The sequence below is a fragment of the Phocoena sinus genome, chromosome 16, assembly GCF_008692025.1.
Source record: "Phocoena sinus isolate mPhoSin1 chromosome 16, mPhoSin1.pri, whole genome shotgun sequence".
Taxonomy (NCBI): domain Eukaryota; kingdom Metazoa; phylum Chordata; class Mammalia; order Artiodactyla; family Phocoenidae; genus Phocoena; species Phocoena sinus.
In genome coordinates, this window is record NC_045778.1 from 33,527,859 (window position 1) to 33,599,947 (window position 72,089).

Sequence of the window (72,089 nt, forward strand, 5' to 3'; positions counted from 1 at the left end):
AATGGAGTTATCATCCTAGAATACACCCCTCATCTAATCACTGTCATTGATGATTCACCTTCAGGGTTCTTCAGAATCTGATCTCAACTTACCTTTCTGTGTCATCTCCTACCACTTTGCCACATGTCATACCCTGTGTCATCCCTATGTCATAACCAATTATTACCTACTTCAGAGAACATCTGAGACTCTGTGATTTTACTACAGCTCTTTTTACCTAAAATGTGATTCCTTGTACGTTTGCAATTCATATCTCTGCTCATCTTCTAATCATTCCACTCACGGTTAGTTTATTATTATTTTCTTTGTTCCAACAGCCATAAGTAGGTACCCTAAAATAGCACTTAGTACAGTATATTTGTTTATGCATGCCTACTATGAAAATTATTTTAAATATTGTATCTTCATAGATGAGCAATATTTTATTGAATGAATGAAGAGAATGAAGGAATCAGCTGGTCTTCAGAAGGAGAGTTGGAGATGCAGTGGTTAGGGGCATCTGGGGAGGTGAAAATGGGGAAAAAAACAAGCAAATAACAAGGTAAGCCATAGACAAGAAACACACTACACACCCAGTGAATGGACTCATACAGGTATTTCTGCCATTTGCTTCTCACTTGACTCTATGCTGGGACTGTTCATTTTCAGCAAGTTAGAATGATTTTTAAATCCTGAATTCACAGCTGCTAGAATATTCACTTCTCCTAAATGAAACCACTCTTTTCATAATCCAGGATTCTGGTGCTACAACAGCCGCTGAATTGAAAGTCAGCACCAAAAGGTGACCCATGGAAATGGCAGGGAAAGTAAATCAAATATCAAATAAAGCCAATTCCTTCACTCTCCCCAGCTGATTACTGTTCTTTAGAAGATAAAATATTTAATCCATCCTAGAGCTATGGAATCCAGGGGCTCTTATTACTAAATAGCTTTATTGCAACAGGTTAGATGTGTTCATCTTAGCACTTTATAACTTTGCCTGGAAAACATTTATACTCATGAGGTCATCTGGCTAAGCTTTCTTGGCTTATATTTATCCCAGAGAAAAGAAATTTATTTTTCTTTGCAGAAGTAGCTCAGTGCTTTCCTGTTTTCTCATGCCATCCTTGATTTTAAATGATTACAGTTTTAACCATCTGATCCAGAGATTTTATATCTTATGCTTCCCTTTTGCTCTAGAGGGCATGATGTGAATGTATTTACTATGTAAGATGTAGTCTATTATTATAAAGAACGGTTTACTTTAGTCAGCTCAAAGAAATGCTAATAGACATTATGAGTTAATAGCGGGGGGGGGGAGAGGGAGAGAGAGAGAGAGAGAGAGAGAGAGAGAGAGAGAGAGAGAGAGAGAGAGAGAGATGTGTGTTGTGTTTCCATTTGGATGGTTTGTCTTTATTTCAGTAGACCAATCTCCTCTCCCCTGCAAAAATGGAAGAAAAGACAGAGAAAGTCACAGGAAGAGGAGAAGTGCCAGAGGGGGAAATACACTAGTCCACACGGGGGGCAGAGCAGCTATAGCCAGCCTACTTCTCCTCTTATCTCTCTGGTGGGTCGTGGCAGCCTTTTCAAGCTTAAACTCCACGGTGATGTTAGAGGCAACGTTTCTAAAGGCCATGGAAATGCTTGATATCCACTTAAGTCAAACATATTGAGAGACCTCAGTGGCACTTTGCACACCACCATCTTCCACTGCATGTAGTCCTTTTGGCCCTGGGAACTATGCATGTACAGCAGCAAGTACTGGGCTGGCCAAAAAGTTCGTTCGGGTTTGTCCGTAAGATGTTACGAACACGCGAACGAACTTTTTGGCCAGCCCAATATTTTTTTTTTGTTTAGCTCACACTGGCAGCTGTTTGCATACAGGACCTTGCACATCTCCCAGCAGACTCCATGTGCTTGTGATACTTCATACTCCATGTAAAGTAGAGTGGGCACCACTTAGCCTCTTGAAATTCTTTTATCATTGCTTCTGCTGCCCACCAGGTGAAGTTTGAGAGTCTCCACTAGTTCTTCTGGCCCTGACTGTTGCCAGAGGGAGAGGCTCGGGTCTTCCCACAGGGCAAATTCTGCTGGTTGTGTATATGTCAGAGCTGTTCGGCTTGGAAGGAATTTCCTGTCTGGGGCTCCACCATTGTGGGAAGCCACAGGGACATGGTGACGGGGCAGTGCCGAGGCACCTCGCCATTGCTGTCTGTGAGGCAGCACCCAGAGGCTTGGCTGGGCTGCACCAAGGCTGTCATGGGTTTCTAGTGCAGGCAGGGCAAAGGCTGGGTCAATTGCAGCAGAAGCAGAAGCTGGTGGAGGCCCCAGAACCTAGCCTGGTCAGGCTCTTTTCTTTCTGGTGGAAGCTGGCCCTCTCCAAAAATGGGGAATTCCTGTTTTGATTTCTGCTGGTGGAGAGGTCACTCTGCGTAGGGAACAGGAGTTATTTTCTTCTTTGCCAAGACAATCAGAGAGGTGGCAGGCAAGTTGACTGTGCTGCTAGCATTTTGTTCTGGTTCCTGGCCATCTGAAGGCTGCTGATTTTCTGCACTGCTACTCTGAGTATTCTGAGAATTAGAGAAGGAAATGGCAGGACGAGCATTCTTGCTGACACCCCACTGGTTGGGGTTGACAGAGATTATTCTGTACCTTGTGAGATGGGAAAGGACTGCTGCTGTTGGTCAGATTAGGTAAAGGCTGGGGCCTCAGGGCGATAGTACAGCCCTCCAATTCTATGCTCTTGTGTCCCAGGAGCTGATGGGCGGCCATCACCTCGAACTTCTGGCCCATCAGTGAGTACTTGATCTCTTCTTGTGTGTAACCTATTGACACCATCAACTCTGGGGGGTCTTTGTAGTCAGAGAGCGGTTCCACATAAGGCTTTAGTTCATCGTTATGACCCAAATTTATCCATGAATCTTTCATAATTTGATCAAAAGTGCCTCTCTTGCTGGGAGCGCTTCTCTTGGTGGAACTGAGAATGAGAAATTTCTTGAGCAGGTTTTCACACTCCATGGACAAGTAGAAGGGAATATGGTATATTTCACTCAGTAACTTCTCCCATGGCTTCTTGAGATAAGAAGGCAGGGATCAGATGACCCCTGCGTATAGGACGACTCTCAGCCTCCACGCCTCCCACACGGGTCTATCTTAAATTTTTCCCTGGAGTAGTTCTGGGGCAGCAAAATTCCTGCCACAGAAGTTACGTAGCTGGTTGCCAAAGGTGAATTTGTTGCTGAAACCAGAGTCTACAATCTTGATGTCCATGTCAGCATCCAAGAGCAGGTTTTCTGCCTTTCAGTCTCTATAAACAACCCACTTCTGTTGGCAGCACTGCACAACAGATACTTTCTGGTGGAATTTTCTTCAAGCCTCTTTTCCTTTCATGTGCCATGAGCTACTAGGTAATCAAACGCATCTCTTCCACTAGCATATTCCATGATGAGGTAGAGTGTTTTCTCAGTCTTGAGATTAAATAGCTTTTCCTCTCTTGGTGAAAATAAACCCTGAATTTTCTAAAGTTTAGTACTGAGATTCATACTCACTGTCAATTCACTCTCAGAAATACATAACTTGAAGTTATATAAAAATAGAGCCTAGGAATTTCAATATTTATCTTGAAGTGGCAGATTTATAATCCACATAAGAAAGTGCTTAATTTCCCTCTAGTTAATTGTATCCAATAGTTTTTAGAGGATTTGCTAGGTACACAAACAATCACCATTGGTGGTAGTGTAAACTGGTGTAAATATCTTTCAGTGGGGATTTCACAGCATCTATGAAATTAAAACATGCATGTGCTTTTAACTTACAGTTCCATTTTTATAAATCTATTATACTTATATGGACACATATGGAAATGCTTATATGGACACAAAGATATGTGTGCAGGGGTGATCACAGCAGCATTATTTATAATAATGAAAAATATTTATAATGATGAAGAACATGAGCTAAGATGAATGTCCATCCATAGAGAGATGACAAATTATCCACGGTACATTCATACTTTGCTTAATGGATTCCTATCATTTTGCTCATCCAGGTAACTTTTATCCTTGTGATATTTGTTTAGAGATGTGGAGAGACCATTACTGAAACCACACCCAGTTCCTGCTCCCAACAATGTGGTTTAAGATGGAAATTGGCATATTTTAATTTCTCTGTCTGTAGGCCAACAATTACCCAATGTTCCAGACTTGGGTAATTGAACAAGGATGTGACAGTCATAATTCCCCGGACTTCTACATACAGTTGATTGAGCCAGAGATGGATACCTAACCCAAGCTGAATCAGTTAAAGTCATGCCATAGATTTTTTTTGAAGTGGAAATAAAAAAGGGAACCTGGGAATTTTCTGGTAGCCTCATTCCCCTTCCTGTAGAAATTATTAGCTTTGCAATGAGAGAGACAATCCAGCTGACAATATGCAAGAATCTGAGTTTAGAGAAGAGTGTACAAAATTTTGATTTCAGGAAATATTGAGGCCCAGCTCCACCTTCTGATACTATAGTTTAATTATTTAATCCTTCTTTGCAATTCATGAACCAATAATTTTTGTTTTGATGTTATATTGGTGAGTAAAAAGGCACATTTCATAACAACATGAATAATTTGGTATAATTTTTATAAACCCTACACCTTATTTGTATATGAATCTAAAAATCATCATATAAGACACAGAGCAAAGTGTTGACAGTGATTTACCCTTGTAGTGGGCAAAAAGAGAGGGAAACACTTTTGTTTTTACATTGTATACTTTTATACTGACTAGCATTTTAACAGTTAACTCTATTAGTTTTATAGTTGAAAAATAATTTTAAAATCCCATCAACTAAAAACTTCGAGGAAGAGTATATGAAGAAAAACGAACAAGTGCCTCGCACCACGCACTCTTGAATATTCTGATGCCGAGGGCACCTGCATTCACTGGTTTCACACTGAAGCCAGTAGAGAATCGTAATTGCTTGTGATAGAAAGCCAAAGTTGTGGAGTGTTTTCCCAACTCACAAATGCCTAATTTATGAACATCTGGCAGGTAAAGAGAAAGCTGCTAGCCCAGGCTAACTTGCCAGGAGACAGCACAGCAGAGTGAGAAATGCTTCAGGTTTGCATTTTGAATTGTGACCCTCTGTTTACTAGCTAACGAAGTGAGTTATTTAGCCTTTCTGCACCTCTGTTCCTCACCAATAAAATGTGCTAACAGTGATTCTTAACTCATAAGATTGCTATGAAGTTTAGCAGAAATAGTGCATGACAAAGCCTGGCACATACAATGCACTCTCTCTATGCAAATGTTAGCCATCCGCGTTGTAGAAGGCAGAATGTCCTCTAGATGCTCAAGATTTCACTGCATCTCTGTATTTTTTCTCTAATGCAAAGCTTGGTATCTGTTACCAGGTACAGACAGCAAATCCCTTGGAATAATGATTTTCCTGTCATGGTGACAAATTTCGACATGTTTGAATCAATTTCTTCAGAATTAATTCTTGTCCCACATATCTGCACATCATTTGACTGGAGTACAGCTACACTTAAATTTATTAAGTTCATCACAATAAAAGCAGAGAGGTTGTTTTACTTCATCTTTGCCATTTCAAAAGTTCTAAGATTCATGTTTTTTTTTCACATAGTACAAATTCCTGAAGTCTGATATCCCTTCAAATCAATGGACTCTTTCAATATGCACCATCCAGGCAGCAGGCCAGGAGCTACTTGGGAGGTAGGGTGTTATTGCCTGAAATGTGCAGGCTTGGCCATAGCCATCCATTGTATCATGGCTCTATGTATTATTTACATTGCTAATACTAGATGCGTTGAGTTTAGTTGCCTTTTAAAATGTCCTCAAAAATAATACACTATGACTAAGCAGTGAAACAGACGATATTGTATATTCAAAGAATAGAGCAGCATGATATATATTAGAACTCTATATCTAAATACATCTAAAATAAAATTTCTAGGGCTTCCCTGGTGGTGCAGTGGTTAAGAATCCGCCTGCCAATGCCAGGGAACCGGGTTCCAGCCCTGGTCCAGGAAGATCCCACATGCCGTGGAGCAGCTAAGCCCGTGCGCCACAACTACTGAGCCTGCACTCCAGAGCCCATAAGGCACAACTACTGAGCCCACAGGCCACAGCTACTGAAGCCTACGTGCCTAGAGCCTGTGCTCCAAACAAGAGAAGCCACCGCAATGAGAATCCCACGCACTGCAACAAAGAGTAGCCCCTGCTCGCCGCAACTAGAGAAAGCCCTCTCACAGCAATTAAGACACAACACAGCCAAAAGCGAAAAAATAAATAAATAAATTTATATTTAAAAAATAAATTAAATTTCTATGTCAGAAAGTATTGTGTTGGAAGTTGACTATACTTTATCTTCCTTTGTTGTTCATAAAATAATAACACTATTATAGATTTTAACTTAAATTCAAATAAATATACTAATCCACATCAAGAAATATGTGGGCTTCTTCACTCTCGGGATTTCCCACTTTACTCTGGCCCACTGTCCTCCAGTGCAGTATCTGCTGACTACAGGCTATATGCCAGGTCTATTGATGGGTACTGTTTTTCTTCCACCAGGGGTCAAAAAGCTTTTCCCACCGCATTCTATCCAAAATAAAGACCTTTCTCCAACAATCATTTGCAGTGGCTGTACTTTCACTTCTAATCCCTATACTTTTGCTGCCATTATGAGCAAACAGATTCAGTGACTGAGCCGGAGTCTGCTTTTGATACAGAGGCCTTTACAAGTGGACCCTGCCACTGAGACAATCGATTCCTGAGGAAAAATACATTTACTTGTAGAAAGGATGCAACTTATTATGAACTGTAAAGTTCATCTAGTTCTCAGATATCTATTAAACTCACAATGTAGATGCAGTGCTAATGTCAAATCTCTAGTATTTGAGATAATATCAGTTTGGACACATATGGTCAAAGAAAGCACATAGGAAAGAACTGAACAGTACTGCCCCTGGCTTCTGTCACTGAGAAAAGGAGAACACACAGGACCACTCAGAATTGCCATAGAATTTTGGTTGTACTAAAAATACAGATATGAGAGTCAGGAAATTTGGGTCATCAAGGAGGAAAGTGGGAGTTTTCAGGGAGAAACAGAGATTTTCTTATTGGAAAACCCATTATAATTGGAGAGGAAGCCAAAAATTTCCAAGAGATAAACCTTAAAGATGCATGAAGCTCCTAGGAGATGCAACAGTGGCTCTGTCTTCCATACACAGAACTTTCCCAACTCAAAAAGCCCCCTGTGTATCTTTAACTCAGGGATCACTTTTAGCAGTGGGAGACATTCACATTATGAAAGGTAGGTGCGTGGGGATGAGACACACTGAAGGCACCACAGCCTTAAGCCACCATCTCATGTGTATCCTTTGACGTCATCTCTTTGAAGAAACTGTCATATGGGAACATTTGCTATTTAAAATGTTCCTTTTTTATTTCTGCCCCACTCTAACTTTTTCCTCGGTGTTGTTTAGTTGAATTTCCACAGTTAAATGCAACTACGCTATAATCCAATTAAGGCCATATTTCTGAATCAGAACTCTCAGGATATCACGGGAAGGTTCACTGCATACCTTAATACCCTGGTAATTTTATTCCCTGCCACATTGGGGATTAATGAGATATTTATGGAGAAAACATTAGAATGTGCCATGCATGATATTGAGTTTTTGAGGAAATATGATTTAAGTTTCAAAGAGCTTATAACCAGGCTTTGTAACTGATGCTTTTTTAAAGGGAGTTCTAACTGGGTAGGAACAGCACACTTGAGGAAGCTCACGTGAGCCTACCGTCTTCACATTCAGGTACATCTGAAAATGGATTCAAATTCTTGAATTTCTTATATTTAGGTCAGGCCCTTGCTCTCACACTAAAATTTTGTCTTTCCTTCTTCCTATCACGCAATACCTAACAGAAAACCTTTGGAATATCTTTGACCATGCATGTAATAGATTTTCAAATTTTATTTGTTGATTAAACAAATAAATGCATGAGCAAGTGAACACATGGGTGAATAAACAATGAATCAAAAAGTTGATTTTCTGACTTAATTTAATATCTACTCTTAGTTCTAAGCATTGATGAGCAGAGTTCTAATGACACCACTGTGGTCAATAGGTGACATCTTTCTCCCTTTATCTCTGAAATGCAGTCACACCCTCCCCCTCAAGCTTCCAGGACCCTCCTTTTTTAAAGCTCTGTCTCCAGGAAATTGACAAATCAAGCCACTCTCCTGATTAGCTGGACCTTCCACCTTGTTTCACTGGCTTTTGGATAAACATGACTTAGCAGCTTCCCTACAAAAAGAAGACTTGTTGAATGACTAAATCTGACTAAATCAATATCTTCTCCCTCCTACTCTCTTTCCTTTTTTGCCTTCCACACCCCCTATCTTTCATCTTTCTCCTAATTCCTCAATATGGTGCCTCATCCTGCTTCTGACTTTTCAACTATAACCTCATTATTTGCTTACTGATTAAATCATGCACTTCCTCAGCAACTTCTTCCTGAATTCCGTGGATGTCTTTTAGATCCTCCTAAATCTCTTCACCACATTTCAAAGTCTACTTCTGTATATATACTGTGTTACATATGAACTTGAACTTATGCCATGAAAGAACAGTAAAGCTTTGCCATTCGTTTCACTGCTTGTTTTTATTCCACTGTTTTCACTTCGCTGGGGTAATGCCCAACTCTCAAGGGGAGGTCACTGCCAGGGGAAAACTGCTGGGCAGTTAATGTCTAACTCACACCAACTGGTCTCTGTACCTGAAGCCTGAAGTGTACATTCAGGGCATTAATTATATTCACAGTGTGCAATCAACCTCATTACGGGAAGTAACTGCTAAATGGGTACAGGGTTTCCATTTAGGAAGAAAAAGAAGTTCTGGAGCTAGATAACAGTGAATGTGTTTTAGGCAAAAGTTTGTCTTGAAAAAGAGCAAGGTAAAGTGGGAGTGGAGAGGCTTGAGATCTAATCCCTCATTTCCAAGAGTGAGATCTGCCCTTGTATTTAAGACACTACTCGAGGCTTAATTTCACGCTCTATAAAATGAGATAATAATATCAAAACTATAGGCTTGTGATGATAAAACCAAAGTATGTATGTGTACGTGTGTGTGTCACATCACAAAATAGGACATTTAATACGTATCAGTGTATTTCAACTACTGGTCTCCGTACCTGAAACCCTCTACCCATTTAGCAGTTATTTCCCATAATGAGGTTGGTTGCACACTGTGAATATAATTAATACCCTGAATGTACACTTCAGAATGAATAAAATGGTAAATTATCTGTTATTTGTATTTTACCACAATAAAAAACCACACAGACACACACACACACGTTTATAATCTTCCTCTTCCCAATGTTCTTCATAACTCCCTTTACTTAAAAGTTATGTCAATAATTACAGAGTCCAGGATAAAACAGCTAAGCTGGTTTTATTAAGTTAAAATATTGTGTACTATTTTCTTTTTCTTTTTTCCATTTTTGCTTTACCTGGTCAAATACAGATTTTATGGCAGAGGGACAGAGACAGTATTATCACGTATCAAAAACTGCACTTCACAGGGGGACTGCAACTTTAAAACACTAAAGTTTTTCACCATCGGAATGTGGTTTCTCAGAGAGAAATGCACAATTTGCACAAAGAATTTCCTGGTATTTTATTTTGTCTGTTGGGTATCAAATGAATCTTGGGGCTTTCACTTGAGTTTCCACTTGACAAGCCCTTGACAGGACACTGATGACTTCCAAATCTCTTTTCCAGCCCACACCTCCCTCCTGAGCACTAGACCATATATCCAGCTGTCTACTGGACATCACCTTGATACTCCTCAGACACTTTAAACTTAACTTGTCCAAAGCTGTAGTCATTATTTTGCACTCTCAGACCTGCTGCTGCTTCTGTATTTTTTATTTTGCTGAAAGACATAACTATCCACTAAGATGTCCAAACAAGATGTCTAGGCATCATTCCCAAATTTTCCTCTCCCACCTACGTCTTATCAATCATCACATTCTTTAGAGTCTATCATAGCATCTCTCAAGGTCTATTTCAAAGGATCTGCCTATGTACACCTACACATCCATGCACATGCAAAGCCTTCTATTTTGGTTGCTTAGCATGACACATTCAGCTATCCATTTGCTACAGTAAATGGATTTCTGTAGTCACAGAATCTCAGCCAAAAGAAAACTTGGGAAAATAAATCAACAGAAGATAAAGAAAAATGCATCATTTACCTGGAGACTTTACTACAAATTTTAATTCTCTGATTTTTTTGTTCTTGTGATGTCAATGCACATTTAAATGATGAGGAATATTTCATAATGATAAAATGGTCAACTCAAGAAGATGACATAAAAAATTATATCTTTTATATCACATGAATAAAAAATTAAAGTGATTAAAAATTGGCAATTCTGTCATCATTTTTGAAGATGTAACACTTCTCTCTTTCCACTGATAGAACAACTAGATAAAATATCAGCAAAGACATAGATGACAAAAGAGATATGAAAAAAGAAGCTAAGAAAAGACTTTATGGCACGAAATGGAAAGATGTAAAATTTTCTTTTTGGGCAGGCAACATGATTTTTTATATAGAGAAACCTAAGACATTGACAAAACAATTATTTGAATAAGTGAATTTAATAATGTCAGAGAACTCAAAGTTCATTTACAAAAGTAAATATCTGTGCTTATATATTATCTGTGAAGAAATGGAAAATCAAACTAAAAATTTCATTCTCTTTATATCACCAACAATCTAAACTAAGAAATGTATTTAACACAAGATATGTGAAGATATGCAGTTGCAGTGTACTGAAAGCTACAAATACTACTGAGAAATAATAAAGAACTAAGTAATGAAAAGATATACTGCTTGGAAGTCAATATTGTAAGATATTGATTGTCCCCAAATTAGTCTATTGGCATTATGTAATTTCATGCCATATTTATAACAACGTTTTATTGTAGCATTTGGTTAGCTAATTCTAAAATTAATAGATATGAAAATGACGTACATTGATCTACAAATCCAAGAAATTCAATGAATTCTAATATAATAAACTCAGAGATTCATATAAAGATACATTATAATCAAAGTAGCTAAAGCCAAAGACAAGAAAGAATCTTAAAAGCAGCAAGGGAAAAAGAAGCAACTTATCAAGCACAAGAGATCCTCAGTAAGGTTAACAGCAAATTTCATCAGAAACCATGGAGGCAGGAAGGCAGTATGATGACATAATATGTTGAAAGAAAAAAACTGTCAAGAAATAATTCTATATCTGGAAAATTTATCCTTCAAAAATGAAGGAGAAATTAAAATATTCTAGGCAAACAAACAAACAAACAAACCCTGAGGGTGTTTATTAACCTGCCCTATAGGAAATCCTAAAGGGAGTCCTTCAGATTCTAAAGAAAGGACACTAGATAGTAATCTGAAGCCAGATGAAGAAATACAAATTGACAGTAAAGGTAAATACATGGGCAATATAAAAGCCAATATCACTGTATTTTTTCTAACTCCAGTTTTTATTTTTCACACAAGTGCATAAAACTAAATATAAATCTATGTTTGGGGAATATAATATATAAAAGGGCCTTTATCCAAAGAAGATATAAAAATGCACAATAATCACAAGAAATGATACTAAACATCAATAGTTTTTAGGAAGATGCAAATCAAAACCACAAAGAGATATCACTTCATACCTACTAAGATACCCATAATTTAAAAAAATAAAAAACAACAAGTGTTGGTGAGGATGTACAGAAATTGGAACACTTGTACATTGCCAATGGGAATCTAACATGCTAGGTCAGCTGTGGAAAAGAATTTGGCAGTTCTTCAGAGAGCTAAATATGGAATTACCATATGGCCCATGGTTCTTGGCAATTTCATGAGAGTGTTCTGAGACCTTCACATTTTGGAACTCATTTCTGCTTAATGATTTAAATTATCTATTACTTTAAAGTAATATACGTTTATTTTCTTTTAGTAACAAGTTTTTGATTTTTCCTATATTTGGCAAATCTACAGAGAAGAAAAGTCAAATCCACAGAGAAGAAAAGTCAAATCCCATGGATTTGAAATGAAGGAATAGCCAGATACTAAGAATCATCTGTAAGTGATCAGGTGGTGAAGCCTGGGCTGTAAAGGTCTATGAACAGATATTCACAGTCTGTTATTCCATTGGACCTTTTCCTCTCCATCATAAAGACTAATTTAAGCCATTATCATCTCATGCCTGGAATGTTGCCAACATACTTCTGTTCTCCCTACCGTCTGGTTCACCTTCCTCCATTCTATCTTTAATATTGCATCAAAAAGTATCTTTCTGAAAAATAACTCTGATCATGTCACTTCCTTGCATCATACCTATTCATATATCTCCTGAAATAAGACTAACACTCAGTGTTTTAGCATGACAGTAAAAGCCTTCTACGACCTGATCCATCACAGAATTACCTACATAGTTGGTGCTTAGTAAATAAAAACTTACTCAATGGATGATCAGTGGTTTCTACCAAGGAAATTAAAAGAAAAAGCAAGCATAATGGTGGGAATAAATTCCTTTACTTCATACATATTTTCTGAGCATCATCTCTATGAAGGAGATTGAGAGGAGAAAATAGAAGATTATCAAACCTCAAATATGTGCTTTTTCTGCCATATCTCTTGCCCCAACCTTTAGGAATCTGAGAATCTAGCAGGGAACACAAGGCTTGTACAAAAACTGCCAAGTGCTTGGGACTTGATAAATGTGCTAAGGCAACTCAGTAGGAGAAGATTCCATTTTCACCTTGGGGACTCAGAGAAGGCCACAGATATTTGATCTGGGCCTTGATGAAGGAGTACGGCAGGTGGGAAGAGACAGATCTCCAGACCCTGGGGCATCTCAGGCATGTGAATTTCAGGGAAGAGGCACATGTTGTCTCGCTGCTTGACTCCAGTGCAGGGCGTGTGAGACCAGTACATTGGAACATCAGGATGGCTGGCTTTGGAGGGTTTAATTGCTAGTAAGAGAAAGTATAAGTGGAGCTTTCTCATTGAATACCCCTGAATCCCCAGCTAACTTTCCACAAAGCCTGAACCCTGGCTGCTTTCCCTCCTAACCTGCCCTCCCTACCTGTAATTCATTCAGACTCACTCTCTGCTCCTGCAACCCAGCAGGACCCTGTGGGGCTCCTGAGCACAAAAGCCTTTCTGTGTCCCCCACTTCTTGATTACAGGAAATAGGTTTCATTCATCCTCCAGGACCTTCCATGAGTTCCAATGAGCAGGTTCAAACAGTTGCTACTTAGGGAAGGGAGGGGGATGCAGAGACAGAAGAACAGTCAAAAGAAACAATAGTGCAGCCTTGGGGCAGGGCCCTGGTTCGCTCAAGGGATATACATAACAATATCTTTAAGCTGTTTTGCAGATACAGAAACCCCCACCAGGTGGGAGAAGTTAAATGTATGCTGCCTACCAGCATGTAGACCTCAGGCCACCAGTTGGAACCAGAAGGTTGATGATGCTGACTCCCACTTACCTCACCACCAAGCAGCCAGAAGAATGGACACGAGCTGATCACGCCCTCTTCGAACCATTACTATGAAACTCTTCACTACCCCCTCCAAGTTGGGACATCTTCTCCAGTTTTGAGGGCATTAGCCTGTTGTGGCCTCTTTTGCCTGGCAAAGCAATAAAGCTATTCTTTTCTACTTCACCCAAAACTCCATCTCTGAGATTTAATTCCATGTTGGGGAACAGAGGCCAGATTCAGCTTCACTCCCTCTCCATGCTTCTGCCGTCCAACCCCATGACAGCAGGCTTTAGTCAGCTTTTTGTTACCAGAGGAAACTGATTTCCAAAACCATTCTTCATGTTGCTTTATACTTCCCTAAGCCTGGGTTTTCTCCCCAGCAGGCTAGGAAACAGAAAAAAGGAACACCAGCCTAAAAAAAGATCTGCATTCTAATCATTGCTCTTGTACATACGTGACCCCGGGCAGATTACTTAACGTTTCTGAGCCATCTGTAAAATGGTGATAACAATTCTTATCTTAAAGAGATGCCATGAGGGTAAAATAAAATGTTTAAGCCTTTAGTTCTTAGATGTTTCACAGAGTGTTAGTTGTCCTCCCACTGCAGTCTCCAGGATCAATCAGGTCAAATTTGGGGGCCTTACTTCCCCCCCTCGCTTCAGCCCTCAATTAGGGCAGCTTAATGAATTCTCTGCTGCGATCATTACTAACTCACCTGGTTTCTTTCTCAGAGACCAAAAGACAGAATTATACAGCAAGGCTTAAAGCCTCCTTTTTAAACTTAAACTAGGCTCACTGGGGAGGCTAAAAGCTAAAGATTTGACCTGTTCTGGCATTTGAGCTGATTTGTAATAGAACTGCCTTTGTAACAACTGGAGGGGAAAGAAGAATGCTCTAATCAGTCTAAGTCTAGAGGAAAAGTCATTGCAAATTCATGGAGACAAAAACAGGTGTGTGAAATGGTGTGTAAAGGAGCTCGCAACAATCTCCCAGGACATGGTTTCTGAGTGGGAGCCCTCATGCTAGAAAAAAGATTAGGAGTATCTTGGCAAGCTTGTGTCACAGGAAGTGCACTATTTATTCAGCACACAGATAGCCAGTGGATGCACTGACAATTGCAATTCAGGCTCTCTGATTAGATTTTGGCTGGAGTGTTATTTAGAGACTTAATCATATAATGCCCAGTGGCACCAAGTTCGCATGTGGATCTGATTGAAATCTTTGCTCCCGCTGGTTTCAGGGTGCAGATAACCGAGGGTGGCCGGAAGAAGAGCATCCGCTTACTTGAATCAGGAAAAGCTGACAACTCCCGGCTTCCGAGAGTTCCAAACTACAAAGAGCATATCCCTGCATCCAAGTGTAGAAAAGCTCTTGGACCCCGACTATCTCATCATTCTTTGTAGCAACTGGGGCTGGATTTGCCTGAGCCTAAGATGATACCACACTCTCCTACCAAGATTTGTTCAGTTACCTTTGAATCCAACTATTTCATAGACTCAGACTATCAGAGATGAAGGAATGAGTCTAATTATCCCATTTCAGAGATGAGGAAAATGAGACCCAAAGAGGGTGTAGCTTATCCAGATCACAGAGATAGTTATAAAAAAAACAGTGTGAGAAGATAGGTCTCCTGATTCCCAGTGTTACTGTTTTTATGGTATTTACCAAAATACAGTAGATAATAATGTTAAATTTATTTTTCTTCCTTCGAAACAGACAGTAGGACTATGCCTATTTTCTCTAAAGTGTTAAGCTATGTGTGCAGAAGCTATACTGTCATTTTCTAAATGTTGCCTGTACTTTAAAATTTCAATCCCTTAATAGTCAGTTGGTACCATGTTCTTTACAGCTTAACTTCAATAGAGTTAATAAGAAAAAAAGGACATGAGAGGGCTTTGATATTTACTGAGGAAATAAGCACAGGACTCTGTTACAAACACACCTTAACTCAAAAAATGGTTAAGAAGAGACCTAGAAATATGACTAAAGTCCAAGCATAATAAAATATATAAAAATCCACTTTAATTATTTTTCAAGCAATTAGAATTTAAAGTCTTTGGTTACATCCCTAATCTTCTATTTCCATACTATATTCAAAACTTTCAAAAATTGAGGGGCTCTTATGGGTCTATTTTAATGAATCTTTGGCCAGATAACTCTGAAATCCTTCCTTGTACTTTCATCAAAATGCTTCTGACTTGCCCAAGCTTATTTTTTCTCAAATTATTTTTAGTATAGTCAAAGAAAAATCCAATAGTTTTGCATATGCTTAGGTATGAAGAACTTTAGGTATTAAAATTCCCAGGTGGCTTCAGAGGTGGCTAAAAGATTGGCAGCAGGGTGAGGGGGATAGAGGGCAGTAGCATTATCATCTTCCTTGACAGGTGACTCCTGTGTGTTGAGCAGGTGTCTATGTGTCTGATTAGCTGTCTATTTAACTTCTCTCTGTCTACTTCACTATTATATCTCTATCTAACAAGAAACTGTGAACAGAGAAAGAAGTGGCCAACTTCCCGTAGTCTGGTCTATCCACGGTTCCAAGGAAGAAAATTCCCAAATACCAGACACCTGCCCTTGTTGTGAATGCAATATAGTGACTACTTTTAGACCACTGATTGCCAGCTGCTGTGCTCCTGGCTCAATTGCTTCCACAAGACAAGCTGTTGAAGCAGATATTAATGTGTATTTCAAACCAGCTGGATAAATAAGACAATAGTCCTGTTAACGAGCAGTCCTGGTCTTATAGTGTTTTCACCCTTCCATCTTGCCCCACCCATTATTAGAAGCAAAAACTGCTCCATAGTGGTTCAGCTTTTCCAAAGACGTAATGTCATACTTGCTTACATATCCCCTTCTAATGTTGCTACATCAGAACTGGAAGCTTATTTCTCCTGGATTTTAGCACATGGCAATTAGAAATCAACATACTTTGTAGTTTTGTGAGGCATATTTTTGCTTAAAAAAAAACTTTCATAACTTCTGTATAAGTATGCTTCATGTCTTTCATGGTGTCTGGCAAGTGGTTACGTGCTCATTCATTGAATGAAGACCTGCTATGGGCTCACATTTCCATTTGCTAAGTTGAGGCCATTATAGCAGAATTCAATAACTTTCCTCTAAGAAAATTATACTGTTTTGCAACTTCTGATTAAATAACACAGCTTTGTCTTTCCATTATGTGTTCTTTCTGTACATTCTCACATAGTGACTTTTAAGTCATTATCTCCAGCCAAAACTTGTCTTCATCTGATGACTGTGTGTCAAGTTGCCTGCTATACATCTCTGCCTAAAGGACCCAAGGTATCCCAAAAGTAATATGTCCAAAGGTGAACCTGTCACCTTATACCTTCTCCCTCTCCATTATACACACATACAAATACACACACCCTCAACTGATCCACCTCCAGCACTTTCCATCTCAGAGTATGCCACCATAATCCATCTAGCCAAACAAGTTGGAAAGCAGCAAGCTTGCATCGTCTCTTTCTCGCTCTCAAAATCTAGTGAAGCCTTTTTCTCTCATTGGCTCCAGTCTCTATTCCTCCAGGACAGAGTTTGACTCCTCCTTAAGTTGATGCCTACCTCTTTAGACATTTCCCCTTTAAATGAATTTCATTTCCTTGAGCATATTATATTCTAGCACATCTCTCTTCCCTTCCATAAATGTTTTCTCTCCACCTCGAAACTGTTGTCTTATGAACTTAGGTCGTTAAAATTTAACTCAAATGTCATGTTCTCTATGAGACATTTCATCTTCAGTTTTCCTGTGTTTCTTGCAAGTGTTTCTTGTAGCATTTCATGCATTGTACAGCAATGACTCATTAATTTTTCTTTCTCTTGCATGCATTGCAAGAGGTGGTATGATGCCCCTTTCTTTTCCATTTCCCCAGCAGCTAGCATGTTTATAATAGGTATTCAGTAAATATTTACGCATAATCAATTGAAAAAATGATTTAAGGTAAGAACAAAGCCCTTGGAAGAACAGGTCTAGTGGGTGGTCACTGGGGCAAAGAATATGAAACCATCTTCTTAGGACGACAGCTCAGACAGACTGAAGGGCAGAGGTGATCGGAAAAAATATCCTCCAGAGGACCACTCAGTCCTGCAGTCACCTAATAGGTGGTAGGTCTGCCATACTTAAATGAGAGTCAGCTCCATGATTCTATTAAAGAAAGAAAAGGTATTTGACACCAAAATGTGGACTAAAATACTGTATACTCGTAGATAATTAACACATTGTATCAAGTATGTGTTTAACCTATCACATGAAGGGATGGTTTGAAGACAAGCATGCCTTTGCTCCAGGGCCTCTGGTTAAAAAGCTAAATCATGGATTCCCCAATGGCCTCATTCCTCTTAACATACCATCATAGTGATATTCATGAATTAATACAAATTCTCTAAAATGTGTCCTTATCTTAAAATATTTCACTTTATTTCCCTTAAGTGTAATGTGTAATTCTTTCAAGTTTCAAAGCTGTGGGTTAGGAAGAGTGCCTACTAGTTCTATTATTCTGGGATTGGGTGAACTAGTTACCATTCACCTCATCCATATAATTATAATTTTATGACTTACATCATATGGCCTTTCCAATTAAATGCCGGGCCAGTAGTTTCTCAATTTTATCCCTGAGTACCTTCCTAATTCTTGGGTGGATACTGGCTCACCTCCTCTAGTAATATTTCTATAATTTTTTTATTAGTTAGATCCAGAATACCTGGAATGCTACCTTCAGGTGGACTAGTAGTATTTTTTTAAAAATGAGGGTGAAAATCTGACATAATAAAGATGGGAGTCATTCATTTAATCCCTGCTTGTTCTTTTATTATCCTTGAGCAGTTTTTTGTTGTTATTTTTTGTTTGTTTAAATTATGGCTTCATGTGTTCTATAATTTTTGTTTTCATCTAATGAATAGGTTGTTTAAATGGCCTGCATTTTTGGAGGAAGAAATTGAGGCAAAGGGAATAAGGATGTTTAATAAGGATGAAAATGTTGAGTCCGTGACTTTGCTATTTTATTCCTACCGTGTGCAAGAAACTGTGCAAAATTTTGGATATGAAGTGGTAAACAAATAGACATGGGCCCTTCCCTCTTGAAAAAAACCCACAATAGTAAAAATGCGTATAAGTATGTAACTGTTAATTATAATAAGTATAATGAAAAAGCAGGGTAATTCTTCGCACCAAAGAATTAAGTGTATCTGCTTGAGACTAGGTAATCCAGAAAAGCCTCTTTGAAGAAATGACATGAATTTGGAGATATGCATTGGAATGACAAAGGAAAAAAATAAGAAGGAAGGTTTTCCAGTCAGGGAACCCTATGGAAAAAGACCATGGACTGGGACAATTCTTGATCCAGCCAAGTTACAGAGGAGAATTCAATATGGGTAAAGCCTCATGACAGAAGAAGGAAGAGGCATGAAATGAGATGAGATAAAATTAAAAAGGTAGGTTGCAGCCAGAAATGCTTTTTAAGGCATCTTATAAGTGCAATGAAATGCTCATGAAGGATTTAAACATGAGAATGGCATGATTAAATCTATGTTTGAAAAGATCAGTTCAGATGCTGTATAGACTGATGGGTTGGTAAGTAAGGGTAGAGGAAAAAAAAAAAAGACTAGTGAAGTAACTAGGAAATAAATGAGAGTAGCCTGGACAAGAAATGCTACAGGAGTGATGATGAGGCAAATGACTCAGCTGTATAAAATGGATAATAAAAGTACCCACCTCATTAGATCAAAAAGATTATATGAAATTGCGCCTTTAAAAGCTCAAAGGACAGTTCTGGCACACAGAAAACAACGCATGTTTATTACTATCACTACAGCTATTATGGCTGCTACTCCTATTTGGAGTTACTTGGTTTGGTTTTAGGGTGGTGTTTGGATGGCAGTGAGGGAGAGAAGTTAGTTTGGTGTATTATAATTTATTGGTTTAGAAGGAAATTTGATAGGCAGAATTATGGTGTTCTGTCTCAGGGGGTGGTATTTAGAATGATGATAGGTGATGTTTAATGGGTATTGAAGAGGAGAAACAGTTGACTTTTAAAAAAATCTAATGATTAACTGACTCAGGGACTAATGGAGCCTCACTATCTTTTTTTCTTTACCTCTCTTCGCTCCAAGAAGTTTCTTCAGTATTTCTAAGCCTTGAAGCCTCAACCTCCAAGCCTAGTACAAATATCATGATAATTCTCTACTGATGTTAGTACCATCCCTTTCATGGAAATTGTCCTCCGATCTCTTGGGATGTCAGAGCTAAAAGGAAACTTGGGAGCAATGTGTCTTAATTCTGTTGGTTACAAATGTAGAGGCAGACTCTCAGAGAGGGAAATGCTGTCACTCTTCAGAGGAACCAGATCGCGTGTTACAAATACCACGGACTGGAGTGAATTAAGTTCAAGCTCTGTATCTGTCATTGCCACGTTGAAACAAATTGCTTAACCTTCTGAAGCTCGAGCTCCTCACTGTAAAGTAAGATCCTAATAACTGTCCTGCCTCGCTAAAGTATGGCCATGAAGGTCTTCCCTGGTGGCGCAGTGGTTGAGAGTCCGCCTGCCGATGCAGGGGACGTGGGCTGTGCCCCGGTCCGGGAAGATCCCACATGCCGCGGAGCGGCTGGGCCCGTGAGCCATGGCCGCTGAGCCTGCGCGTCCGGAGCCTGTGCTCCGCAACGGGAGAGGCCACAACAGTGAGAGGTCCGCGTACCGCAAAAAAAAAAAAAGTCCATGAAGAATGAATAAAATAATGCGCATGAAAACATTTCATGAACCACAAAGTGCATTTGTTATCAATCCTTTGCTATGTTTACAATCACCAAACAGATGGGTGTATTGATTCAATTGTTTGCCTGGAGGTAGTTAGTGTAGCTTGTGGCTAATGGAGCTCAGAAACTCCTGAGGTCAATTTATTGGGAGGCTGTGTTCTAAGTCCATGTGTAACTTACATAAGTAAGCTGAAAAACTTCAAGTACATATTTCATTGATTCTTAAGATGTTTAAACCTCAGTATCGCTTTGGACTATATACTATCATTATTTACATTTTACTATTAAAACAATAGGCCCAGTTTAAGTAACCAGAGTGATTAGCATAACAAATATAAGGTCACAGAGCCACCAGGCAGCAGAGTCTGATTTTAAACCTCGATCTGCCTTGTTCAGAAAGCCATAAAATTTTAACTACTAATAGGGAGGCTATACCACAGTCACAGGATAAATTGACATTGTTTCTGCAAAAAAGAGTCCTTAAATTGACCAAACTTGGTTAGGAATCCAAAGGCACATTTTTGTTCTCCAGCATGTGTTGAAATGAGGCTGATACGATATTGCAGCTGAGCAACTGGGTGTAAAAATCACTGGTAAAAACACACAGCCGATGGCAATTAATTACCACAGGGCCCTGCTCTATTACGCAGCGAAAGACTGACGAAGAAACTGCGATAAGACTGAACCAGGAAACGACAACATACATGGGAAACTGCCCTCTGCTGGTCCGGGCAGTGCCCTGTCCTTGTTAAACAGGGACGTTATTCAAAGATGCAAATGAGATATTCTGAGCACTTTTATATTTATGACTTTATTACTCTGAGATGGTTGGGAGTTTTAATTTTGTGGTTAGCCCATCTTCTGTTTCTTTATTAAAACCTTAGTTCTGATTCATCAAAAATGCTCTTTATAGTCAGGTCACATAGATTCCATAAAAAAGGATGCATTAGTTCACCCTGGATTTGGTGTGAGATTTATCTTTTAAAGATGTACCCTGATTTATATGCGTGCTCACAAGTGTGGCAGTGAATTAAAATATGACAGTAAGTGGGAAAGTTTCATGGCTTTCTGAATGTGGTCATAAATAAGGAATTTCATGACCAAGTTGCTCTGTGTAATAGCCATGTCTCTCCTCACCCATGGGCGTACTGGGGTCACTCTATTGGTGGAAACCGTGGTATACCAGCATTGCGCTTGCCTAACCTCACAAAATTGGCATCACAAATCCACAAACCAATCAGCTGCCACAGCTTTTTATATACACACGGCACTAAAGCACGTGAATTCTTTGAAGCAACAGAAATGATGGCTGTCTTTCCACTATCATCCAGAAGTTTGTTGACTGGCAGTGACCTAGAGAGCCAGCTTTGAGTTTCTTTCTATGGAACTTCAGAAAGCAGCAGGCACAGGACCTGGATATAAGATTCAGAGACAGGGTAGCACAGCATTGAGCTGTTCTATAGAGAGAACTGGAGAGAATATCTAAAGGGGATGCAAGTGGTGTTCTGATATATATATATATACACACACACACACACACACATACATATGTATATATATAAATATATCATATATATATTCAAAGTGCACTTTGGATTCTATTGTAGCTTCAAATATTACTTATTAAACACCCACATGACAATCTCTTAGAGTTTGGACATGCTACTTTAACACACAAGTCTCTTTTATGGCAACTTCTAATATTCACCCCCAAAATCTAATATTATTTCAGACATACACACAATGAAATGTAAGTTAACATCTAGAATTATGAAACAGATGAGACAGCCAAGGTCAAAAGAGTGCTATTTACACTGAATATAAGAATTTCTTTATGAGATAAGCTTCACTGTCAAGATGCCAGAAGACTCTCTTAAGGAAGAGACTTCTGTAATTACAGAAAACAGCAAAGCAGAGGAAACTAACATTTCTCAGGAACTGTGTCTCTGTTTACCATGTATCTCTGGGCAACTTCTTGACCTGTCTGAGCCTTAAGGTGTTATGGGCATAACACCTATCTCACTGGATACTTTCGAGAATTAAACTTCATACGTAATATGCCTAGCACATAGTAGACATCACAAAATGTTAGTTCAACTCTCCTTCTTGAGCAAACTTAGCTGGCACTATTACTCCGAGCAGTTTGGTCTGACTCCCCCCGCCACACACCCCGCCCCAACTTTTGCATGCAACGTAATTGTACATTTTTGGTGATTAGAAATCTCTTTAGTTTTGTGTCAATTTTAGCCAAGTTTTGTGTTTCCCTGTGACGAAGCAAGGGAAAACAGTGGCTAGCAAAGGACCTGTAAGAGTATGATTGTGATGCTGAGCCATGGAATCCAAGCCGTGTGAGCGAACCGATGAGCAGTCCTGTGGAAAGTGGAGCAGTGAAAGGAGTGGTAGTTATGAAATTAAAGAGGTGTTTATTAGTGTGTATATGTCCATGACTCTCTCTCGCCCTGTCAAAACTCACCCTTCCCCCTCCCCATATCCTCAAGTCCGTTCTCCAGTAGGTCTGCGCCTCTATTCCTGTCTTATCCCTAGGTTCTTCATGACATTTTTTTTCCTTAAATTCCATATATATGTGTTAGCATACGGTATTTGTCTTTTTCTTTCTGACTTACTTCACTCTGTATGACAGACTCTAGGTCTATCCATCTCATTACAAATAACTCAATTTCATTTCTTTTTAAGGCTGAGTAATATTCCATTGTGTATATGTGCCACATCTTCTTTATCCATTCGTCCGATGATGGGCGCTTAGGGTCTTTCCATCTCTGGGCTATTGTAAATAGAGCTGCAATGAACATTTTGGTACATGACTCTTTTTGAATTTTGGTTTTCTCAGGGTATATGCCCAGTAGTGAGGTAGATAGCTAGGGGGAAGCAGCCGCAAGGCACAGGGATATTAGCTCGGGGCTTTGGGACAGCCTGGAGAGGTGGGATGGGGAGAGTGGGAGGGAGGGAGACGCAAGAGGGAAGACACATGGGAGCATATGTATATGTATAGCTGATTCACTTTGTTATAAAGCAGAAACTAACACACTATTGTAAAGCAATTATACCCCAATAAAGATGTTAAAAAAAAAAAAAAAGAGGTGTTTAAAGGAAGCGCTGCAGCAAGGGAGCTAGAAGGCGGGGCTTTTAGGGCAGAGACTCCAGCTTAGAAGGATATGATCACAGGCTCTCTGGATGAGATAGGCTGAAAAAGGAGGATATTGCTGATGGTCCTGCAACAAAGTTCCAGATTTCTAGAATGACTGTGCATCTGTACTTGGAATTCATTCTGATGAGGATAATGGTTAGGACTGAGAGGAAGCTGTGAGCTATGTGATCATGTGTAAAAAAAAATAAGAGGGAACAATCAGGTGATTGATTCAGATGTGTCAGTCTCTTCATCTGTTCATACCTAACAGATGAAGAGACTGACACAGTCAGAGATGTGAGCCACAAAGAAGCAAAGCTATTTATGAGGTAGGAAGAGGGATGCGTTAGAAGCGGCATAGGAAAGTCACAAATCACCTCTGTGCTGTCTTTTTCTTCAAAAGCTTTTGGAATACCTTTTCCACCTGCCTAAAATTCTACTCTTCCTTCAAGCGCAAATCAAATCCCCATTTCTCCTAGAGTCTTCCTTCTCTTCTCTAGCCTACTCTGGTTTCACTTTCCTGACTCTTTTAGATGTTTATTTTCTGTAACACCTGTTGTGCAACTGGATGGTATAAAGCTCATATAAAGCTTAGTTCCTGTCTGGGTAATTCCCATTTAATTTTGTCTCCCCAAATAGACTGCCAGCTTCATGATGATGGCAATCTTAGTTTCCTGTCCATTTATATCTCACAGTTCTTAGCACAGTTTAAAGCATATTTGTGAGATCACAAATACAATACAATTACATTACCAAACTGTTTTTCTTAGGAAAGACCACCTTTAATTTTGAATGTGGTCTGCATGACCCACACTACTAGTTTGGAGTATAAAGTATAAGGATGATACAGTTAACCATCTGAGGCCCTACTCTTCTAAAGTTGTAGACAATTCAAGAGCTGTGATATCTTCTTCTTGCATCTTAAGTTGCCCTCCACAATTTGTCCTAAAACCCAGCAAAGCAAAACCTCAGTTGGTCAAATTTGAAAAAAAAAAAAGTAAACCCTTTGATTTTCTTCAGTTGTAAAATCTAAAATTCTAAAATTCTGGAACCAAGCTTGATATTCCGATTCTAAAGGAAAGGGGGATAAAAGTCTAATAAACCAAATGATACAATATGAGGTCTTTCTTCTCCTCTCTTCTTTCTTAAGGGAATCTTAGATGACTAAAGATAACTATACTGGCATATGTAAAACAAGTTTTTCTTGGTTTAACATAAAGCAAGGAATGCTCCTAGAACAGAGCATGCAATGGGAACAGCAGCCGATTCCCCTCCGGCTTTCTCTCCTTCCCAAGTACCCTCCCTATTACTCTTTGTATCTGGTAAGATTTTTGTTCAAGGGAATGTACATAAAAAGCCTGGTCTTCAAATGTTGCATTGTGTGTGAAACTACATTTAAAATACCCTTTCATTAGCATTTGAAAATCATTCTCTGTAATCCATCATATCAACAGGCTAAACGTGATTATATCAATAAATGCTGAGAAAGCATTTGACAAAATCCAACACTCATTCACGATAAAAACTCTCAGCAAAGTAGGAATAGAGGGAGACCTCCTTAAATTGATAAGGAATATATACAAAACCCTACAGGTAATATACTTAATGACAAGGAATTAGATGCTATACCCCTAAGATCAGGAGCAAGACAAGGATGTACTCTCTAATGAGCGCTATCCAACATCATGCTGAAAGTCCTAACTAGTACAGTAAGAAAAGACAGGAAAGGAAAAGCATAAAGATTGGGAAAGAAGAAATAAAACTTTCCTTGTTCACAGATGGCATAATTTCCCATGTAGAAAATCCCAAAGAAAAAGAAAAATGCTCCGGAAACTAATATGTGATTATAGCAAGTTTGCAGGATACATGTTACTATACAAACATCAATTGCTCTCCTATATGCCAGCAATGAACAATTGGAATTTGAAAGTAAAAACACAACACCATTTATATCAGTACCCAAAATTAAATACTTAAGTATAGATCTAACAAAATATGTACAGGATCTATATGAAAACAATAATACTCTAAATTTTACAAATCAAAGGAGATCTAAATAAGCGCAGAGATAGTCCATGTTCGTAGATAGGAAGACTCAATATTGTTAAGATGTCAGTTCCTCCCAACTTGGTCTATAAATACAACTCAATCCCAATCAAAATCCCAGCAAATTATTTGGTGGATATTGCCAAACTTATTCTCAAGTTTATATTTAAAGGCAAAAGACCAAGAGTAGCCAATAAAATACTGAAGAACGAAGTCAAAGGACTAATGTTATTCAAGTCCAAGACTTACTGAAGCTATAGTAATCAAGGCAGTGTCACAATGGTTAAAGAGCAGTCAAATAGATCAATGGAACAGAATAGACAGCCCAGAAATAGACACACAGAAATATAATCAACTGATCTTTGACAAAGACGCAAAGGCAATTCAACAGAGAAAGGATAGTTTTTCAACAAATAGTGCTGGAACAACTGAACATCCACATGCAAATAAATGAACCCAGACACAAAACTTACACGTTTTACAAAAATTAACTCCAACTTGATCACAGACCTAAATGTAAAACACAAACCTTTTAGAAGATAACATAAGAGAATATCTGGGTGACCTTGGGATTGGCAATGAGTTTTTAAATACAACACCAAAACATAATCCATGAGAGAAACAATTGACAAGCTGGACTTCATTAAAATTAAAAAACTCTACTTTACACAAAACTCACCTCAGGGAAACAAAAGACAAACCACAGAGTGGTAAAAAAATTTACAAGACACATACTGATAAAAGACTTAACCAAACTCAACAATGAGAATACAAACCACCCAATAAAAAATGGGCAAAAAATCTGTACACCTCACCAAGGAAGATATACAGATGGAAAATAAGCATACGAAAAGATGCTAGACACAATATGTCATTAGGGAATTGCAAATTAAAACAACGAGATACCACTATATACATATTAGACTGGTGGAAATTCAAAACTGACAACACCAAACGTTGTAAAGGATGTAGAACGACAGGAACTGTAATTCGTTGCCAATGGGAATGTGAAATGGCACAGTCATCTTGGAAGACATTTTGGCAGTTTTTACAAAGCTACACATGGGCTTACTACATGATCTAGTAATCATTCTCCTAGGTATTGCCCATATGAATTGAAAACTTACATCCACACCAAAACCTTACCTGAATATTTATAGCAGTTTCATTCATAATTGCCAAGAACTAGAAGCAACAAAGATGTCCTTCACTAGCTGAATTCATAAACAAAATGAGGTGCATCCACACAACGTGATATTATTTAACAATAAAAATAAATGAGCAGGACTTCCCTGGTGGTCCAGTGGTAAAGAATCTGCCTTACAATGCAGGGGACTCAGGTTCGATCCCTGGTCAGGGAACTAAGATCCCACATGCCGCGGGGCAACTAAGCCCACCTCCTACAGCTCCTGAGCTCGCACATCTCAACTAGAGAGCCTGTGAGCCACAACTGCAGAGCCCACGTGCCCTGGAGCCTGGGCACCACAGCTAGAGAAGAGAAAACCCACCGCCACAACCAGAGAGAAGCCCGTGCGCCCCAATGAAGAGACGGCGTGCCTCAACTAAGACCTGACACAGCCAAAATAAATCAGCTATCAACCCGTGAAATCTTAAATCTTAAATGCATATTACTAAATGAAAGAAGGCAGTCTGAAAATGTTGCATTCTGTATAATTCTAACTATAAGACATTCTGGAAAAGACAAACTATAGAGATAATGAAAGATCAGTGGTCACCAAGGGTTGGGTGGGTCCACGACAGATGTATAGGCAGAGCACAGATTTTTAGGGCAGTAAAACCTCTGTATGATACTGTACTAGTGAATGTGTGACATTATGTATTTGTCAAAACCCATAGAAATATACAACACAAAAAATGAATTTTAATGTAAAGTATGGACTGTAGTTAATAATAATGTATTATTATTGGTTCATCATTGTAACAAATGTAATGCACTAATGGAGATGACAGTAATAGGGAAAACTGGGGGAGTAAGTAATTGGGAGAGAGAGTACATGGGAACTCTGTACTGCCTGCTCAATTTTTCTGTAAACCTAATACTGCTGTAAAATGAAGGCTATTTTTTACAAAGTCTTATCTCAAGTGATATTCTGAAAATCTCTGCCAAATAAGGTTTATGGTATCATACTACAGATGGCAATACTGAAGCTCAAATATTATTCAGTAATTGAAGAAGGAAGTGAACTTCCAACTGGTACTAAAGTACCCATTTGAGCTATAATGTCTCAGAGAGGGTCATCCAATAAAGGAAGAAAGCCTAGTGGTATATGGACAAGCACATTCTGGGATTCTAGAACTGTTCTGTCCAATACGGTAACTACTAGTCACATCTTTATGGCCTGTCCTATGTTGGTACCAGATTACAGATGTTAGAGAGATCTCTTCGGAATATACTTGTGAGGAAGAAACTTATGAAAAGAGACACAAGGACATAGATGAAAGACACTAGCTACAAAGTTTTGAAAGATTAAGTGCATTTATAACTTTCCCATTAGCAATTTCTATTGTCCCTCTAACTGCAGCATTTCTGAGTTTTGAAAATAACTTGAATTATATTCTGCCATGGTGCTTGTAAAAGATGCATATTTCTGAGTCCTAGATGAAGACCAACAGAGTTTCATTTTCTGGGAGCAGATTCTAGGAACCTGTTGTCTTAAGTTCCTCAAGTGATTCTTACATACAATTTAAAAATGTCACCTTTAGCTGGAGAAAAAAATTTTTTAACTGTACATTTGTTTTCAAGGTCATTTTGGTGATGGGAGGGTGCCCATACACCAAAGGGTGTAACAGATGATAATAGCCTTAATGAGATAAAGAATTCCTGGATCCCTAGGACCTGCTATAGTCAAAGAGAATGTTCCTGTTTGTGGTTGAGGGAATGAGTGTGCATTTATGAAAAAAAATGAAGTGAAAAGGGGCAAAAGCCTTTGGAACTATATGATAATACATTTCATTGGGTTACCCAACATTTCTTTATAATGTGTTTTTTTCACATTGACGTCTACACTTAGCATAATATAGAGGGGAAAAAACTTTTAATTACTGTTCTGTCCCTTCAAATTCAGGTAATAATGGCCCAATCATTTAACCTCACTAAATGTCAACTACAAATATAAAATCAGGATGAAATGAGCTTCCCTGCCTCACTGGGTTAGACTATTGAGTTCAGGTTAGGTAATTGGTGAAATACCACATTAGGAAGTTGCAGAGAGACACCTGAACAAAAGCCTTCATGATAGTTTCAGTGCCAAAATGATGCCTTGGGTTGGGAAAAGGCAGAGAGCAGCAGGATTTGAAAAAGGATGAAGAGTAAATTTTCAGCTTTCCCCACACCCTTTCATACTGGCATCTATCGCTTTGTTGGTGACTTCTTATGTAATAGCCAAATTAAAGGGAATCAAATTATGTCTCTACTTACCTCAGACTTAATAACGCAATCAAATCATCTGCTTCCATTCCTAATTATCATTTGTTTCTAAGGGAATAACTCTACTGTGTCACAATGCCTTCAGTACAGTGGGTAAATGAAGCCTGGAGAAGGCATCCTGCAAAGTTGCTTTTCTTTCCACTCTTTCCATGGGTCTGGAGCTCTCTAAGAAGAATTCAAAAGAAAGCATCTATTCAGCACTTCTCACTCGCAAAAAAATGTGAATTTCATCTAAATGACCCATGAAGCTGTTTTACATTAACTGCTCTCTCGTGTAGAATCTTTTGGAGGATCCATTATGGGACCATTACATAGCAATTATTTCTAGTCAGGTGTAAATAATAACCTCTTGTCTACTTTAAGGAGCTATTATGAACCTCATTTAATCCCCCCTCACCAACTTCAGATGTCACCCCAGCCCTTCAACATGCGTGTTACCTGGAAGAGTTAGGGCCTCAACCCCTGGATACCTTGTATTGATAAAATCTTAGAGGACCCAGGACTGTCTTTGGAGGAGGAAAGAAATGGTGTTCTTAGATAGGAACCTGCTAGACTTTGCTTGCTCATTGGGGGTCAGGTGACATTCTCAAATATTTTTCATATGTACTAGCATCTATCTTCCTGGGGACTCATGGTTGATACTGAATATTTTCCATGGCACTTTTTCTCACTGGGATAAGGTGTGTCCTCAGAATCCTCAAGACTGTACTCTATACAGCCACTAATAGCCAATCAAAATCGGCATGAGGTGAAATCTCTTACTATTTTGAATTTTGGAAATCTCATAGGCTTTAGAATGAGGAAATCTTTTGCAAATAATGGTTTTGAGCATCTATATAAGATGGGATGATAATACCGACAATACAAGGTTTTTGTGAGGAGTTGATGAGTGTGTGCAGGTGAGTGCATGCGTGCATGCAGCCACACACACACACACACACACACACACACACACACACACATCCCATATGCCCACACAGAAACAGACTCACACATGTAGAACCAAGTGTAACAGTAGGCAGGCACTTGGACATTACTTCATTTTCACTATACACAGCAGCAGAACTATCTACCACCCATATGGTCATTGGGAAGGATTCAGAGGCCAGCCAATGGCCGAACTTGTCCTTTAAAAGTTTCTAACATACTCAATAAAATCAGGCCCTGGTGTCAGTCACTGTGACGATTACCAAAGATGATCTTACATTTTAAAATATTACCTATTCTATTCATGGATAAAGAAGCAACGCTGATGTTTAAATAAATGCCTCCTTGGTAAGTGACTCAGTTCTCAGGGCCTAAAGAAGAGGAAAAGTAACATAGTAGATAAAACCCAGGCTTTATAGAAGAGCCATTTATACAGCACCATGAGAAAATGAGACCAATTCAGAATGTGGGAAATTCAAAGCAACTAGCCCGAATGCTTCAAAAAGTCAATATTGTGAGAAAAGAAAAAAGACGGAGAACTTGTTCTAAGGAGACATACAAGTCTCAGGTAATTTGTGAACCTTGACTGAATCTTGATCTTTAAAGAACAGCTATAAAAGATACACTTTTGAGGGCAATTGGGAAAATCTGGGTATGTTCTAGATATTAGCTGATGTGATATAGTCTTAAATTCTTAGTTATAATCCTGGCATCATCATTTATGCAGGAGAATACCCTCTTATTTAGAGGTGAAATGTCATTATGTCTGAAACACATTATTCAGCAAAATTACACAAAACAACTCCCCCTAGGTATATGGATGTTCACTGTATGATCCTCTCAGCTTTCCTATGTATTTGAAATTTCTCAAAAATAACAAATGGAAAAAACTATACTGGAGTTATACTGCTCCAGTTTGAATGCTGGATTCACATCTTCTTATGTACGTGGCCTTGGCCAAATGACTTCACCATTTTGTGCCCTGACTCATCATCCGTAAAGTAGAAATAATAATAGTGCTTTCCTCAATTAATTATAGTAAATGTCAGTGATCTAACACGTGTAGTTCTTAGAACAGTGCCTGACACACAGCAAGGACTCAGGAAATGTAAGCTCTTACCACAGCATGGAGAACTGCAGGATGTTCCGATCTAGAGTGGAGAAGCAGACACATTGTGAATGCCATGGCTTCCCCTGTCTCCCTACCTGTCCACCCTGAATTCCAAGTAATTATGGCATCCACCACAAACAATCTACATTCTTCAAAATTTGCAAGTAATGCCTTAGTTAAATTCAATTCCAACTCTTCTCTTTATAAAAGTCCCTCCCTCATCCACATGAGACTGTTCAAATCTCAGCACCATGATTACTGATGTTGGCAACAATCTCCCCAGCTCCACACTGCCAGTTAGGTTGCCTGTTCCTGTACTGCTCTGGTTTTCTACGTCCTCTTTGCTTTTTACCCCTGGAGTTTTCCATTTCATTGGGAATTCTTACTGTAAGCCACTAAGTTTTGAGGTGATATGTTAGCAGCAATACATAACTAGAATACATATAAGATAATATGTAGTGTTTGATTCTCTCTCTCTCTCTCTGTATATATATATATATATATATAGATAGATAGATATAATATATAATAGATATACATACACATATATAATTAATGTATAATTAATTATATAATTAATATATACATACACATATATAATTAATGACAAAAATAAAGTGACAGAAATAATTAATATGGAATAAAGAATAATTCATGTGGAAGAAGCTAAGGGAGTGGATACTTCAGGAGGGGGGCTAGTAATTAGGGTCTTAGAGGGGCCTCTGAAGTATGGTAATATTCTCTTTCTACACCTGATTGATGACAACACAACTGCATTTATTTTTTGCCAATTCATTAGCAGTAAACTTATGATTTGTATATGCTACACTAAAATAAAAATGTTAGAAGAAAAAAATGAAATAAAAAAATCTATAGCGCCACTGATAAATTAGTGAGGCCATAACACCTGCAAACGATTACATATAATTTAGAGTTGATCCAAGTCCAGAATTAATGAGATTATGGTGGAGGGTGATATCACCCAGTGATTCATAGCCATCCACTTCCAGACTCTTGAGTGACAAGAAGAGGAAGTCTGCCACTTCCCTAGTTGCAGGTGCAGACAAGGAGGAACATTACCTACATTCTGTTTTACTTACTCTTTCACCTGTTCACAATTCCAGACTTCCACCAAACACGAAAGAGCAGGTATCTATTGTACCTGTCTCCTTCCACTAACTACCAAACTCCATTCAGGCAGCTCTTCAGTAGGGGAGTTAAAATTTTATGACTTTTCTTGCTAAATATTATTGGCATTTTTATGTCTCTTTAAAATAATATTTCATCGTTAACTTACAGTATTTGGTTTTTGCACTATAGAAGAAAAATATAATTCATACTTGATATTTTTCAGTGCATTTGTAACACCACACAAAAGTGCACATTAATGACTTCATTTGTTATCGAATAATTAGGTGATTACTTTCTAAATATTTTATGTTGTGCACGTGTGTTTCACGAATTGTCAAGTGAATGTGTTGAAGTGTTTGGTGGTATCTGGGAAAACTTTTTAATAGTGTCACAGTGCATTACTCTTTTTCTCACTTACATAATGAAATATAGTTTACTTTCAAAAATTTAACATGACATATTTTAGTAATGGATTTAGTTTGTATAACAATGGGGACCTCTGAATAAAAAAATCTCCTGTAATCAGTAAGAGAGAGACTGTCCAGCCAATAGAAAAATGGGAAATTTACGTATTCATAAATATGCAACTCACAAAAGGTGTATTGGTAGATTGTGTTATAGGTAAGACAATGCAACCCTAAAATTCCTGCACCCTGATCTCCAGAAGCTGTAATATGTTACCTTACATGGCAAAAGGGACTTTGCAGATGCCTTGTCCAAAGTCAGGGGAAGTTTGCATCTGTGACTATTCAATGCGAGGGTACAAAGTCCCAGCCCACTTGACCTAATTCAGAATAATTCTGAAAGGACATCACAGCTACAGAGCTTCCTATGGGTTGTGCTGAGGACTTTGTTAAGAGTACAATGGAAAATAACCTTTAAAATTGTATGAAAATAAATAATTTTTTTTTTTTAAGTACATTACAGCTCATCTTCTACCTCTGTCCGAGCCTGCATCCTTTCCCTCCTCTCCACAGGTATTGAACTCAGGGGCATTCCTAAATCAACATCCTGTATGTTAATCTCTATCGCAGGATTTTCTTCCTGGGAAACCAAATCTGCAACAGCTGGCATGAGTGATGTGCGTGCATATGTGCACTGGAAAAGAAATCGAATGAAAGCCACCTCTGTGTTGGTAGAGACAAGACTGAGGGGAACAGCACTAGAAAACATTGAGGGTCTCTGTAGATTCAGAAAGAATAAACCTGAAATGAACCTGAGAGCCCAAGCACATCAGAGAGTGCTATCACAGAAAATGGCATAATGAGAACCCCTGAAAATGTACTCCCCAAATTATTAGAATCAACTTTTTCAGAACTCTGGAAATTGACCAAAGGTTTGCAGCAACTGGGGGAGCATTTATGCAAGAAAAAGAGCTGAATCTCAGTAAGAACAGTGATCTTTGCACCACTTTATCTGGTCACATCCTCCACTCCCCAGCTCAGCAGCAACCGTGCAAAAGCCTTACACTCTCAGTCAGGTTAACCATGAGGCTCTGCATGAGTGGGAAGTAAGAACTAATGAAGTTTCCAACTGCCATGCTGAAGCTGTGCCCCAACATGCATACAGGACCTCTTGGCAAAGAGAAAGACTTGTGAGTGCTACAGGTTTAAGGAAATCTCTCTCCAATCATTAGTTGAACACTAAGCTAACCAAACACAGACTTCAGTGGCCATACCTGACAAATACAGATTTTAAAGAATTCGTTAATAAAAAGTGTTAAAGGTAACAACATCAACTACAGCAAGCAAGTATAACACCCTGGGGAGGAGGAATATCTGATGTTTAGAGTTGCAATTATGTTATTTAAATTTTCCATTTGCTTTGTTTTTTCAATAACAACAACAAAAATGAGACATGCAAGAAAATGAGAAAGTATTGCCCATAAACCAGACAAAAAAAAAAATCAATAAAACTTTCCCTATGGAAAGCCCAGACACTGCACTTATTAGACAAAGAGTTACTCGGGTATTTAGATATGTTCAAACAGCTAAAGGAAATGATATTTAAAGAACTAATGAAAAGTATGAGAATGATGTCTCACCAAATAGAGAAAGCAGTGAGGTGAGAGAAATTAAAGGAGGAGGAGGAGAGGGAGAAGGGGAAGAAGGAGAAGAAGAAAAAGGGAACAAGGAGGAAGAAGAAGAAAAAAATAGAAATTCTGGAGTTGAAAAGAACAATAACTGAAAATAAGAGCTCACTAGAGGGACTTGTTATGAGTTAAATTTTTCCCTCCAAAAAAGACATGTGGTACTGGAATAAGGATGGACATATAAATCAATGCAATGGAAATAACAGCCCAGAAATAAACCCAAAGAATTATGCTAATTGATTTTCAACAATGGTGCCAAAAACCATTCAATGGGAAAAAAAATAGTCTTTTCAAAAATGAGACAACAGGATATACACATTCCAAAAAGATGAACACCAACCTCATGCCATACAAAAATTACTCAAAATGGATCAAAGACCAATATATAAGAAATAAGTCTCAAAAGATCTTAGAAGATATCATAGAGGTAAATATTTTTGACCTGAGATTAGGTGGGGATTTCTTAAACCACAACTAACCAAAAGACAAAATAGACAAATTAGAATTCATTAAAATTAAAAACTTGTGTATATCAAGGACACTATCAAGAAATTGAAGACAGTCCACATAATGAGAGAAAATATTTGCAGAATAAATAAAGAACACTTACAACACAACAAAAAGACAATCCAATTATAAAAATGGGCAAAGAATTTGAATAGACATTTCTCCAAAGAAGATATTCAAATGGCCAGTCATCACATGGTAAGATGCTCAACTTGATTAGCCAGGAGAGAAACAGAATTCAAAACTGCAGTGAAATACACTTTCACACTCATTTTAGTGGCTATAATAAAAAAGTGAAGATCAAATGTTGAGGAGGATTTGGAGAAACTGAAACTTTCACACACTGATAGTGGGAATCTAAAATGGTACCGCATTGTGGAAAATACTTAGTTCCACAAAAAGTTAAACACAAAGTTACCATATAGTCTAGATTATTGAAAATATTTATCTAACAAAACTTGTCTATGAATTTTCAGAGCATAATACACTCATAATGACCAAAAGATGGAAACAACACAAATGTCCATCAATGGATGAACAAAATGTAGTATATCTACACAATGGAATATAATTCTGCCATAAAAAAGGAACTGTGTTATCGATCCATGCTACAACATGCTAAGTGAAAGACTCTAGTCTCAAAGACCACGTACATGATTCCATTTGTATGAAATACCCAGGGTAGGTGAGCCAATGGAGATAATAAATATATTAGTAGGTGTCAGGGTGAGGGGGGATAAGGAGTGGCTGCTAACAGGTATGTGGATTCTTTCTCGGTTGCTGAAAATGTTCTGGAATTAGATAGTTATGACGATTGCACAACTCTGTGAATATATTAAAAACCACTGAATTATACACTTTAAAATGGTGAATTTTTTGGTGTGTGAATTATATCTCTATTTAGAGAAAAGAATGTAAGGCAGTGTTTATAAATTATCAGAATGACATGAGTTGTAGACCTCAGGTGACATGTAGATTTCCTTTGAACTATGATGGTAGATTTGGAAGAATTTTAGGATTTCCTATTCTATCTCCATGGACTTGTGGATTATTAATTCTAAGTCTGCTTCAAATGGATTGAATAAAGATAGGGTGGAAATAAGATCCAGTAACACTTACTCTTTTTGTTTCTCCTGTAACTTGGAATCAGCTCAGGAAGGGGAATAGCATTCACTTAGCAGCCATTATGTGTAAGTTGTCATCATACACACACAAAGACGTATAATGCAGGGGAAAACACTTTCCTGGCCTAGGTCCTTTTAAATTTCTGTGTTTCTACTTTCCTTGCATGTTGTTATTGTTGCTATTATTTTATTTGTTTATTTCCCAACATTCTGTTTGGCTTGTCTGTTTCTGTACTTTTCAGTTCCAGAAAATACATAGAATTGTGGTTTTTACACGTATGATGGATAAGTATAACTCAATTTTTGTTTTATAGAAGAAACTTATACCTCTTTCACCGGTAAGAGTTGACCTGAGAAGTTACTAAAAGAATAAAGACAGGTAACACCATAAAATAATGCACTTCAATTCTTAATAGCTTTCCAAATATGTTACCAGATAGAGAAGAAAGTAAATAGCTATAGGCTAAGAGAAGGTTGGATTGAATGAAAAACTAGAGAAACAATAGATTCGAGGAGACAGAGTCTCTGAGGCATAGAGGAGGGTGTTCAGAGTTCCAGAAAGTTAATATCTGGAGTGTCAATAACTTACCACAAAAGAAAAAAGGAAATGAAAGACCAAAATCCCTTCATATTATTAACCTTATGTCACAAGTCACTGTTCAAAAGAGTAGAAGACTACAGACATTTATGATGGGGACTTAAAATCAATATAACTTCAACTGTAACTTGTGCTATAGATACCATATTACAGGGTAACATAGTTCAGATATTCAGTAAACTTTGAAAACAAAAACTGTTTAGTGCTAAATGCTCCTCAGTAAACATTGAGCTTAAACATAAGACATCTAAATGCAAAGTGACCACATTAAAGAATCAACTTCTAAGTGATAAAGGAATTACACTTTACCATTACACAATACAAAAATTACAAAATAACCACTCAAGAGGATACTGACATTTAGTTAGGCAACTAAATACTAAATAAATTCCCAAGCCTAAGGGTCAGACTTAGAAATATGGATATATCACTTACCAACTAAAATTGAAAAGGTATTGTAGAAAATTCTGAGCTCAATAGGTAGGTTTATCCACATGTGAAAGACATACCTAAGCAGCAGCAGATACAGTATTTCCCAGGTGAGAGAATGGTAGCTGAGTTTCTTGTATAGAGATGCCCAGTCAAGCCCTCAGTGCCTCAAAATCAGTGGCAGAGAAAAGTCTTCCACTATTACAGCAACACTTTTGGGGGTTGACATTGAGGCTTGGAAGCTATGACCAACAAAAATGAGGTCCTGAAGTTAACTGCATATCCACTGCCTGCATATTCTCCAATAGAGGCTTCAAAACCCTCACTGGAGGATCAATTAGTAGAGATAAACTATTAATCATTTATAGCTTATCATTATGTCTCAATACATGGATCTTAATACATGGTAAAATTTTATCATTTACACATTACAGTTCCCTTCAAAGCTTGAAATAAAAAATTAGTCTCTCAAAACTAAAGGGGAGCTTGAAGACTGTCCACACTAGCCCCATATAAGATGTGATTTCCTTCTAGGATATTATGATCAACCATAAAAATACACCATTCTTCCTGCATTTCTAAACAAATGGTAGGTGGGAATTTCAGTCATCATCAAGATGTGTGATTGCCTCATGATTAATAATGGCACTATGCAATCATCAAACTGTACAGAGATGGAATTTGCACATGGAAGGAATAATGCAGATGGAAACATTTTAAAGATATATATGGTGAAAGATTAGAATGCATTAAAACTGCAAGATCGGAGTCATTCTAAAGGTTATATCAATACAAATTAACGGCTTAACATCCATTCTGATAAAGAAGTGAATGTCATATTATATTTAGTGCAAAACATCTAATAAGGTAGATCCTTAAGTTAGTGCTCTCTGATGTTCTTCAGTGATGTTTACTAGATTCTAATAAGAGAAACAAATGAATGAGACATGTGGGGGAGGCCATAATGTTGGCAAGTATCTCTGAAGTACTAGACTACACAAAGTAGTTAAAAGTACTTTAAGGAATGGTAATATAGTTTATATTCACTTTATTTCATTTATTTCCCTACAAAGCCCTGAGGAACATACTCCATTTGCTGCACAAAAGCCAATTACAGTAACAGGCTTTTCATGAGTTTCCAGCTTTCAGAATTAGTTCTTACTATTTAACAGTACATTTTCAGATGGCTGTGAGGCTAATCATTTCTAATTCTTCAGTAACTATGTCTATAGGATCGGCATAAAAACAACACCATTCTCTTAGTATTCAGTGTAGACCAACATAAACAAACGAACAGAAGAGGAGAATAAAAAGACCTTGGCTTATCATAAAGACAGAATCGCAAAAATAATTTCATGGTAACAAGATCCCCTGGCAAGAATATAAATTGTTCAAATACTTTTATCACATTCCCATTAGAAAAACAACTCTACTTCATAGCTAGTTTACACAGTCAAGAAAACATGGTCCAATGATAACTTCTTAGCTCTGAGGCTCCCTTTTCATTTCTTTAAATGAAACTCACTTAGAAGTGCCTTATGTTACGTGAGGTTGCCCTGGTTGAAAGGGGTGGAGAGGTTTCTAATGTCCGCCCCTAGGTCTTGCGCTCTCATCCTGGGATCTGCTACTTATTAGCTCTGTGCCCTTGGGCAAGCTATTCTCTTTTCTGTCTTTAGTTTTCTTTTCTGTAAAAGGGGGCAATCTCCCTTTTCTCATAAGGTTGTTGAACAGATGGAACTATTCAATGTGGAAAATTCACCCAATGTATGTTCACTAGATGTTCCTTTCTTTTCTTTAAGTCTGGGCCCCTGAAGCCCTAGATAAAGATGATATTTTATTTTCTGGGGCCAATGGTTTCTTGTCCTGGTCTTTGGGCCACACTCTGTTATTATGATCTGATCAGATGAGGTATTTCAGACACTTTTTTGGCCCTTGGGGTTTTCTTGAGTCTGCCGGTATTTCTCAGTGGGGGCACTATGGGCATTTGAGGTGGGAAAATTAATTGTGTAGGGCTGATCCAAAGTCATTGGGTGCTTGCATCTCTAAATGCTTTCCATTAAATGCCAAAAACAAATCAGTCATCGTAACAACCCAAATGAAAAGATCAACAAAATACACCTAAACCTTTCTGATCACTCATACTTTCTTCTATAAAGTACTAGACCCTTCAAAATCCTGCAAGAGCCCTTTCCACTTTATCTGTGACCTTATACAGTTGAATGAAATGTATTTACTAGCCAGTTTTGATAGGCTAGATTCAACTTCAGGTTTATTTAAGATAAAAATCATCTTCTTCACCTATTATTATAAACCAGATTTGGTCCAGGTTAACTAAAACGTGTGTGAACTTGTGGCAGCATCAACTCTTCAGGCTAATGATATTTAGTTAGCTCTGATAATTAAAAAAAAAAATTTTTTTAAGTCACATGATCCGCATCTGGGAAAAACCTGTAAATTCCACTCTGTTGTGCAGGATGTAACCCACTTGTAAACTGGAAACTTCAAAATCACAAACAGAATCCCCACCATCCACAGATCCCTTTGGACAGACTGTCAAGTTTACCCAATCAGCTTTTTTGACTAGAGTATAACCAGAACCCCTTTTAACTATAGTGACAAATTTCACCCTCTCCCAATCCCAAATAACCCAGCACATCATTCTATTTAAGGGATATCCACATTTTTTTTGCACTGAGTTTCTCAATCCCTGCAGCTAGAAGTTGGGATAAAGTCAATTTTTGGCTCTTCAGATTGAGTAATTTGTGATTTCCTTTAACAGTTTCCTCCTCTACCCTAAAGGTGATTCCTGTGTCTATTTGTTTCAAAGTCCAAGTGGCCTGTTTTGCTATTGGCTAATTTTCCATTTCTGATCTTGAACCACTTCTACTTCTCAGCTGATTTGCAGAGCAGATGACTGAGACGCTTCTCTGAAAGCAGTAAATAAACACAATTTACTGACTCAGCATTGCTATCTTCACTTGTTGTCTCTGAATACATACCCACCCAATCCCCCAGGTGCTTGGTATTCCTGAGTTGAACTCATCATATTAGGATAACCACATGCCTGTACATACATTGTCAATCACAACAGAAATTTTCACCTATAAGGTGTGGATACTTGGTGTGTGGAAACTTTATTGTGCCTGCACTTGACAAAGGAACCTGCCTCTCTCCCTAGTTACCCCAAATCAGAAGACTGTGCAGTCACACTTTGGAAAAGCAGCTGAGTCATAGTCCAACAGCTTGGGGCAATCACTAAGCAACTGTCAGAGGGAATCACAAGGGCTTTCTCTTTGTTGTACTGGCGGCAGTGGCTGCTCTCTGATTTGGCTTCTGGTAACAAACAAGAGCCACCACTGAGAGCTTTTCAACAGATCTCTCAACCTCCACAAAGGAGTCCCTGCAGTCTCAAGCAGGATGAGGTCCTTCAGTCCCTGACCCAGACAGACAGAAAATGAGGAAACCCTATGGCTGACATGCTGGTCCAGCAATCCATGAACCTGGATAATGGCATCTGCCTCCTCCATCACCTGGCTCCCACATCCCAAGGAAAAAAGCAGGGGACTGTTATTAAGACAAAGGAACGTGAACAGGCAAAAACGAAAACAAAAACCTAACACATAGAATATAATGTTACATAATCCCTAACATGAGCTGTGACAGGGACACTTACAAATTTCCCTCTCCATTGGGATTCGTGATCATTTAAATACTGTTCATAATGGTGTTCACGAAGGGAAATGTTGTGCATTTTTGCCCCAGCCATAGAAGGGAAAAATATCAACATGCCTCCTATCATTTTCCAATTTTTTATGTTCTATAGGCCTAAATGAATCTTCCATTTGCTTCAATTGTGTTCATTCTTCTGGATAGGGTATTTTTTGTTTATGCTGGGGGGAAAAACAATTCTTCAGACTACTGCACAAGGACATAAAGACGCCTAATCCTACACACAGTCAGTATGAAAGGGCACACAGACAAGTTTTTTGTAAGACAGAAACAGAGAAATCCACATACTAAATAGTGCATCCACAATGACTATAACGCATCCCCTAGGGGATAAGCATGTGTTTTAGGAAGCAAAACAAAGCTTTCCATAGAGAAACCGCTTTCACGAGATGATTAGGTGGACCTGCAATGAAGAAAATACATTAGCATTTCTTCATTGCAATGAAGAAAATACATAGAAAATGTCCAAAAGATGGGTTCAGACTTGCACTAAGTTTTCACTGAAATACTTACAAGCATAAAAATAAAAACGTAAACATAAAAATACCCTATCTGGGTATTTATTTATTTTTTCTTTATTTTTTAAACCTGGGGAGTTTTATGTTAATCCATTTGAAAGGTAGCAAATAAAACAAATCTCACGATCCACGGGAAAAATGTAATTCAGTATTGTCCTTTCAATTATTTAAATAACTGCTCCTCTCATCCAATGAGCCTGCCATACAAAATGTGGGTTCTTGTCTCACACTAGCAGGTCCTTGCTGAGGGAGGCTGAGTGGGTTTTACTGACACTAGTGTATTGATACAAAGCCAAGGACCAGAGAGAGGCAGTAATTTGATGTTTCACTCACAGTCCATCACTCCTATTTTTCTGGATGTACAGGCAATAGCAACAGAGCTGATGTCCTTGGGGCTCACGTAAAATGACTGTTCAGAGTGTAAGAAGGGTCAGTAGAGTTAGCACCTAACCATCCAGATCCCATTTGATCCCCGTGCTGCTCACGCTCCCGAGGTTTCTTGGACCAGAGTACCCCCCAGCAAGAATACCAAACTCCCAACTCCTAATCTACTGCCTTCATTTTCCGGGCTCTTCAACTATTGTTTAACCACACCCCACTTTCAGCATAAATCATTGTCAGACTAGTAAATGGTAATGTTCCTTTGAGCCCACTCTTACCTCTGTACCTGTCAAACGTATAGTGTCCCCTTTGTCCCCTTTGGCAGCCCTGATGGGGCATATCCCAGCCACGCACTCTAATCTTGAACAATTAGTGTACGGAGAGGTGTGTGATAATGCACATCTGGACATAAACTACTGACCTTATATTTAGAGAGATTCTGAATTATATTTCTAATTATATTCTAACATAAACATATTTCTAATTATATTTCTAACAGGAGGAAGGATGTTCATTAAATCATCAACATCCTCAGTCTTGTTTCCCCCGTGTTAGCAAGAGATTGTACATGAAAACACAAAGAAAGAAATTATATATATTTACCTATATATAAACAATATTTTTACTACACTTGAGTTTTTCCACCTTTATTCCTATTGCAAGACTTGATACTGTGCATGAGAAACAAATACAGCTTGAAAAAGCTACTCTAGTATTCTCATAGACCCTATGAATTCCTGTGTGCAAATAACACAGGATTTGCCCAGTAGAGGCTTTGCCCAGCAGACTTTATAAAAACACTATTTAATGTTCAAATGGATCAGAAGTAGGTTGTGTTTTTCTCATATTATTCCTAGAGAATTTTTCATAATTGTCCAAAATGTGATCACTTGTAATTTAAAATTTATATAAAATTGAGTCAATGTTGGAAATGAACTGACTTTGAAATTCAAAATTTACGTTCAATTTTTTAATTAGGGAAAAACTGAAGAGCCAGCTTGTAAAGTTGGCATAGTTTTTATTGCTACTTTTTCAATGGTTTATAGACTATTTTAAGAAAATATTTTAATTTATCACTGTGACATTTAACAAAAATACACAGAGAAGGAAAATGTTAATTGTGTATATAGTATAAAGTTTTACTATCATTACCAAATTTTAAAGGACTAAATTGAAAGGAAAAACAAATCATTATCTTTCAGCTTAATGGACAGTTTCTAGGACATAGCATGTATTTAAAAACAGTTTTTAAAACTCACCTAAAGTAGGCTATGTGTGTGTGCGCACATATGCAGGTGTGTCTCCCTGCTGGCTACATTTCTTCAGAAACAGCATTTTTCTGGAATACTCTCTCAAGCAACTACTGGAAATTAACCCCATAAACTAATTATTCTCACTCATAAAAGATGTTTTTCCTAAAACTCAGCAGAAAAGGTGGCTCTATTGTTAATTGCTACTAACTTCACAATTCAGTTAACTTTGACCTCCTCCATAATTCCCTGAATTTTATCTCATTAGCTCTAATTATGTTGCCATATACAGCGCTACCCACTTCCACCCACTTGTTGTTTGTATCAACCTAGAGTTTTGGATTGGTCACAGGTACCTCTTTCAGTTAACCCTTAGGCAAGCATCCATTTTGATGATACTAAGTGTTGCTCATAAGTCATTTCCTACTGAATTGGCTAATGCCTTATTTTTTTCTTAATCCATGGACATCAAAATGATAAAGGTGTTATTTTCTACATGTATCTTTGATAAATAATTCAGTATTAGCTTTCTTATTCTAAAATAGGGAAAATAGTACTATCCTGCAGGCTTTTTAATTTTAATTGGATGTGATAATACAAATGAAAGAACTCTGTAAACTATATAGCTCCACAACAAACAATGCAAAATATTATTATTATCATTATGACTATTCTTGATACATGTATAAAAGATCTGGCTCCTCAAGTGTTAAAAACATCTATCCATCTCTAATTTCAAGAAAAGCCACTCCAGTGAGGCTGTCCAAGGTCATATGAACAGAGAATTGAGCTGAATAAGTAAGTGTGCAGTTATTACAACCTGAAACTTTGGTCTAATCCTCAATACCATCTGTTAACATTGAAGAACATAGTTCCTCCCCAGCAGCCTAAAAGAATACTTAAGCACTTATCCCAGTATTCCTTTATACTGCTTGGGCTAAGGATGGGACTCATACTACCTGATTTCAAGAAAATATAAGCAGCAGTAATCAAGACTGGGTTGTATTGGAGAAAAGATAATGAAACAGAAGAAACGTCCCCCCCAAAATCTCACAAATATGGCAAATTAACTTTTGACAAGGTAGCAAAGTCAATACAATGGAAAAAGTATAGTCTTTTCAACAAATGGTGCTGGGACAACTTAATGTACATAAGAAAAAAAATCAATAAACCTCATCATATCTCCCTTATCTTATACAATTAAAATTCAAACTTAATCACAGACCTAAGTATAAACCCCCAAACTATGGCATACCTCAGGGATATTGAGGGTTCTGTTCCAGACCACTGCAATAAAGCAAATACTGCAATAAAGTGAGTCACACAAATCTTGTGGTTTCCCAGTGCTTATAAAAGCTATGTTTATACTACACTGTAGTCTTTTAAGTGTGCAATAGCATTATGTCTAAAAACTGTACATACCTTAATTTAAAAAATACTTTATTTCTAAAAAATGCTAACCATCATCTGAGCCTTCAACAAGGCATAATCTTTTTGCTCTTAGAGGATCTTGCCTCAGATGTCGATGGCTGGTGAATGATAGCCATGGTGGAGGCTTAAGGTTGGCATGGCTGGGGCAATTTCTTAAAATGAGACAACAATGAAGTCTGCCACATCAATTGACTCTTCCTTTTAAGAATGATTTCTCTGTATCATGCAATGCTATTTGATAGCATTTTATCCAAAGTGGAACTTCTTTCAAAATTGAAGTCAATGATCTCAAACCCTTCCACCGCTTTACCAACTTAATTTATGTAATATTCTAAATCATTTGTTGTCATTTTAACAATCCACACAGCATCTTCACCAGGAGTAGATTCCATCTAAAGAAAACATTTTCTCTGCTCATCTGTAAGAAGCAACTCCTCATCCGTTAAAGTTTTATCACAAGATTGCAGCAATTCAGTCACAGCTTCAGGCTCCACTTCTAAATTTATTTCCCTTGCTATTTCTACTATATCTGCAGTTACTTTTTTCACTGAAATCTTGAACCTCTCAGCTATCCATGGGGGTTGGAATCAACTTCTTCCAAACTCCTGTTAATATTGATATTTTGAGTACTTCTCATGAGTAATGAATGTTCTTCATGGCTTCTAGAATGCTGAATACTTCCCAGAAGGTTTTTAATTTACTTTGCCCAGACCCATTAGAGGAATCACTATCTATGACAGCTATAGCCTTCAGAGATGTATTTCTTAAATAATAAGGATCCCATACAATTTATAGATTGGATGGTTGTTCTAAATTCTTAACTTTTTTTTCTCTTCCTGTAAGTTTTCCTTTTAGAGAAAATTAGATTTTATCTAAAACAAATAAATAATTTCAAAAAGAAGAAAACCAAATTTGCTCCTTGTGTTCTTATCACAGAAATAACTTTGACTTTATAGCTTATATATTTTTCAAGGAGTATATGAAAGCCATTACATGGATATTCCCTTTTGTTTAGTATTTTTTCTAAGTCAGCAAATACATGATAATATTTCTGTTAAGAATAGAAAATAAATTCCTTATAAGTGGCAATATAAATCTTAGTAATTTTCTAATTCTAGAGTGTATCATGTTATTTTTTTTTTCTGGTTGGAGTAAAAACTTTCCATTCCCCATTATAGCTCACAAGTCTGGATATTTGGAACGTGGTTAGTATATGTGTCTCATCTACATTAAATGTAACCATTCATCAGATTTTCTAACTATAAAGATGTCACCCGGTCAAAACCAGTTTGGCTGCAAAGAATATAGCCCATAGCCCAGCCTAAGTAGCAAATCCTGGGAATCACAGGATTTAATTTCCTTGTTAGTCTTGGGCCGATTCTGTTCTCCAGGGTCTCTGAGAGCTTTTAAGGAAATCTCTACTTCTCTTAAAATGAGTCCTCCAAGACTGAAATATGAAAGGGTTGTGGATTCTCAAGCCTGGCAATAGGAAAACATGTAGCCTTAAATGTACAAACCTCACAATCCATGAACTGATTAGGCATTAGACAGAGACTAAGGACTAATTTATTTTGGGATTACAGTTTTCATGCAGTTCATCTGTTCAAAATATTAGAAAACCACTCAGTGAAGAAGGAAAATATCCCACTTCTGTCAAACAAAGATGAAACAAATGACAGTTCTCTAGGAACTGGGAATTCTCCAGGAACTTTGTTCATTAGCCTACTTCTCAATTGCATCTATGAGAAGGATTTTGTCCACTATGATCAAACCATACGCCACATTACAACATAGGCCTTGATAAATACTAAGTCTGATTGATACTCATCATTTAATCAGTGTTCATACATATATACACATACATATATATGCATACATGTATACATATGTACATTAACACACAAACACACATATATCAACACACATACATATATATGCACACAAGTGTATATATTACATACATATCTGTTTGTATATAAAATAATATGAAATAAAAATATGGTATCATAAAATATATTTAGCTTATCCTCAAGATTCAGTTAATTTCACTCCAATTTTCTACTTTAGTAACTCCAAGTAATTTTAGAAAATGTTTTGATATTCTGTAATAATATTTAAAAACACCATATGAAAAAAGGTTGGGAATTTTAAAAAATAAAATGAAAAAAATAAGAATGACAAGGAAATTTTAAAAGAAGTAAAATTTATATTGAGGGTAGTAAATTATATAAATAGCATATTTGAAACCTGAATAAGTGACATGCAAGACATTCTTGAGGTATTTTTCCATAAAGTAAAGGAACAGGACAAAAATTTGCGGGAAGAGAAAAAATGTTAAGAATTTAGAACAACAATCCAATCTATAAATTATATGGGATCCTTTGGGAGGAACCATCAGAATTATTAAAGAAATGATCAAAATACAATAAAGTATCAGCTAACATAAAGAGCATAATTAGTAGATGTGACTAAAATAAAAATACACAAATATAATACTGGTATATTATTACTATTATATTAAATGGATATAGGGGAAAAAAATCCAAATGATGATGATGTCAGGTTTCTGATAATGTTACACAGTTCATACTGAACGTGGGTTTCTTTGTGGCAGTGCTGAAAATCAAACGTTAAAAAAGCATTTTTAAAAATTAAAATGTAATTCTGGTTCCTATAGTGTGGAAGTACTAAGATCTCACCAGACTGACTCACACACAGCAAATCATTATAAAATCTGAACATAATACAAACAGCAGGTACCTGAAGGCACTGAAGAGGGAACAGAAGTAGACAGAATCTTGCGGGGTGTACACACTCGGAGGAGAGGTATTAAACGAATTGATTTCATGTCGTGGCTTTTAGATTTGAGCCAAAGCATTCAGCATGGTATAGGAAGCAACAAGGATGTCACTGGAAAAACCACAGTCTTCTGGCCCTGGCTATTCACGACCTCTAAGAAGTAGGAGAAATCCGGAAGGCAAAGAGACAAAGGATGTCCTAATTCTATCTACATATATCTTTGAACCACAAACATGCAGGCAACTCAAAGCAACTTGGATAAAAACAAAAATTCTGAATTAAAATCAGATCTGTTGACCAAGAAACAAAATTTGCCATTCTCTTAGGACAAAAATCACAAAATTCAAGTTCTCCAAGCTCAGGATACAATAAGAAAATAGCCCAATATACAAAGACCTAGGAAATTGAAACATATTTTCAAGATCAAAGAAAATCAACTGAGATTGACCCTGAGATAACCAAAATGTTGGAACTAGCAGCCAAGAGTTTTAAAGTCACTATTCCAACTATCCTCAATGAAGAGAAACAAAACACACATTCAATGAATAAAGAGATAGGGAATGTCATCAGAGAAATAGAAATTATTTTTAAAAGAAATAAACTGGTATTCTAGAACTGATCAAGGCAGTATCTACAATAACAGCGAAATGTAAGTGGCATAGGCAAGAATAAGGAAACTTGATAGGTCAATAGAAAATATTTAATGTCAATAGCTCTAAGAAAAAAAGATTTTGAAGGGGAACAGAACCTTAAGTACCTTTTAGATGATATCAAATTGTTGAAAATATGAGCAACTGGAGTTCCAGAAAGAAGGTAGAGAAAAAATAGTGTGTAAAAATATTTGGAAAATAATGGCTGAAAAATTCCCAAATTTGATAAAAGACAGAAACTAGCCAATTAGAAAAAAACACACAGAAGCCACACCAAGACATAAGCCACAATGTAGTCATATTTTGAAAGCTAAATATAAAAATCAACTAGAGAAACAATACATTACATGAGAGAGAACAATGATTTATTAAGAGCTGATTTCTCAGAAACTATGGAGGAAAGAAGAGAGAATGAAATAACACCTTTAAAGTGTTCCCAAAAAGGGTTAATCTGGCAGTCTATGTACAGTATAAATATCCTTACAGAATGAAGTTGATATGGAGACATTTTCAGTTTAAAGAAAATTTACTGCCAGGAGATATACATTGTAAACTATTTAAAGAATTTCTTCAGATTGAAGGCAAATGATACTTAATAGAAATTTGGATTCTCAGAGAGGAATAAAAAGCACTGGAAATGGAAAATATTTGAATAAATGCAAAATAACATTATTTTTATTCTTAATTTTCATATAATTCAAATAATTAAAACAAAAATTATTATATTGTCTTATGGACTTTATCATATATGTGATCTAGATGAAACATGTAAAACAACTATATGTATAAAGCTGGAATTTTTATTATTTTATGTAAAGTAAATCAATATTAACTGTAATGAATTGTGAAAAATTAAGGATGTATGTTGTAATCGCTACAGTAACTACAAAAATATAACACAAAAGACAAATAAAGAGCCAACGGGAAAATTAAAATTGAATATCAACATATATTCAAATAATTTTAAAAAAATCAGAAAGCAAAAATAAAATTATAGGAGAAAATAAGAAATAAAATGATAGATGACTCAACCAAATCATTAATTATGTTAGAAATTAATGGATAAACCATGTGAATGTTCCTAATGACAGAGTTTCAAACTATATGAAGCAAAACTGACAAAATTAATTAAAAAATTAGACAACCCCATAGTATTATGAATCTTTTAACATCATCTCAGCAATTGATAAAATGAGACATAAAAACTAAAGCAAAAAAAAAAATGAAGATCAGAACATCCCTATCAAACTCACTAATATAACTGATATTTAAAGAACACTACACCCAACTACATCTGAATACACATTCAAGGCATATGGTAATTTTACAATGATAATCTATATACTGATATATAAGATGAATAAAAATACATTTTAAAAAGCATATTCTCTGAATATAGTGGAATTAATTTGAAATAACCAATTGCCATAACCAAAACCTTTGAATAAGTAGATATTAAACAACATTCTTCTGAATGATCCACAAGTTAAAAAAGAAGTAATAAGAGTAACTAAAATGTTTTAAAATGAACAATAATGAATATATACCATGTCCAAATTTCTGGAGTGCTGCTAAAGCAGTATATATAGGGAAAGTTTTAGTTTGAAATGTGTATATTACAAAAAGTTAAATTTAGTGACCTGAGGTGTTACCTTAAGAAATTAGAATAAGAATAAAACATTAAATAAAAAATAAGTATAGGGCTTCTCTGGTGGCGCAGTGGTTGAGAGTCCACCTGCCGATGCAGGGGACACGGGTTCGTGCCCCGGTCCGGGAAGATCCCACATGCCGCGGAGCGACTAGGCCCGTGAGCCATGGCCGCTGAGCCTGCGCGTCCAGAGCCTGTGCTCCACAACGGGAGAGGCCACAACAGTGAGAGGCCCACGTACCAAAAAAAAAAAAAAAAAAGTATAAATAAATTATCCAAATTTATCTAACCATATGATTAAAGTTAGTGAATTCTACTGTACATAAATTGTATTTCAATAAAGCTTGAGGAGAAAAAACCAAAAATACTATACACTGTAGAAAAATGAACATATAAAAAAGAAAATATACCCACAAAAATAGCTGCGATTTCATTACACATAAATACATTATTTTATATTTCACTTTATGCTTGTTAGGATTTTCAATGTTCACATATATAAACATTAATATGTATTTCTCTTCATAAAAATGTTGTATTTACACAATATTTTAAAAGATATTTAATAGCAATGAACATTCAGTGAAAAAAGTCTAAAATTACAGAAATAAAGATAACTTTCCTATGATTTATTCCAGCTCTCTGACAAATTAATTGAAATTAATAATTCAAAGATATGAGATGCATGGCATATGCTTCTTTTCTTTGCCAATCTTAGAAAACTAGAAAAAGTGTTGTTTGTTCACTATCCAGTGTAATGCCTTTACTTGCGCAGCTTCATGAACGCTTAAACCAACAGATAATGCATCTCTCTTCAGCATTTGTTAATAAAAATATTTAAACTTTGTATATACTTAGTGCATTGTGCCTGTAGAATCATTAATTCTAAAGAAAGATTTTTTTCCAAGCAGAAGTAACTGTGCAGAGCAACATAATGAACACTGTCATTCAAACGAAATTTGAAAAGTAGTTTTCTGAATCTTCAAATGGAATGACCTGTGTTAATCTTATTTTCATATTGGTAAGTTTATCATCTGTCAGCAGAGTTCTTTTTTGCTTTTTTTTTTTTGCAGTACGTGGGCCTCTCACTGTTGTGGCCTCTCCCGTTGCGGACCACAGGCTCCGGACGCGCTGGCTCAGCGGCCATGGCTCATGGGTCCAGCCACTCCGCAGCATGTGGGATCTTCCCGGACCGGGGCACGAACCCGTGTGCCCTGTATTGGCAGGTGGACTCTCAACCACTGCGCCACCAGTGAAGCCCCAGACTTCTTTTTAGAATCTGTTTTTTAAGAACCTGTGATACAGTATGGTTTAACTATGAATATAAAAATAAGACAGTATGTGTAATATATTTCCAACTATAGTACTAAGTTAACTAAAATTATTGCATGGGAAGTATCCAAATAATAAATTATTGACTCTAATGGATGGCATGTTAATGTTAGTGAAGTATGAATTAACTTAAGTGTTGGAATGTATATTTTACTTGACAAGAATATGTGTCAGTAGTTCTGAACACTTAAAGAGCTCTTTAAAACTTTTTTTGTTTCTGATAGTTTGTTCACTATCCAATGTAATGGCCTTTATTTGCTCAGCTTCATGAACGCTTTAAACAACAGATAATGCATCTCTATTCAGCATTTGTTAATTAAAAAATTTAAACTTTGTATATACTTAGTGCATTGTGCCTGTAGAATTATTGGTGTTGTGGTGTTTCAGGTAAAGTCTACCGGAAAACAAAATATTTTTTTCTTCCATTGCCAGAATTGTCCATATCACTAATTCTGCTTAATCTTTTAAGAGAGAGCATTGTCTGAGATGGCTGTTGGCTGGCTCTCTTGACAAATGGCCATGTCTACACGGAGCTAATAAACTGCAAAATATTTGACTGTTCATTCACCACTCAAAAAATCTCCCTGACAGCACCAAAACAGTATCAGAGGCCAAACAGGAATAGACATGGCTTTAATAAGCTGAGGGAGAATGCCATGATTCACATCCAAGGTCTTTTAGCAGTTGGTTTCTTCCTTTAACAAGGTACAGGACTTGAGCTTCTCCTCTGCAATACCAAATGAGCAAGGATGGGGAGCCTGCTGCAACTCTCATCTGTGTGCTTAGATGAAAGCTGAGCTCAGGTGTCTGGATAAATTTACACAGGACGGCCAGCTGCAAGGCAGCCTACCTGGTAGAGGTCAAGTAATAGGCACCTTTAAATATCTCTTCCAAAGGAAGAAAAATCCCACACGATGCTGACCAGTCAAGGAGAAATAGCCTCTATGTAAAAGTGTTCTTTCAACAAGCCCCTTTCCTAAGCCTGGGAGTCTTCCCACGGCAAAAGTAAAAGCTTGACAAAAGCAGCATGTTACAATCTGAGCCTTAAGACCTCATCTAAAATTTAATGTCTGGTTAACAGAGTGGTTTAGGAATTTTAGTTTTTAGTTCTTTCAAGGCAGAGATTCCTATTGGATCAGTATTCTTTGTTGCTATAACTTTATATTCATCCCACACTGTGTGGGAAATGTTTGTGAGCTGCATAGGTGGTTGAAATAAGGAGTCATCATATTAATGGGCTGGAAAAAAATAACTTGTGGCGAGCTTAAAATCCTTGACCTACAACTTTGTAGTCTTCAGTGAGATTCAAGTTTCTCCATCTACAGAATGGGCTGTGTCCATATTAAATATATACATTGATCTTGGAGGGCTGTTGCAGAAATTAAAGATTTGGTGTAACATCTTTCTCAGATAGAAGACCCTCCCTATTGTTCCAATTTCCTTCTCCCTTTCTTTTTCTTAGGAGAACAGATTCTAAGCCCCAGATAGTCAAGTTGGAATTCTTCTTCCTTGGTTTTATCATTTAGCCCCATTTTATGCTTTTGTCTTATCCACTTGATCTATATAACCTTTTATATTCCTTTTTATCCCATTTTTATCCTCCATTCACACACACACACACACACACACACACACACACAAACATCACCCCCCCAAACAGGTACACATCAACTTGTACCAACACACAAATCTGGAGAGGATACCTGACTTACAACAGAAGTTCATCTTTCCCATTTTCTAGGTTGAAGCTTATCTTCGTCAAAAAAATACATGGAGAGTCCAGTTTTGACTAGTTCCCACAGTGTATGGCTTGTAATCAACTTACATAATAACCAGTTGTAACAGACTCTATCATTTTTCACATTTCTCCTATTCTACTTCCTGTATGATAATTATACTTCTCCCACTCTGTTTAACTCAGGGTGCTTTGACTAATGAAATTTAAAAAGAAATGATATATTTCACTTCTTGGCAGAGATTTTAATGCTTATACCATGTAGTTTTTTCCATCTTCCTTATTATTAAAAATGTTTTAGAAAATGACTGCTCTGTTAGCCTAGGTCCCCAAAAGAAGGCAATGATGATAACACAGATCAGGGGTCCCAGCCAACTTTCAATGAAGTATGTTATGAACAAGAAATAAGTATTTCTAAGCCAATGAGATTTGGGATATTCTTTATTACTAGAGCTTAACCTACCTTCTCAGGACTAGCATACTACTCCAGCCCAAACTAGAACTAGGTCCTTTATTTTAAGTATTTAGACTTCAGCTTTGTTTTCTGTTCTGTAATATAATTTTTATAAACCTTTCTAATACTACAGTAATTTCATTCGACTGGATCAGTTTTATACATTCCTATCCCACATTAAGAACCTGTAGCTCTGTCCTTGATTATAATTTCTTGGATTTGTATATCACACTTGCCCTGGGTTTCCCATCAATATAATCCTCCCATCTGTTGCAAAACCCATTTATTCATCGTGGGTACCTTAATGATGATTGCCTTCATGAACTGTGATCTGATAATACCACCCCTCCTTGTGCAACAGGCTTGATATCCCCAGCCTTAGTGTATTTTTTCAGCATCATGACTTGGATGTAGTCTCCTTACTGTCTATTCAGCCCCTGTTGCTGTGGCAAGATTTGGTTTCTGTGTTACTCTCAGTCTATAAAATGAGTAATTCTGATTAAACCACACTTTGATCAATAATGAAATACCCACTCTGTGAGTTACTGACTTTGTGACATTATCATTTTGAGCTTTAATTCTGACACATCTTGTGATTTTTGTGAGCGTTTAATAAAACATGTTGCCAAAGATATTTTGACTAATTGTATGTGCCAAGTTCATTTATCTACAGGAACTGGGAAAATGATTCAGAAAAGTAAACCTACATTTTTTACCACTTCTGTATGTATGCACCTGCACACATATGTTCATTGCTTAGAGCTAAGTGAATTGCCTTGTACATATTTTTCCTAGATCCTGTGGTTGATAAGAAATGAATCATTCCATTTTGTGGGGAAAGAATACTGCTTCCTGAATAACTTTCAGAATTTTACAATCCACTCAACGAATAAAATGTCTGCAGAGTGCCCAAATACCATTATACTCCAGTAATCTGCAGTAGTGCCCTCTCTGCTGACACTTAGAATTTTTTTTAAGTGTAGCCTATTGGGATACCACATTAATATTCCAATATAGTAATCATCTATTCTTACCACCATTTAAACTGCTGAAAAAATCATCAGCTTTATGGTGGTAAGGCAGGTATCTAGAAAGCCTGGGTCAATGTTTTAGTGGATTCCTGACATTTTGGCTCTGTCCACACCTCTCAGTCCAATTCTGTCTACTCTCACACTTAATGCCTATTATGGACTGAATGTTTGTATCTCCCCAAAATTTACATGTTGAACCCTAACTCCCACTGTGATAATATCTGACGATAGGTCCTTCCGAAGTTGAGTTGGTCCTGCAGGCTCCACCCTCATAAATGGGAAATGTACCCTTTTAAAAGAGACCCCAGAGAGATGCCCTGCCCCTTCCTCCACATAAGGATACAAAGAGAAGATGGCAATCTATGAACCAGGTAGTGAGACCTCACCAGACACTGAATCTGCCTTGATCTTGGACTTCCCAAGCTTCCAGACCTATTGGAAATACATCTCACCCAGTCTATGGTATTTTTGTTATAGCAGCCTGAACAGACTAAGATAACGCCCTATCACAGGTTTGCCCACAGGCTCTAGTTCAATCCTCTTATCAGTAAAATCACCTACCCTCAGCCCCCTTCTAGAGAGTAACAAGTCTTCCAGACTCATACTCACCCACACCAACCACAGGGGCAGCTCCTCATGGTTAAGCATATCAATCATGGCACTCACACTACCCACTGGCACGTTCCTCCTGGTATGAAACAGGGAAAATGCTTTAGTGAGGAGATGACCCCGAAGTTTAGGAAAATGTCAAGCAATTTCCTTCATAAAAAACACATAACCCTGAGGCTCAGAGACCAACACAGGTGTACGTTATCATACAGAAAGTCATTGGGAGAAAACTGGTCAAGTCATAATGCCTTGAGCACTTACAAAGAAACTGTGTTTATTTTTATACAACGAGAAAGGATAAAGCAAAGGAATAGATGCTTATAGCCTTCTACTTTGAGCAATAAACTATCTGGAGAAGATTAGGAGAGAGACAAAATGGTAGCAGAGCTCAGAAGGAGATAAATAACGATATATAATTTTTTTAGGGTGAAAATTGATAAATGTTGAGGATTATTAAGGAGAGAGCTCATAAGAACCAGTGGTAGACTGGTTAGAACAGAATAAGTCTTCTAGATCCCAGGCCACATTTTCCACCTCCCTTCCCCATCCACTGCACTGCCAGGATCATTATTTCTTAATTAATTTAACCCACTGCAGAAATGTCTTTGTGGGATGATGATTGACAGAAAGATGCCAAGAGAAGCATAGAATATGGAGCTTGATGGCAAAGACACTTTGACTTTGAACATGCAGCATGCTTCCCATTTCTCCCCCAAATCACTATGGCAATTTATTATTGTCCTTCATAGAACCACCTTTAAGAAATGAGGGTTTAACTAAGCCTGAGAAACATCCTCTATATTATCCTCTTGAAGCTGTTAGACAGTCCTAAAACTTAATTGTTACTGGAGACTCTGGCAATGAGCCCAGGCCATTTCTGAGGGGTTTACTGTGAAGGCTGGCGATGGAGGCGTCATCTTGGGCATGCCTGGACTTGGCTATTAAATAATATCTAGGCTCCAGCTGTTCCCAAGAGTGCATTCAATCAACCCATTCCCTTGATGTTCTCCAATCTGAAAGGTAATGATACTGAGATTGGTCTAAGGACAATGAGCTAACATTTATTTCCTTATATCTTTGTCCTAGAAAAATACCATGTCTTGATTTAATCTTATTTATAATTCCAAATTGAGTTAAATGTCATGACTGAAAAAAAGTTAAAAAGTGATTTTAGAATAAAATTTATGTCAGTAGACACGGGCCACGGCTAGGATCAGGGCAACCTGTCAAAAGGAGGCAAGAAGAGATCAAGTTTAGAAATTTCCTTCCTTGAGTGTGTGTGTATGTATGTGTACGTGAGAGAAAGAAGATTCTTCCAAGAATTTAGGAGTAATTCTATACTCATAGAAGTAGCCATACTTTGGATTATGTACCACGTGGAGAGCACAAACTCTTTGTTAGGCCAGAAAAGGTCTATGCCAATGTCTTCCTATATTTCCCGAGCAACACCCACCCAACCCCTTTTATCTATCCTTGTCTGGGCCTTAGAGAGCTACTATATATTTCCAGAGTAAGTCAGATCACTGTAGCAGAAAAATAAGTAATAAACATTATTATTTTTTTGCATTGCTACTGTGGTGGCAAAATTTAAAAGCACAAGGAATTTAAAAGATGAAGAAGTTATTTCTGATTTCAGCTCCCATAAAAAGTGTAGAAGTTGTTACCCCTAACCTTACAATAAGAAATAGCAAGACAAAGTGAAAATCAATTATTTTTTTAAAGAACTGTCAGAGAAAAGAGAAAACTCAATTATTTTTTAAGAAATGTCAGAGAAAAGACATCACAGGGCAAACCATTACCCCAAAATCTAAAGAGTCAAGCACATCCAGAGAGTTACAGTACCTGAGATTCACCTACCTGATGCCATAAACAAATAGGAACAACTTCTATTAGTACTTTTGAAGTGGTGGAGACTGAGTGAGGACTAGAATGAGAGTAAGAAGCTGCTGGGCACCAGAGTCATACGGGGCTCCTCACACTGTCAAGTGCTTTCCTTCAGGATTATCACCAGGTTCTCACAGGTAGGATCCAAGAAAACTCCCCACATGAACCTGAAATGGTATGGGAAGAGTAGCCATTATAAATTCCCACCCAGACCATTCCTTCTATCAAAGGCTTAGTTTCCAGAAGGGCGCTAGACAGAAGTTTAATTAATTTGAACCAGAGGGCAATTCTGAAATCTTTTTTCAGTTTGAGTAAGGGAACTCTGTTCCACTTCAGCCACCTCCACCCTTTCTGTCTCACCTAAGGAAAAATAAATAAATAAAAGCCACGGTCAACAGGGAAGAGGATTCAAAAAAGCAGACTGAGAATGCTGCATCCAGAGAAAGAACTAGAGGACAGGGAAGAAAAGGAGCTGCCAAGGCGTCCTTCAAGAGGTAAATGGATAACCAAAGTGTAATCCATCCATCCATACTGTGAAAACTATTCAGTGAAGTAGAAGAAAAAGCCATCAAACTACTCAAATACATAGATGACTCAAATACATATCACTAAATGTAAGAAGCCAGAATGAGAAGATTGTATACCATATGATTCGATTATATGACATTTTGGGGAAGGTAAAACTACAGAGATGTAAAACAGATCAGTGATTGCCACAAGTTTAGGGAGTGGGGAGGGTAGAATAGGTTAACACAAGACACTTTTTAGAAGCAGAAACTAACCATGAAACTAACCATGAAACTCTTCTCTGTGGTACTGCAGTGGTGAATACATGACAAAATCCGTTTTTCAAAATTCATAGATCTTTACAGCATAAAGAGTGAGGCCTAATGCATGTTAAAAAAAAAAAAAAAAAGATCTTAATTCAAATAGAAGGGAGGTCAGCAAGATGGCAGAATAATTATAAGTTTCCTGCACTCCAAGTGAGCCCAAAGCCAATCACACTGAAACTAGGTAGGATAATTTCTGATACTTTCTCTTGCCAGAGCCCAGCATGGTAGAGGGTGATTTGGAGGAAATTCCAACTCTCAGTCTCCCCCTGGGGAAGAAAAGGAGTACAACATATAACCAACATCCTGACTTTTAGGGGTGCTGCCTGATGAAACAGTCTCTGTCTTGCCTGAATCCAAGTGCTGACAAAGGATGCATATCTGAGAAAGGCTTGAGAGGTCTCCAAAATCTCTCGCTGTTCTAAATGAAAAAGTCCTCCCTATGTGAAACTAGACCACAAATTCTGGAAGAGTTAGATGATTCTTCAAATGCTGAAATCCCAACCCAAAAAATAATAAGACACACACAGGAACAGGGAAACATGGCCCTTTTAAAGAAACAAATTACATCTTTAGAAACTGACTATAAAAGAACAGAGACTACATGAATTGTCAGAAAAAGAGTTCAAAATTACTGTCATAAGGATGCTCAATGAACTAAAACAGAGCAAAAATAGACAAGTAAATAAAATCAGAAAACAATACATGAACAAAATTTAAGTTGCTATCAGCTTAAAATAGATTGTTATAACTTTAAGATATTTTATGTAATTGCTTTGGGAACCACAGAGAAAATATCTATAGAATTTACACAAAGGGAAAGAGATGGGAATCAAAACATGTCACTATAAAAGATCAACAAAAGACAAAAGAAGACAGGAAAGGGAAAAAGAATGAACAAAAAAGCAACAAGATATAAAGAAAACAATTAATAAAATGGCAATAGTAAATCCTTTCCTATCACTAATTTTCTTAAATGTAAATGGATTAAATGTACCAATTAAAAGACATAGATTGGCTAAATAGATTAAAAAAAAACAAGATCCAGCTATATGCTAAGAGACTTGCCTTAGATCTAAGGGCACACTGGCTAAAGGTAAAAAGATGGAAAAATACATTTCAGGCAAACAGGAAATTAAGAGAGCAAGATTGGCTATATTTATATCAGACAAGATAGAATATGACAAAAACTGTCACAGGAGACAAAGAAGGACATATAATTCCATAAAGGTCAGTTCACCAGGAAGGTGTATCTATGAAATATATATAACTAATATTAGAGAACTCAAATATATAAAGCAAACATTAAAAATAACTAAAGTGAGAAACAGCAACACAATAATAGTAGGGAACTTTAGTGCCCTACTTTCAGGTATGGATAGTACAACTAGACTGAAGATCAATAAGCAAACATAGTACTTGCAAAACACTATAGACCAGTTTGAACTAACAGACATATAAAGAACACTCCACCCAACAATAGCAGAGCATACATTCTTCTCAAATGCACATGGAATATTCTCCAAGATAGATCACATGTTGAGCCACAAATTAAGTCTTTACAAATTTCAGAAGATTGAAATCAAGCAAAGTATATTTTCTGGCTATAATGGAATGAAACTAGAAATTAATAGCAGAAGGAAACCCCACAAATGTGTGGCAATTAAACAATTCATTCTTAAATAACCAATGAGTCATAGAAGAATTTACAAGGGAATTTAGAAAATTATCTCAAGACAAATGAAAACAAAAACACAGCATAAAAAAACTTACGAGCTACAGCAAAAGCAGTAAAAGTAGTTTATAGCAGTAAATGCTTACATTAAAAAACCACAAAGATCTCAAATCAATTACCTAACTTTACACTTCAAAGAAGTAAACAAGAAAAACAAAGTAAAACCAAAGTTAGCAGAAGGAAGAAAATAATAATGATTAAAACACAGCTAATGAAATAGATAATAGAAAACTGAGAGAAAAAATCAGCAAAATCAGTAGTTTGTTTTTTGAAAAGATAAAATTAACAAAATTTTACCTAGACTAAAAAAAAAAGAGAGAGGATATTCAAATAGTCAAAATTAGAAATGAAAGAGACATTACAACTGATGTCACAGAGAAAAAAAAAAAGATTATGAGACTACTATGAACAATTATACCCCCAACAAATTGGTTAATGTGAAAGAAATGGATACATTCTTAGAAACATACAATTGACCAAGACTGGATCATGAAGAAATAAAAATTCCCAACAGATCTATAACTAGTGAAGAGATTTAAGCAGTAATCAAAACCTTCTGACAAAGACAAGCCAGATGGCTTCACTGTAGAATTCTACTATTAGAGAAGAATTATTTCGAGAAGAATTAACACCAGTCTTCCTCACACCCTTCCAAAGTATGAAACAGGAAGGAACACTTTCCAACTCATCCTGAAAATGGCAGGGAATGTTTAGATTACATGTACTAGGTGCTAGTAACATTATTTTGCTAGGAGTAAACTACTTAGAGACTAAGAAATTACTTGGATTTCTAAATTGTATGCCTGTGACCCTGATGTTCTGATGTGGTCTTCAGATATATGGAAATTTGGAAGTGGGATACATGTGTAATTTAGGGTTAAATTACTCTATCTTTGGAAGTACTATACTGGCCATAATAGATGCAGGGAAAAACACATTCAGGCTGAAGTTACTGAAGGACACTAGGTTCCACCAAGATATTATACTTACATACTGAGACAGAGCTGAGTAAAAAGTTGGGGAGGAGATTTTTGAACTGTAAATTTTTTTGGATTTTAATTTTCTGGATAGGGGATGGACTTCCGTTTTACACTTTAATTTTGCTGGGATTTTGGGCTTTTTCTGTATTACAGGTAAAATATTTGTGTTATGTTGTCACGTGGAGCTCACCGTATAGCTCTCCTCGGCACAAATTTGAAGTGAACAATAGCGTGCTAGGTGATTATTTGACCTGGCTTACAGCTTAGGCTTGGAATTAATTTAAATGTTGCCTCTCTGGCATAGTTCACATTTTCCCATCTCCCTAGTTGAAGAAAATTTAAAATGAGTAAGTGACACACTTTACAGAGGGAAAGCAGCCTCACTGCTTCAGTGGTCAGCTACCGCTCTGACCAATCATAGACTTCAATAGTGAAACCAGTGAGTTAAGAGAGAAGAAACTAACAACACAGGGTAACATATAAGGATGAGCTTTTGTTTTTTTTTTTTTTTTTTTTTTTTTATTTTTAAACATCTTTATTGGGGTATAATTGCTTTACAATGGTGTGTTAGTTTCTGCTTTATAACAAAGTGAATCAGCTATACATATACATATGTTCCCATATGTCTTCCCTCTTGCGTCTCCCTCCCTCCCACTCTCCCCATCCCACCCTTCCAGGCTGTAAGGATGAGCTTTTGAAAGCTACTTGGGTTCAAAGCTTTTCATTCCTATTCACCAGCTGTGTGACTGTAAATCACTTAATCTTGGTAAATTATATTTTATCATCTTTAAGATAATGATATATATCAGCACTTACGTCAAAGTATCATTATAAGCGTATAATGAATAATATATGAAAAGTATTAATCCTCGTGTCTGTTACATAGTAAGTTTCAATTGAATCAGCTGCCGTCGCCATTCTTATCTTTAACACAGCATAAGTGCTTAAAGCACAGCATACAGTCATACATTTTACTCCTCTTCTGCTCATGTCTTGTCTTGCTTTCCTTACATCCAAATCACCCCGACTACTCTTCTGCATGGCACATTCATGATTTTGTTTTCTCCTGTTCCTCCACTCCTTCAAAGCTTGCAAGCTCTATATGTCTGTGTTTTCGTAGGAAAATAGGCCCTCTGTGAATGTAAATTCCCAACCTCTCCCCTCCTCCATACCCCTTTTACCTCACCATATGGCTCATCCCTGCCATACCCAGCAGGTCATTAATTACTGGATAAGGGTTTTGCCATGCTAAGCTACCCTTCAGATAAATTTAATAAAATATTAATGCTAAAGCTACTAAAAAATTACATACTGTGTGTGATCTTCCTTAGAATTATGCAGCAATAACTCTGACAGTAAAGCGTTGTTGCCCAAATAAACTGTTAAACGGTGTGAGAGCTCAAGGAAGTGGCTGTACCAGGGTGTACATTCTTCTCATCCCTCCCTTTTAATTATTTGTCAAGCAATGCCCTTAGCACCCAGGTCTAGCTGGTTGAAAAAGATGTGGCAGGAACTTTAAGGATTTCTTTCTTCTTCTAAGTCCTGAGGACAGCATCTGAGCAAGCTCAGCTTGACGGCTGGGAGAATCATCTGATCTTCCCACCCTTCTGTGTGCTCTTTGATTCTACAGGTGAGAAAACTGAATCCCAGAGGCATAGTGACTTGTCCAAAACCTTGTATTCAGCAGTATATCAAGCAGTTTCATGAACTCATTCATTTCCCTCTCTATTCTTTAGTTTCCTCAAATGTTTCTCCTAGGCATTTTGTCTTCAACAGCTTGCTTTTATGCTCCCAAATTGTAGCTGCCCCAAACATATCAAATGGTGAAATTCTCGTTCATAACCTCCTTTTCTCTCTGTGTTTTCTGTTGCATACTTCCTCTTCTATTTCTTCTGAAAACCCCAGCCCCAACCTCCTTTATCAACACAAACTCGCAAGTATATGTTTCATATTTATCATTGTTGGTTTCTATGCCTTTATTTCCAAGCATCTTAGGCACTCTTTGATGAAAGTCTCATGTCTTTTTAAAGGAGATTATCTAAATTAAGAAATTCAGATTTCTTACCTATAAATAAATTGCATATAAATCTAGATGGTATACAGAATGATAAAGTGAACATTCAACTACTCAGTTGTCCTCTAAGCTACAGGACAAAACATTAGGAACATTTTAAAGCTCCTGAAAACCTCTCACTGCGAGAATATATCTCCCTTATCCCCAAATTTAATCTCTAGTCCTAATTGTGTGTTTAATATTTCCTTGTTTTTCATTGTAGTTTCACTATAAATATCTATCATTGATGATTTAAAGGGGATCAGACTGAAAAGGCCCCTGTCTTTTTTGTTGTTTTACTGTTAGTTTTCAGCACAAAGCCTGAGAGAGTAGAAATAGTGCTTTTTGTTTGTCGTTTTGTTTTTATTATTATTTGAATAAGCAAAAGAATGCATTATCTGACTGAATATCCATAGCTGTCCTGTGAGGTGCCTGAGAAGGACCAGTATGCTCTCCATCTGATGGATGGGGGACCTGAGGCTCTGAGAAGCTTTGCTGATGCAGTTTTACCCTTGGTTGGGTAGACAGGGGATCAGAGACATTTCATTCCTGATTCCTTCTCCATGGTCACTGGCAGCACAATAGGCACCTTGCAATGTCACTTTGGTTTTACTACAGTAAAAACTATTTTTGAGATTTCTCGAAGCTTGACCACTTCTCCATGTTTACATTTTTTCATCTGCCCACAACCACTGACATGCTAAATTCATGTTTTAGAGGAAACAGAGAAGTTACATGCTGATAAAGATCCCAGCTTTCCTATTTTCAAGTGGTGATTCCTGAATTACCCTGTTAACATGAAATAGAAAATATTTCATGTGTGAGGGATGGAGGAGAGGTGGGCATCATAAAGGCAACAGATGTGGCCAAAGCATTGTCCACTCAATTCAAATTAACACCCTGTGAACTACAGCAAATGGGTGATGGAGTTTGCCTTCATTCTCACGACCGGCAGAGTAATCTCCTATTTTTCCATCATCTTTGCTGTCTGTTGGAATCCAGCATCATGGTTTTCTTTTGGTGTTGTGTTTTCATTCTGAACCAAACCACAGGTTGTCGCAACTGGTCTAGCTGTTCCTGCCGCAAGATCTAGCCTAGACCTGTCTCAGCTTAGGTTGGCAATCTATATCTCACTTTTCTAGTAGCTTTTTCTCACTTTTTCATCATCTTCCCAAACAGTTATGACATTGGTCAAAGCCTTAGATGGTAATAAATGAGAAGAAAGAAAGAAGAAAAGTAAGGCAACTGGAAGGGTAATAATCTAGTTTAGAAAGTATGATTTTAGAATTTAGATAATTAGATTTAACATCTAGTTTCTGTCAATTATAAGCTGTGTCTCCTTGTTCAAATGACTTACCTTATTTGTAAATGGAGACAGATAATATTTGCCTCACATGGTTACTGTGAGGTTTTTTTTTAGATGATATGCTTGAATGCACTGTCTAATCTCTAAAGGCCTAAATGATTATAAGGTTTTAAAAAATAATTATTAGGACCTGAAAAAATTAGAAAGGTGTGTAGTTAAACATCAGTTACTGTGAGGTTCTTGACACTACTTTTTAAATAATCATTTTCTTGTAAAAATGAATGCACGTGGAAATGAACAATACATACTAAATACAGAGAAGTGAAATATATTAAAAGGATCTGAGAAGTAGTTAAAGATAGAATAAATACATTATTGCAAAATTTTGCCTTTAGTCTTCTGGTAGGTAATCAGAATAGGAAATATATTGGGTTCTTTATTTTGTCTTTTCTGGTAACAAAGGAATCTTACAAGTATGTCTGGAGAGATTTGACTCAGGGATAGATGTCAAAATTTCCAAGACATAATTTCTCTCTTTTTGTTAATATCATAATTAGGCTTCATATAAGTCTACCCATTTCCTACTAATCTCTTTTTTATGCTTCATGTAAATTTCTACACATTTAAAAATATGGAGCAATATGCAAATATTTAAAAGTCTCCTTCACACTAAGATCACTTGTCTATTGTTTTAGAATGTCAAGTTACAATAAGAGGAGAAACTCAGATGTCAAAACCCTGAGCTTTGAGCTGGGTTCTTGACAGTTTCACTGGGAACAAATTTATTCAAATAAAATTGTCCAACGAGGCCATGAGGAGTGTGGTGTTGACAATGTAAATAAATAAAAATGATATTTTCTCTCAGTCCGGTGACTTTATAATAATTTTTATTAGAAAATACTGAATTATTTCTGGAGTCTTTAGCAAGGGTAAATCGTTTTATTTTTCTGATTCAGAAGCTACTTTTTTTTTCTGTCACTGTAACGACACCTATGTGAATTCGTTCGCCTTACGTTTTGTCAAAATACTTTGAAAGTGTTGCCAAAATCTGCCTCCTTTAATAAAGCAGCTTATTCTGGCGAAACGGTTTTTCCTCATGACTGCTTGGTCTCCTTCTCCTTCTGCTCCCTGGAAATCTTATCTTTCTCTAGATTTAAGGATCTAAGTTTCTTTTTAACTCTATGCTTCTAAAAGTAATTCACAACACACTGGATTTAAATATCTTCTTGGGACAACTGTTTTGAATTCAATTTAATGGAATTGATTATTTCCCTTGAGAAATTTTATCTTCCTCCAAGTGCTTAAATTATTTTTTCTCTGTATTACATATACTTACTGCTTTATATTCCCAAAGGATTAAAGCACTTTTTACTCATGGCAAAAAATAATTAAGGAAAAAAATGCAACTGGCTGGAAATTCCTGATGCAGCCTTTCCCTACTTCACATATAATGGTGATGAAAACAGAAAAATATGAAGTTATCCATGTGTTTCTAGAAATTAAGGCATTTTCATTAACTGAACGACAATGGATTACCACTGAGGAATTCCATCTGTAGCCTATCTGTGCAGTGCCATAGGAAAGAATTGGCCTGGTCTGCAAGAAGGTGAGAGGTTTCATCCTTTCTCCACAATTCCACATGCTCACAAATGCAAGATCCCGCTGAACAGAAAACATAGCGGCTGTAACTCTGCTGTAAGGCTGTTCCTCTGTGAGGTGGACAATGTGCTCTTCTCCCCAAGCATCTCTGAGTATCTCTTTATACACATCCATGTGGAGACCATGAAATCCGAAAACAAATTAACCGGAGCAGTGGGAGCTGGGAGCGGCAAAATGAATACTTCGATACACAGTCTCTATCATTACTGTGTGGCAAAATAGTATAGACAGAACGAACCTCAGATCCTGCAAAAAGTTTTACTTTTTATGTGTTTAAAGTGGATTCAGAAAGCCAGAGAACTAAGCACAAGAGGTAGCAGAAATCTCTCCTCGATTCAACAGAACTGCATATTATGAAAATTAAAATTTGCTTAGATGCAGAAGAAAGAATTTCATTAATGGGTTAATTGACCTTCTCTAGATATGTAAAGGGGAGTTGACCATCGCCCAAACGAACCGTATAAACAGAGGCAATTCACTCATCACGTATCAAAGGGAAAATATCCAGGTTTATTAGTTATCTTTCAACAATGATTAACAAAAACCTTTGACAAATACATAATGTATCCATTTACTGAGCCAATATTGTGCCAATATTTTTTCTTGGCCCTGGGGATGTCTTTAGCAAGAGGGAGGCAAAAAACAAAAAGATAAGAAGATTAAAAAACAGCCATCAAAGATAGACAATTAAGAAAAGGTGACTTAAAATAAAACTTTAAAAACATAGAGAAGAATAGGATCTTCATTAAAGAAGTAAGATCTTCATTAAAGACAACAAATAAAAGGTATAGTATGGCTCTCTTCTCAATTATTCCTTCCGGTGCTCTTTTGCTCCACTTATTGCTATCATTATTCTAGCAAGTTGTTCCCATGGAAAATTGTCCCCTCTCTCATTTCTAACGGAAGTGTTTACCTCATCAACAGTCTCTCAAGACCATCAACTGGTGCTTATCTCCATCGAAAATCAACAGGGAAAAGACTCTGCTCCTGTAATCAGCTTTTGAAGAGGGATTCCTTCAGCAGAGTTTTGGGGATCTTAGCAACAAAGGGAAGATTTCTCTTATACTACAGTTTCTTTAGAGTACATAAGTTCTTTGGGAAGGGAATTTGTTATGGGTTGAATTGTATCCTCCCCCAAAAGATATGTTAGAATCCTAACCCCTAGTACTTAAGAAAGTGACTTTATTTGGAAACAGGATTGTTACAGATGTAATTATTCAGTTGGCCAAAAAGTTCGTTCGGGTTTTTCTGTACGATCTTATGGAACTCATCATAACTGAGTTCATACTGGAGTAGGATGGGCCCTTAATCGAATATAATTGGTACCTTTGTGAGAAGAGGAGCAAGACACAGAGGGAAGATGGTTGTTTGAAACACAAGGAGAATGCCATGTGAAGATGGATGCAGAGACTGGAGTGATGTATCTACACACCAAGGATTGCCAACCATCACCAGAACTAGGAGAGAGGCATGGAACAGAGTCTCCTCAGAACTCTCAGAAGGAACCAATTTTGCTGACACCTTGATTTCAGACTTCTGGCTTATAGAACTATGAGAAAATAATTTTCTGTTTTTATAAGCCATCCAGTTTGTGGTACTTTGTTATAAAAGCCCTAGGAAACTGATACATGATCTATACCTAGAACGATGGCTTTCTCCTACCGGAAGTCCCTAGTAACGAGTCTACACTATTTCCAAGTTTCTTTTTCACAGTAATCTTTCAAGGACTCCAGTGTCTTTTCTTCTAATCTTTTCTCCTGCAGATAGTCTTAACCATGGACAGGAAGCAAGTTCTACACCATAAGAACACAGACCTCACTGAAAATTATGCATTATTTGGGCAACAATTTCAGTATTCAGGACAATAAGAAGCTACACTGACCAGAGCACACAAATTTCTGCAGTATGGACATGCTTATCCTCACACAGCAGTTTAACACAGACACATCCCTGATGCAACCAAAAGATTTATTACATTTATATATTCTTAAAATATGTATGCATAACACTTTTAATCTTTATATATTTTCACAATAATAAATATTCAGAGATAATATCTTTTCATTTCTATGTTTTCCATGGAAAAAGAAAATAATAATCACCAAACATCCCAAAAGTAAGAGAAAGATTCATGGTTTCACCTGTAAGGTTTTTACTAATTATTTTTTTCCTTCTAAATTTAGTTTTGAATCAGTGTTCAGTTTGCTTACGTATCCCAAACATAAAAGGATAATCTTGTCCTTTTTAACTCAAAGCGATGTCTAACACTGCAATCATTTTAAAAGTTATAGGTCATTTCCCAAAAAATTATCTCAGTTGAAATTTGAGAGAGCACACTGACACTGCAAACTATAAGAATTCCTTTTAACTGCAATGAGGGAGAAATTCTGGCTGCAGGGCTGCAGATGCCAGTCTTGGGCTAGGTGATGAAAGAAATCTCTTTTACTAAATTTGTAACCTAATGACTTTTATTTCTATCCTGGATCTTTCTTTGTTTTAGTCCCATCTCTTGTTCTTTCTCATCTAATTCATTCCATATAAGCCAATGTTACTTATTATCATTTCCATCACAAATTCACGGACACAAACAGAAGCCCAACAGTATATTCTTGCATCTACAAGTAACTTGTAAAAGTTAGGTTGCATGTGGGGAAAAAAATGCAACATTATACTAAAAAGTAGTCTTCAGTTTTAAAATATGTGTGTGTGTGTGTGTGTGTGTGTGTGTGTGTGTGTGTGTGTGTTTGTTGAAATATCTTATTTACCATACCAGGGAGTTTCCATTTTATCTTGAAGGCACTAACTATTCATTAAAGGATTTTGTAATAAAAAATGAAAATATCAGGTTTCTAGCTCTGAAAGGGCCTTTGGCTAATGATGATAATAGTATGAATTGAAGACAGGTGATTCTCGCTGTTAGCTGTGAAAACTGTGATTAGGCTCAAGGTAAATATTGCACTGGACAAGGTTAAACAGGCAAAGAAGACATTATTCAAATTACTGCAGTTGGGGAAATAGATTCAACTAAACCACACTGAAACAAAAGATGAGAGGGCTTTTAAGTAATGGGGTGAGCTAGTAAAAAACTACAGGTGGACTTTAGGGTGATGGTTGATCAATGGACTATATTGAGCTCCTTGCATTATTCCTGAGTGTCTGATGTTTTTCTCTGTGCTAAGGCCATCTGTGTCTGCTAACCAGTGAGAATAAAGTGGAATTCAAAAATAATTGATTAAAAGAAAGCATAGAGAGAATAAAAATGACGTTAAAAAATAAAAAATACAAAAGAAATGGTAAGAACATAGATTTAAACTCAAATATACTGGTTTTACATTTAATATGAATAGTTAAAAACCCTCCAGTTAAATGGCAGATATCGCCAACTTGGCTAAAAAGCAAAATGTCCACCATATACTGTGGATATAAAATTGGCTTTAAATATAAAGCTCAAATAGGCTAAAAGCAAATGGATGAAAAATAAATAACATGCAAACACTAATTATAAGAAAGTGGGACTTACTGTATTAATATCAGGCAAAGTAGCCTACAGAATGAGAATTATCATCAGGAATAAAGAGTGTTATTTCATAATGACAAAGGTGTCCAGAGACATAAAATTCTTAAATGCCAATTTTAAAGCCCCAAAATAGACTTTTAAAACGCATGAGGTGAAAACCTGATAGAAGTGATAGGAAAAATAGACAAACTCACAATTATAGCTGAAGATTTCAACACTCCTCTCTCAGTAATTGATAGAAGTAATCATAAAACCAATAGATACATAGAGGACTCTCAGATATCTAATTGATATTTAGTACGCCTGCCCAACAAGAGAGGAGTACACATTCTTTTCAATTGTATGAGGAACATTCACCAAGTTAGACCATATGCTAACCTCTAAACTGAGTCTTAATTAATTTCCAAAAATTGAAATTACACAGAGGATGTTTTTTGACAACAGAGGATGTTAATTCTGACAACAGAATTAAATTGGAAATAAGTTACAAAGAGATATCTGGAGAAACCTCAAATAATTGTAATTAAGCAAAACTCACCTATATAATCATGGTTCAAATAAGAAATAACACATTTAAGTTAAATTATGCTTTGAACATCAAAGAATAATATATCAAAATGTGTATAAGTTATAATAAATAGTTGAGACAATGTGGTATTGGCATAATGATAAGATTCATGTTACAGAAGAGAGGGTCTGGGAATAAACTCATATATACAGTTGCTTGACTTTTTAAAAGGGCACCAAGGTAATTCAATGGGTAAAAAACAAACTTTTCAACAAATAGTGCAGCAACAATTGGATATACACATGGAGAAAAAAATGAACTTTATCTCATGGTATAACAAAATTTAATCCTAAACAGTTTCAAGGTCAAAATGTAAAAGCTACATCTCTGAAACTTCCAAAATAAGACATAGGAGGAAAATTTTTGCTACTTGAAAGTAGACAAAAGATTTTGTAGGTCACAAAAAAAAGCGTGACATAAAAGAAATATATTGATAAATCATACTTCATCAAACTTAAAACATCTGATCTTCCAAAGACTCTATTAAGAAAATACCCAGTTTACAGTTTATTTGCTAAATTTTACACTTACGTTTTATGCACTTTTCTGTGTGTTTCCTCATTATACTTCCAAAACTATACTTCCAAAAACTATACTTTAATAAGGACTATTTTTATTTTATCTTCAATGGTTAACAATTATCTAGAGCAAATATTATTTTAAAATCTTACATTAATTCTACATCTTGTCATGTTTGCGGTTACATTATCACTAATTTTTCCAACAATCTTAAAATTTTTCATAATCAAAATATATATGAAGATCATGTAGTAACATAATGGATTCAATGAGGTATTAAGAAAAATAATACTTAAAATGATTTCTGTACTATTATTACCATCTGCATAAAAACAAAAGAAGTATATTAAAAAGATCTAAAAAAATAATGCCATCAGTTATTTTTCTGTGATGGTAGGAAACTGGGTATTTTTTTAAGTCCTGTTAATTTTTGTTTTTACTACAGTTCATGTAACTAGTATGTACTTCATTTGACATATATATTCAAAAATAGCTAATGAGCATCATAATTATGATATTTGAGGTCAACTCCAGATCGTTAAGAAAACAAACCCTGTGCATTTTAGAGAGGGTCATCTTAGGGTTCTAAAGGAATGACCTTTCTTTGGGATCTAGACAGACAAACAAGAGACTCCTGGTAGTGTAACAGAGAAGAACAAACCTGACTCCATACTGGATCTATTCCTTTAGCTCTAACCCTTGTGTTCTGTTGTCTGTGCTTAGTCTAGCTGGTTCTGCACCTTTGTCAAAGAACGTTGCCTATAGCCTGAAATATAAAGAATAGCCCATTCTCAAGGCTCTGACCTTTAAAGGTACAACACTTTTCCGTTCATATAGAGACAAAAAGTTGCAGAACACAGAAAAACATCTATCTTTTTGGAGGTTTATAAAAGCACTGTAAACAGACTTCCACTGACAGCTGCAAGAATTAAAGGATTCCAAAAGCAAGAAGTTTGCAAAAAACAGCCATACCCCCACCCCTTTCAGTATAAAAGAAGCCTGAATTCTAACTCACATAAGATGGTTCTTTGGGACACTAGTCGACCATCTTCTCAGACTGCTGGCTTTCCAAATAAAGTCATGATTCCTTCCCCAACAACTCGTCTCTCAATTTATTAGCCTCACCTGCAGCCAGCAGTAGGAGCTTGGACTCAGTAACAGTAGCAAAGGAAGAATCAGGCATCAGCAGAGTTGCATGTTACTAACAGTCAATTAATTCAGTGTTCATTGGTGGCACATGTGGGTGTCATTAACTATTTTTAATGCTTCATACAGATGGCTTTAAATCAACAGCTAGTGAGACTCATATTTATTTTTGAGTGGCAGGTTGCCATTTGATTTTAATACTATTCTTATATTCTTCTTTATTAAAGTATAAATTCATAAAATGTATAGATGAATAAAATCTACCTAAAAGTTTCATTAAAATATTCACTAAGGATGCTCAAGTAAAGCCTGAAATCTCCTCAGGCATAAACTGCAGAGGCTCTGAGAGGAATGGACCCAGCACCTCCAGAGGTGGGAGAGGCAGCAAACTCAGGGCTCAGCAGCTATGTGGCTGAAACGGTCTTGGTGCTCTGGCCACATGTCAGGCCTGTGCCTTTGAGGTGGGAGAGGCGAGTTCAGGACACTGGTTCACCAGAGATCTCCCAGCTCTATGTAATATCAAACAGTGAAAGCTCTCCCAGAGATCTCTATCTCAACACTAAGACCCAGCTTGACTCAACGACCAGCAAGATACAGTGCTGGACACCCTATGCCAAACAACTAGCAACTAACAACACAACGTCACCCATTAGCAGACAGGATGCCTAAAATCATAATAAGGTCACAGACACCCCAAAATGCACCACTGTATGCGGTCCTGCCCACCAGAAAGACAGGATCCAGTCTCATCCATCAGAACACAGGCACCAGTCGCCTCCACCAGGAAGCCTACACAACCTACTGAACCAACCTTAGCCACTGGAGGCAGATGCCAAAAACAACAGGAACTATGAGCCAGCAAAAGGAGACCCCAAACACAGTAAGTTAAGGAAAATGAAAACACAGAGAAACACATAGCAGATGAAGGAGCAAGATAAAATCCACCAGACTAAACAAATGAAGAGGAAATAGGCAGTCTACCTGAAAAAGAATTCAGAGTAATGACAGTAAAGATGATCCATAATCTTGGAAACAGAATGGAGAAATACAATAAACGTTAACAAGGACCTAGAAGAACTAAAGAGCAAACAAACAATGATGAATAACAAAATAAACGAAGTTAAAAATTCTCCAGAAGGAATCAATAGCATAATAACTGAGGCAGAAGAAGGGATAAGTGACCTGGAAGATAAAATAGTGGGAATAACTACCACAGAGCAGAATAAAGAAAAAAGAATGAAAAGAATTGAGGACAGTTTCACAGACCTCTGGGACAACATTAAATGCACAAACAATCGAATTATAGGGGCCGCAGAAGAAGAAGAGAAAAAGAAAGGGACTGAGAAAATATTTGAAGATATTATAGCTGAAAACTTCCCTAATATGGGAAAGAAAATAGTCAAGTCCAGGAAGTGCAGAGAGTCGCATACAGGATAAATCCAAGGAGAAACAC

At 37.0% G+C, this 72,089-nt stretch overlaps 1 pseudogene; it reads right to left on the minus strand.

The window, feature by feature from the left end:
• Positions 1–1,450: 1,450 nt before the first annotated feature.
• Positions 1,451–55,356, minus strand: LOC116741281 (annotated as a pseudogene).
• Between the last annotated feature and the right edge of the window lie 16,733 nt (positions 55,357–72,089).